This window comes from Erythrolamprus reginae, chromosome 1 (assembly GCF_031021105.1).
Source record: "Erythrolamprus reginae isolate rEryReg1 chromosome 1, rEryReg1.hap1, whole genome shotgun sequence".
NCBI classification, from domain to species: domain Eukaryota; kingdom Metazoa; phylum Chordata; class Lepidosauria; order Squamata; family Dipsadidae; genus Erythrolamprus; species Erythrolamprus reginae.
Genome location: NC_091950.1, coordinates 285,765,966 through 285,838,054, shown reverse-complemented (window position 1 = coordinate 285,838,054; position 72,089 = coordinate 285,765,966). Strand labels below are relative to the sequence as shown.

The following is a 72,089-nucleotide window of genomic DNA, read 5'->3' as shown; positions in this document are numbered from 1 at the left end:
AGCCATTAAGATCATTCTTAGTGTTCCCTGTAGGGCAGCTTATGTATTTAAAGCTAAGCATGTGGTCAATTAACCAATTAAATAAAGTGTTAGTCTGAAACTATTAAACTATAATGAAATCCACACTATGTATGCCTCAAGATGTTAAAACGCAACATATAATTAGGGAGAAACTGACTGGAGTTCAGGACTCTTGTGTATATTGTTAAGGAGAGGGAAGGACAGCTCCATCGATAGAAATATCTTGATTTCTGTACACATATATCTCTAGACTTAAAGCAGTAACTCACACTTTTCCCAATTGCCACTGAAATACAGAGAGCATCCAGGATAGAGAAAAAGAGGGGGAAATGCGATAATTTTAATGTAACAACCCTCACAAATCCTACTCGATAATATTAGAGGGGGATTAAAATCCATTGAGATAAGCACATTAAAGTAAAGGTATGCTTGGGCCATGAGGTTTGAAATTTGCATTGTTTTCTTAGCTTTTCTTGAGTAAAGCAATAAGAGACTGTTTCTTTTAAATTTAATAGGTGTGTGCTGAAATGATAATACAGAATTTGATTCAAAAGCATGGCCTTATTTTCATAAATCTAAGGCAAGGAATGGTGAGAGTGCAAATGTCCAAGGAAAATGGAGAACTGGTCCAAATGAGGAGATCAGACTCATCCAAATTGATGAAAGCCAATACTTAAATGTATGGCCTTCTATTATTTTCCATCGATTATATTGGTATTCTCTATTCCCATGGAAACGTGGATGATGCAGCTGTAATTCAGCCTGGAGCTTTTCAGAAGAAGTGAATACATGTTTGGCAACTCTGTGATTGCAGTGATAAAACTGCATTAGTAATTAATAATCCGACAAAAATAGAGAGCCATCATCGTCTGTCATGAGCCTATTAACAAATAAATCTAGAAGGAAGGAGTTCCCCAGCGGGAATCTCTTGATGAATGATAATAAATTTAATGGTAATATAATGGAATCTTTGGGAGGCAGGAAGAGAAAGAGAAAGTTGACAAGAAAAGAAATTCAAGAGATTATTATAGCAATTATGGAAATTCAACAGCTGAAGATGTTTTAAGTCTTTTCATATTATCACCTAGACACATGCAAAAGATGATTGGCTTTTATTTATTTTTAACTTTCCCCCTTTTCTTCTGCCCATTTTGTCTTCAATCACCTCCTACCCTCTTGCTAAAAATTCTCCATCCAGTTCTTTCAACCTTTCATGGTTCCCTGGATGGTTTGTGGCACTGCTGCAGCCCTCCAGCCTCTGTTCTTCTTTTTACCGATGTTCATTTAGAACCAGATTACTTACGGGACCGTCTCCACCATCACATATCCCAGTGGCTGGTTAGATCCCACATAGTCGGCCTTCTCCAGGCCCTGTCAGCCAAGCAATGTCACCTGGCAGAGCCTAAGGGAAGAGCCTTCTCTGTGGCAGCTCCGGTCCTTTGGAACCAACTGCCTCCGAAGATTCACACTGCCTCCACTCTCCTGGTTTTTCAAAAGGTTTCAATAACACACTTTTGCTGGCAGGCCTGGGGCCATTGAGCTTTGATAGTCTGCTCCAAGTGATGATTGTAAGGCTACAAAACAGATAACTTGATAAGTACAGACAACCTGAAGGGCCTTGAGGTAGGATATTTCCTCAACCCCCGACACAAGTCAACCTGTGTCAAAATAAAAGCCTTGATTGAGAGGAAGCCTGATCCATGGGGCTTTTTGTGCACTGTGTGAGCTGTCAGGAGCGAATGCACCCCACGGATCAATGTCAGCCTGTGAGAACTTTCTCACCCTGTACATCACCAAATCCACAAGAGTGGGGTGGCTGCCAGAGGATGGATTTATTTATTTATTTAGCAAGTTTAGGGTTGTAATTTTTATAAGCATAACATAAGTAGAAAGTAATGATTTAAAAAAAAGAAAATAGGACAGTAGGGCAGGGGTGGTAAGCACTATGGTGCGCTTATGCACGCCCCTGGATGATAGGGTTTCTCTATAAAACGGGACAGGAAACCTCTCTTTGTTGTAAATCTCCTAGCAGCTGATTCACAGGCTTTATGAAGGACAAAGCAGGAATGAAAACCCCCAACTGCTTTTTGGAATAGGTTCTGACAGACAGCAGCCTACTATTCTAACCATCTGTCAAAATTAAGCTCCACCCTAGTCCCATCTTACATTAGGGAGAGTGATTGGCAGCTTTTTCTTCCGCTGACAGGGAAACTATCTAAATATCTGAGTTAACTCTTAGGGGAATTGTTCGTCCTATTTTTATTATGTTTTAGAGACAGCTGTAAGATTTGCTCTATAATATGACATTGAAACACATCAAAAATAAAGAAGTAAGGCATCCCTACGTAATTCCCTTGATCCAGTCAGTGTTTCATCAGATGTTTTGCTTCTTGTGGCAGTTTATTTATTTACTTACTTACTTACTTACTTACTTACTTACTTACTTACTTACTTACTTACTTACTTGTTCGTTCGTTCGTTCGTTCGTTCGTTCATTCATTTATTTATTTATTGGATTTGTATTTTCTGACTGTCCCTTGATCGGCTTGGACACCAGGTCGCTGTGAGAAAAAAGATGTAATATATTCAACACTGGTCCATATTCTACAGTTTAATATCATGTCCAAGTTGCTGAACATCTTTCCTGAAAAGAAATGTTTGTCTGTTTGTTGTTTGTTTGTTTGTTTATTATTTGGGTTTCTATGCTGCCCAGCTCCCATGGGACTCTGAAACAGGGTAAGCTTTGTGGAACAGTTTTCCTGCAGTTGCAGAGAAAGGAGAATCAGTTTGTGGGGTTTCCTGGAAGCAATTTGAACCTTTCTATATGGACATTACTGCTGAAATATCTCTTCTTTTGGGGGGAGGGAGAGGGAGTCAAAATTGCCAAGATCAGGGGCAGATGGAATGACCAGAGAATGTCAAATTCAGATTTGTGTGATTGAACATTCAGTAGTTTACCATGTGAAGAATGTAGACAATGTAGTTATATAAATTGAGCCTTCCCGAGTCTCCGGAGAGGGGCGGCATACAAATCTAATAAATAATAATAATAAATTGAAGTGTAAGAAAAATAGCATCCACCTGAATGGATGATATATGAGTGTCTGTGTCTAATTTTGATGCTCCAAATTTATTTATTTATTTATTTATTGATTGATTGATTGATTGATTGATTCATTCATTCATTCATTCATTTATTGATTCATTCATTGATTCATTCATTTATTGCATTTATATGCCGCTCACTCCGAAATGGACTCTAAGGGTTAACAACGGTTATATATACAATACAAGTAAAAAACAGTAAAAACATCACTAAAATCACATATATAATATTAAAAAAGCCCATACATATTATCAATCTTAATTCCAGGCCGGCCAGAAAAGCCAGGTTTTAACAGCTTTCCAGAAAAACGGTAAGGAGGAGATAATGCAAATCTCTGGGGGCAGTTGATTCCCTAAGGTCAGAGCCACCATAGAGAAGGCTCTTCCCCGAGGTCCCGCCAACCGATATTGTTTGGCCGACAGGACCTAGAGAAGGCCAACGGACCTTTACCAAATACTTACATTCTCTCTCTCTCCGCACCCATATTAAATGGGATCTTACATCTAAAAATGGTCTCAGTTGATGCAATGGTGCTTTTACAGCCAGCAGCTCTCTATTGAATCAATCAATCAATCAATCAATCAGAATAGAACTGGAAGGGACCTTGGAGGTCTTGGAGGTCTTCTAGTCCATCCCCTTGCTCCATTTTGATCCATTTAGCCAAGTCCATTCCACATCTCCACTGAAAGAAGAGTTGAACTGTTGAAAGAGAGTCTCTTCAACTTTTCTGATGAAGGATAGCTCTCCAAAGCGGAGTTAAAGACATTTATTTGTTCAATAAAGAGGTAGCTGGAATTTGAATGCCGGCTGAGTGCCAGCTGGGATAAAAGGCTAGTTGCTCTTGAGTTAAATGTAAGTCTTTAAGAAACTGAACTAGTGGCCTTGTGTGTTCTATAAAACCCAGAGATGAATCTTCTCTCTAGCCACATTCAGAGAATATTTGACAATTTAAAACTTTGGGGCACCTGCCATATACACAAAATTGAAATTGCATGCATGGATACGCTGAGGGCATCTGCCCATCCCATTACATCAGATAGAGTGGTCATGTTCAAAGTGATATCATGTGTTTCATCCTAGGAAACAAGACTTAGAAACTGGATCTTCTCCATGGCAGTGGCTGCCCTTGGAAACAGCCTCCCCTCCTGCCTTTCTGGTTGGCATTGAAGACAAAGACATTAGGCCAGGACAAAAGTGGAGCCCAGCGTATGCCTAGTTGTCATGGGAATGCTAAGGCACCTTAACTGTCTGGTTTCAATTCTGTGGAGTTCTGGTTTTATTTTTCTTATGTTGTTGTTAATCACATAGTGTTATATTATATAAGGTGGGTACTCGTATAAATCTTCTAAACAAATCCAATGCATAATATTTTGCAGAATCCATCTGCACTCCTTCTTGTAGAAATCCAATATCCCAAATGGAGGAAGGACAAATACACATTTTCTAACCCAGCATGAAGCCTTTTGTTGTTGTTGTTATAGTCACTGTAACACATTCCTAACATGAGTGGAATGTAAATAAGGGTATTCTGGGAAAAAAATATCAGAATGACATCTAAATAAACTCCAAAACATTTGTCCCAATGTCTGTCTGAGAATATTTAATTCATTAATCGAGAGAATTTGATACAGCTTATAATTAAAACATAGGGCAATCCTGTTTATTCATATTTGCCATATTAAGTGTCAGAGGCTGACTTGCCACAAGAAGTTGTGGATGCTCCCACATTAAGTTCATCCAAGGAGGAGGAGGAGGAGAGGGGGGAAGGAGGGGGAGGAGGAGGAGGAAGAAGGAGGAGGAAGAGGAGGAGGAGGAGAGGGGGGAAGGAGGGGGAGGAGGAGGGAGAAGGAAGAGGGAGAAGGAGGAGGAAGAAGGAAGAGGAAGAGGAGGAGGAGAAGGAGGAGGAGGAGAGGGAGGAAGGAGGGGGAGGAGGAGGGAGAAGGAGGAGGAAGAAGGAGGAGGAAGAGGAGGAGGAGGAGGAGAGGGGGGGAGGAGGAGAGGGGGGAAGGAGGGGGAGGGGGAGGAGGGAGAGGAAGGAGGAGGAAGAGGAGGAGGAGGAGAGGGGGGAAGGAGGGGGAGGGGGAGGAGGGGGAGGAAGGAGGAGGAAGAGGAGGAGGAGGAGAGGGGGGAAGGAGGGGGAGGAGGAGGAGGGAGGAGGAGGAGGAGACGAAGAAGAAGAGGAGGAAGAAGAAGGAGGAGGAAGAGATGGCGGTGGTGGTTGGGAAGCTGAATTTCTTAACCGGTTGGGTATATCTGTCAACAAAGGTAATAAATAAACTGCAATTGCCTAATATTGGATATTGGAATTCCCGTCAATTCAATTCAATTTATTAGATTTGTATGCCACCCCTCTCCGAAGTCAACTGACTGAAGACTTGACTGTGTGGAGTACTGAACCTATGTGGGAAATTGTGCATAGAAAAGGTTATCACAGAATGGAACCAGTCTGACACAGCAGCCATCCTTGTAGCTCTTTGGGGGAAACACACATAATGACCTCTCTTTTCAGTATAAGAAAGGAAGAATCTTAAGCAGAATAGAATCCGGGTTGGAATTGATTATTGGTATTTTCACAAATCTCATCAAAAATATTTTCTACGTTGATGAAGAAGAATGGATTTGGGCACAAATGCATTTGTGGATCAAGAAAAACGAGCATAATTGCTGTGCTATTAAGTAACGTTTTATGGGAAGCTTGTATGAAGCTGTAGCTTTGATCTCCAGCATCTGAAATAAGACCTGCTCCTGCTTTCATTCTTTTTTTAAAAAAAAATATATCTCTCAGATTTCCAGCTTTTTGTATGACAAATGCTATGTCTGCAGAGCTGTTACGAAACAGGCTTGAAATTGGACAAGGGAAATTCCCTTGTGATAAGTTAATGCCAAAACAGACCTAGATTTTAGAAAGTGGATGCCTAAAATTAGAATCCCGAGTGCCCAAATGCAACCTAAATAAGCAGAAAGCATTTCAAAATGCTGAATCACTGGTATCTTCTTCTGCCTTTGGACCACATTCGTCACATAAGTGTCCCTTATGATCACAATATAGGAACAACATTGTTTTTTTTTTAAAAAAAAAACCCTCTTTGCTTATTGTTAAGCTTTTCTGCTGATATTTCTTGCCAAAAAAAACAATGTTAGCCTTAAATAATTTAAAGAAACTTGCTTTCTTTAAAACAAGTGTATTTATAGAATGCGTACAGTCAGGCAGGGATCCCTACCTTTTGCCACTACCGGAACATTCTTGGAGACCGGCGTGGGCGCATGTGCATTTGACAGGCAGGCACGCGCATTCTTGCATGAGATTTGATTTCTGCACATGCACCGGAAGCCAAATTTTGCATGAGATTTTTGGCAATTTTTGCTGATATTTTTGTTTCCACGCAGGCCGAAAATGCATGAAATCTTGCGCGCAAGAGCATCTTTGTGCGAGATTTAACTTCCAGCGCATGCGTAGAAGCCAAATCTCATGCAGACATGCATGTGTACACATTGGAGCATGGAAATGAATGGGCATCTCCATTTTCGCTAATGGATTGCCCACCCGGAGCCTGGGGGCGGGATGGAAGGGAAGGCATTGCTTCTGCAAACACTGCGTTCAAACTTGATGAGTGGAGGAGAATGCAACTCCATTCAAACTTGATGAGTGGCGGGGAGAAGGAAGGAAAGGCATTGCTTCTGGAAACACTCATAGAGAGAAATTGATGCAACAGGAAGAGAAGGGAAACGGAACTCTGTTCAAACTTGATGAGTGGTGGTGGTGGTGGAGGAAGGAAAGGCATTGTTTCCTCCATTTTTTAAAAAACAATATCATCTTTATTAAAGATAAATAGGAAAGGGGATACATAAAGCAAAAGGACTATGCAAATATTGGTACAAATGGATATGAATTGAGAGTATACAGTTATAAATCAAAATACACACTTACATATATAGGAGAAAATAAGGTTGAAGAGAGAGAAAGAGAAAGAGAGAAAAGGGGAAAGGAAAGAGAAGAGGAAAAATTAAAAATAAAAAAGTAGAAGAAAGAAAAAAGAGATAAATTCATATCTATAAATTTACCACATGTCGCAAATAGTATCAACTTATCTGTTGACCCGATTACTCTACAGCTTTTAAGATGTTTACTATCAGTATAGATGAAAGTTTTAAATTTCTAAACTTGAGTTAGAGTTTAAGTTTTGTCGTTTTGAATTTGTTCATCCTTTTATCAATGATTCTTAATGTTATTTTATAAGTTTGTGGGAGAGTGTTTGGGTGAAGGGTAAAAGAATCATGATGGAGTTGTATGTTGCTTGCTCCTTTGATTGGCTGGTGGTAAAGTGTCTGGGGGTGAATGGGGTTTTGTTCCCATTCGGAGAAAGGCCGGTGACTAAGTAGCTGTGACAGGAGGAGCCGTGACAGAAGGGCTGGGCCGAACAGCTAGGGCCCATTCAGTGAAGGAGAAAAGGCAGGGCCCAATAGTCGGAGATGGAAGGCTGGAAACCAATCAGACACGGCCAACAGGAGGAGATGAAAAGTCTCATTCCGTCCTACCTGTACCAGGTGCAACTTACTACTGTGTACCGTGTACATACAGTATATTTGTACACACACAATTCTATATCATCATGATATTACTTTCATTTTTATTTACAAATGGACCACTTTCATTAAAAAATATACACTGCTCAAAAAAAGAAAGGGAACGCTCAAATAACACTTCATAGATCTGAATGAATGAAATATTCTCATTGAATACTTTGTTCTGTACAAAGTTGAATGTGCTGACCACAAAATGAAATTCATTGTCAATCCATGTTGCTTCCTAAGTGGACAGTTTGATTTCACAGAAGTTTGATTTACTTGGAGTTATATTCTGTTGTTTAGGTGTTCCCTTTATTTTTTTTTTGAGTGGTATTCTTTATCATCATCAATGGCACCCTTCTGTCTTGAAAGACTATGGTATCACGCTCTGGAAAGAGTTCCTAAAAAGCTGTATGCACAGAAAAGAAACAGAAAACATTAAAATAAAAGTTGGACATTTTTTTGACGTGCCTGTAGTACAAATCTAATGGTGCTTATTTACTATTTAATAAATTATATTTACATATATACAACAGTTTTTAGCAAAGATCTTATATCTTTTGGTTTTCTTTTTGTGACCGATTCTCTGACATTTACTTCCCATATTATCCAATATTTATTAATTCTCTGATTTTACTTTTTTCCCCCTTTGCTCCACCCAGTGATAAAACCTACTCCAACAGTTAATGTACATCTATATTTTTTATTTTTTATTAGAGATAGTTAACAGTTTTGAAGGCAGAAAAGGCCTCTATACCCCAAAGGTAGATAAATCAGCAAAACCATCTTCTAGGACAGAGGTCCCCAACCTTTTTTGCACCAGGGACTGGCTTTAAGCTAGACCAGTTTTCCATGGCCCGGTGGGGGGGGGGAGCTAGCTGTCAGCGGCGCCGTAAAAGGGGCGATCAAGAGAGGAATGGGTGAATGAATGGACGGAGGGTGGGAAGGAAGGAAGGAAGGAAAGAGGGAAGGGACATGAACAGAAGAAGGGTGCAAAGAAAGCAAGGAAAGGTGTGAAAGGGGAGAGTAAGAGAGGAAGGAGTGAAAGAAGGGAATGAGGCAGGAAAGAAGGGAGGAAGGAAAAGGAAAGCAAGAAATGGAGGGAGGAAAGGAAGGAAGGAAAGAAAGAAAGAAGGGGGGAAGGGACAGGAACAGAGGAAGGAAGCAAGGAAACTTATGAAAGGGGAGAGTAAGGGAAGAAGGTAGGAAGGAGAAAGAAAAGAAGAAATAGAGAAAGGGAAGGTAAAAGAGAGAAAGAAAAAGAGCAAGAAAGAAAGCAAGAAAGAGAAAGAAAGAAAGGCAACTTCAAAGAAAGGCTCACTGAGCATCTCTCACTCTCTCTCTCTTTCTATCCCTCTTTCTCTTCCTTTCTCTCTCTCCTCTTCCTTTATCTCCTCTCTCTCTCCCTCTCTCTTTCTCTCCCCCCTCTCTCCCCTTTCCCTCTCTCTTTCTCTCTCTCCCTCTCTTGCTATCTCTCCCCCCTTTCCCTCTCTCTTTCTCTCTCTCCCTCTCTTGCTATCTCTCCCCCCTCTCCCTCTCTCTTTCTCCCTCTCCCTCTCTTTCTCTCTCTCTCCCCCTCTTTCTCTCTCTTCTTCTCACTTTCTCTCTCTTGTTTTCTTTCTGTCTCTTTTGCTTTCTCTCTCTCTCACTCTTTCTTGTTTTCTTTCTCACGCTCTTTCTCTCTCTTGTTCTCTCTCTTGCTATCTCTTTCTCCCCCCCTTTCTCTCACTCTCTCTTTCTCACTTTCTCTCTATCTTGCTGTCTGTTGCTATCACTCACTCTCGTTCTCCGTTCTTCTCAGCGGTGACGCGCGCACGCCCTGCCCGCCTCACCTTTGCGAGAGCACTTTCGCCCCGGGCTCTCAGCAAGGGGGTTTGCAGGAGAGGTGGGGCCGGCGAAGGTGATATTCAATGTCGGGGGCGCACAGGCGGTTGCATGCGCTCCCTATCTCCCTGCTAGCCCACTCGGAATATTCAAAATAAGAAAAGCCTTCGCCGGCAAAGGTTTTTCTTATTTTGAATACTCCAAGTGGGCTAGCAGGGAGATAGGGAGCGCGTGCAACCGCCCGTGCGCCCCCGACATTGAAGACCTCCGCTGAGAAAAGCCTTTGCCGGCATTTCCTCTCGGCGTCAAGGAGGCGCAGCGGTGGGCGGAGAGAGGGAAGGGGGGGCAGCGGCGTCCCTCCTGACCTTGGCGGGCCGCCCGACCCTCCCCACCTCCTGCAAATGCGGCGGGCGGCGGGGGGAGAGCGAGGAGCCGGTTCCGGCGGGCGCGGGGCTTGGCTGGCTGGCGGGGGGAGCGCCGCTGGTGGTGCGGAAAGGCCGAGGGGGCCCTGGCGCCGCGGACCGGCTGAAAACCCCCAACGGCCTGGTGCCGGGCCGCGGACCGGCGGTTGGGGACCTCTGTTCTAGGAGAAGGGAAACTCTGATTCCACTGCCTTGTGGCTATATCCATCATTGGAAGAGGCTTCAGGAGTAAACCTTGAGGCAAAATCCAGAGCCGGAGTTTGTGACTGTATACAGCCACGTTCTGATAACTCCTGTGACGTAGCTGGAACCAATCACATTGGCTTTGCCATTCCATTGGATTATTTCAGAGACATTGGGGGGGGGAGATCTGCTGCTTATTAATATACTTTATAGCTACCATAAAATGATATGGGAAATCAATATGTGCTTTCCTTTGCAAAACCAATACTATGTTATTTAATCTTGGCTTTATTAATAGATTTACTTATCTGGATTAATACATTTACTTGTCTGGATTTTATTACTTTTTTTAAAAAAATGCAGTGATTAATGAGAGCAATGGAGAATTCCAAATTTAATAAATTACAGTTGATTAAAGTGCCATCCCGTCATGCTACATTATTTTTACTTTATAAATGAACAAGTATATTATATATGTAAGAATTGTAAATACAAAATCTATCCTTATCAGACCTTCTCTCCTTCCCCCCATCTCACTCTGTCTCCTCCCCCCATGTTGGTCAATCAAGCAGAATAGAGCTGGAAGGGATGTAATAATAATAATAATAATAATAATAATAATAATAATAATAATAATAATAGGCTTACAAGTGGAACACTCAAAAAGGAGACAGAAGTCTGCGGAGAGGAGCGGCATACAAATCTAAATAATAAATAAATAAATAATAAATAAAATAATACTGGCAGCACAAGAACAAGCCATTAGAACAAATGCTGTCAAAGCCAGAATTGAAAAATCAAGAGACGATCCAAAGTGCAGACTCTGTAAAGAAACAGATGAAACAATCGATCAAATACTCAGCTGCTGCAAAAAGATCGCACAGACTGACTACAAGCATAGACATGATGCTGTGGCACAGATGATCCCCTGGAACTTGTGCCTGAACTATCATTTACCAGTGGCAAAGAACTGGTGGGATCATAAGCCTGAAAAAGTGGTCGAAAATGAGCAAGCAAAATTACTGTGGGACTTCCGACTTCAGACTGACCGAATTCTGAAGCATAACACACCAGACATTGTGATCGTGGAGAAAAAGAAAGTATGGATCATCGACATCGCAATCCCAGGAGACAGCAGAATTGAGGAGAAGCAGCTAGAGAAATTAGTGAAATACGAAGATCTAAAAATCGAGCTGCAACGACTCTGGCATAAGCCCGTGAAAGTGGTCCCAGTGGTACTTGGCACACTGGGCACAGTACCAAAGGATCTCAGCTGACATTTGAAAACCATTGGAATTGACAAAATCTCCATCTGTCAATTGCAAAAGGCCGCTTTACTGGAATCGGCAAACATAATTCGCCGCTACATCACACAGTCCTAGGTGCTTGGGAAGCGCCCGACTGGTGATGAAATACGAAATCCAGCATGGTGATCTCGTTTGCTGTGTTGTACTGACATAATAATAATAATAATAATAATAATAATAATAATAATAATAATAATAATAATAACAACAACAACAACAACAACAACAACAACAACAACAGAATTGGAACGGACATTGGAGGTCTTCTAGTCCAACCTCCTGCTTGGTCAGGAGACCCTACACTACTTCAGCCAAATGGTTATCCAACATCTGCTTAAAAACTTCCAGTGTCGGAGCATTCACAACTTCTGATGGCAGTCTGTTCCACGGATTCCTTCATTGTTGTAACCATCAGGAATTTTCTCCCTAGTTCTAAGTTGCTTCTCTCCTTGATCAGTTTTCACCCATTGCTTCTTGTCCTACCCTCATGTGCTTTGGAGAATAGGCTGACTCTTCTTTGTGGACCTTGGAGGTCTTCTAGTCCAAACTAAAGTAGGAGACCCTATAACATTTCAAATAGGTGGCTGTCCAATTTTTTCTTGAAAACCTCCACCAATGAAGCACTCACAACTTCTGAAGGCAATCTGTCCTCACTGTTAGGAAGTTTCCTCTTAGTTCTGGGTTGCTTCTCTCCTTGATTAGTTTTCATTCATTGCTTCTTGTCCTGCCCTTTGGAAAATAAGTTGACCCCCACCCAGCTTTTCTTGGCGTATGGTCTATAGTTGTATAGTCATCACTGCAGTTCAACTGAAGTCATGAACTAGATGATGATAATGATCTACCACAAAAGATCTTCATTTAGGGCAAGTTCCAAATGTCATTGCTGCCCTTGCTGTGTATGTCTCTCACACAACATGCCAAGTTTGGTAAAGTTCTAAGAAGTATATTACACAACATGCTGAGTTAGCTTGAATCTTTGTGGTTTGGGTGGTGTGATATTTTGTGCAAACCTGGCTCAACCTTTGAGGATTTCTATAGTAATAGTACTTAGCGCTTAGATTTATACAGTGCTTTATAGCCCTTTCTCTCTTACAGAGTCAACATATCACCCCCAACAATCTGGGTCCACATTTTACCCACCTCGGAAGGATGGAAGGCTGAGTCAACCTTGAGCCTGGTGAGATTTGAACTGGTGAACTACAACTAGCAGTCAGCAGAAGCAGCTTGCAGTACTGCACTCTAACCACTGCGCCACCAAGGTTCATATGTTTGGGTTTATAGATCTGCTCAAGTTCTAAAAACCCTGTTTAGAAATAGCTCTGATTCACCACAACCTTCTGAAAAAGATATGTTCAAAAACCTAACATGGCCATCTGTAGGATACCAGCCTTTAATCTCTCTGAGCTTCCAAATAAGCAGTGCTATAAACAAAAGAGGAACTGTTAATTTTGTGTTTCCTTTAAATCAGTGGTTCTCGACCTTTTTAATGCCGCGACTCCTTAATACAGTTCCTCATGTTGTGGTGACCCCCAACCATAAGTCTAGCACTAATTCTCCAAATAGAGCTTTAAGCTGTTTGTCTGGAAGGTCTGAGGGACACCCCCACTTTAAACACCTGATTGGTCGGATTGTAAAAATATGTTTCAAGGTGCCAGAATAGAAGCTTTAGTTCCTAAAGCATGGGTAATTTGTCTTTCCCCATGGTCTTAGGCGACCCCTGTGAAACGGTCATTTGACCCCAAAGGGGTCCCGACCCCCAGGTTGAGAACCATTGCTTTAAATGAATATATTTGGGGGCAGCAAAGAATAGGGTTACCTTGCATGTGCTAACCAATCATACTTGCCGTCCCATTTTCATAGAAAACTATTCCATACAAAAGATTTCATTTGGGTATTAACTAGTCTTCGGAATTACATGCACGGAAATAATAAAAATAAATTAGTTCATTGGTACAAAGACATTTTTAATCCTCTTTGCTTTGCTCTTGTTTCAAGTTCAGATAATGAACATGGTTTTCTACATTCAGAAATCACAGGGTATCCCCATTAGCCAAAACTAAAACAAATTCAATTCCTTACAACAACTCAGTAGTAATTGAGAATTACTATTACTGTGATAACTGCTGATTACCATTTATTTAGCACTTATCTATGTGCTACAAATTGTACAAAATAAAGAATTAATCTACGTCAGCTCAGCGGTTGCATAGAAATGGATTTGTAGTTCCACGATGTGATACTTTCAACCCTCTATTCATATTGTTTAACACAGTGTTTCCCAACCGGTGTGCCGCGGCACACTGGTGTGCTGCGAGACATGGTCAGGTGTGCCGCGAAGAAATAAGCTCAGCTTCTGGTCTCGCAACTTTTTGCGAAGAGAAAAAAGTTGTGAGACTGGAAGCTGAGCTTGCTTCTTTGCGCCTTCCAAGTTTTCCAGCAGCTGCGGCGCCCCGCCCGGCTGGAGCTTCCCTGTCAGCAGGTGAGCTTTGGGGCTTGGTGGGAGGGCAGCAGCAGCGGGAGGGCGGCGCGCAGCGGGAAGGTGATGGCGGCGGCAGCGGCAGTGGGCAGGAGCCATGCCGTGGGGCGCTGGCAGGGTGGTGTGTCTCTCTCTCTCCCCCTCTCTTGCTTTCTCTTTCTCTCCCCCCCTCTCCCTCTCTCTTTCTCCCAGTAGCCGTGGGGCGATGTCAGGATGATCAGCTGTGAGGCGGAGCTACGGAACAGAGGAACAGAGGCACCGACGGCGGCGGCTGGAAATGCTGGAATTGCGTGGCTGGCGCTTGCCTGCTGGCTGGACCAGGACGGAGGCTCAAGCCCCACGTCCATGCCCAGCGCAACGGCAGAAATGTACGGCATCTAGCCACCGCCGTCTGTGCCTCCATTCTGGAGCTCCGCCTCACAGCTGATCACCCTGCCGTTGCCCCACGGCTACTGGGAGAAAGAGAGAGGGAGAGAGGGGGGAGAGAAAGAGAGAGAAAGATATAGCAAGAGAGGGAGAGAGAGAAAGAGAGGGCAAGAGGGGGGAGAGAAAGAGATAGCAAGAGAGGTAGAGAGAGGAAGAGAGGGGGGGATAGAAAGAGAGAGAAAGAGATAGCAAGAGAGGGAGAGAGAGAAGGAGAGAGGGGGAGAGGGGGGAGAGAAAGAGATAGCAAGAGAGGGAGAGAGAGAAAGAGAGGGCAAGAGGGGGGAGAGAAAGAGATAGCAAGAGAGGTAGAGAGAGGAAGAGAGGGGGGGATAGAAAAAGAGAGAAAGAGATAGCAAGAGAGGGAGAGAGAGAGAGGGAGAGAGGGGGGAGAGAGAAAGAGATAGCAAGAGAGGGAGAGAGAGAAAGATAGAGGGAGAGAGGGGGAGAGAAAGAAGGAGAGAGAGGGGGTAGAGAAAGAGAGAAAGCAAAAGAGAGAGAGAGAAAGAGAGATAGCAAGAGAGAGGGAGAGAGGGGGGGAGAGAAAGAGAGAAAGCAAAAGAGAGAGAGAGAAAGAGAGAGAGAAAGAGAGAGAAAGAGAGAGGGAGAGAGAGAGGGGGGAGGAAGAGAGAAAGAGAGAAAGACAGCAAGAGAGAGAAAGCAAGAGAGAGAGAGAAAGAGGGGGGAAGGAGGGTGAGGGAAAGACAGAGAGAGGGAAGGAGGGCAAAAAAGAGAGGAAGGAAGGGAGAAACAAAGAGAGATGGAGAGAGAGGGGAAAGAAAGAGGAGGGAAGGGAGAGAGAGAGAGAAAGAGGGAGAGAGAAAAATAGAGCGAAAGGGAGGAAGAGAGATATTTTTTGTCCAAACATTTTTTTACACACACACACCCGCCCCCCCCCGCACCCGCTCAATGTTCCCCAGGATTTTGTAAATGTGAATAATGTGCCGCGGCTCAAAAAAGGTTGGGAAACACTGGTTTAAAATACAGAACAGGAATCTGTATTATGCTGAAATGTCTTGTGCTTTGTTAATGTGTAGTTGGACCAACCCTGCTGTTAGGCAGAGTAGGGCAGCTCCCTCTTTTAGGTTGGTAAATCAGCAAGATATTGGAGGACAAATAATCTATACAAAGCAGTTTGCCTTGACCACATAAATTAACCTGTATCCCAAGTTATGTGCCAACAAATTGTTGTGCTTGACTCTTAGTGAGGTCTATATAGATAGACCTTCCGATGAGCTGTCCCCAACCTGGCCTTTCGCATCACTAGCCACCCCGAGTCTGCGGAGAGGGGCGGCATACAAATCTAAATAATAAATAAATAAATAAATAAAATCATCTAATGATGCCCTCATTAGTTCTGTAATCAAGTCTTATTCACTGGTTATCCTTAGGACTGATTCGTTCTATGACTTATTTTTATGTTCTTGGTTAGCCGTGGTATTCTCTGAACTCTTTCCCAACTTTGGAAATCTTGTTATCCTGGTTCTTCAAAGTCTAATGTTAGCTTTCACAGAGTGTCCTAAGGGAATCATGCATGATGCTGTCCTTTGTAGGAATAGGCATCTCATGGTATCTGAATATCTTTGAACGTATCTTGGATATTGACATTCCTAGAGATGTGTATAGAATTTCAACTAACTCCTTCCATATCAAATGTTCTCTGATCTGCAGGAGAGATAAGAGAAATTGGGGTTTACCAGATGGCATTTCCTATCAGTTGGTAGGAATCATCTCCCTCCTGATGGACACAATAGGTTTTGTAGATGTATTGTGAGAGAGGAAATAATTATTTGGGGGACAGCATCTACACATCTCACTAGATCCATCAAGAGAGAGATGCTCTGGGTCCCAACTGGTAGGGAATGCCAGCTGATAGAACACATAGAGTTTTCGGAGAGGGGCGGCATACAAATATAATAATAAATTTAAAAAATTATGCGTATGTACCAGTGAAGGGCTACCAAATTTTTAACTACCACGCTGTGGGCGTGGCTTATGCAGGACACACTGCATTTTCTTTCAACATCTTTCAATTGAAATTGGGTGCTCTGGGGTGGAGCTCCATTTTTGCTACCCCACTGCGTTTCCCCTGTCCGGGCAGCAGCCCACCCCTGGTGTGTACACAATGCGTGTGAGACCCCCCTCGCTCTCCCTCTTTTGGCACATGAATCAAAAAAGGTTCACCATCACTGACCTATAGAATAAACCTGTCATACCAGTTGCCAGGTAGCTGGGTATTGTAGCCTTTCTAGATGATTTTTCAGTATGTCTCAGGCAAGGGTACCCAAAGGATTATTTTCTCCATATAAAAGCTGTTGGACTATTGGAGTTAGGTGTCTGCCATCCTATTCTAAGCCTCACACTTTTCCGAGATAAAGGTGGAGGCAAGGAACAAGCAGTGTCATCTTCATTTTTCTTTGGTGTTTCCACCCACTGATTTGTTTCTTCAGCCGCTCTTGCTGGAAGACTGAGTAAAGCAGATTGCCTAAAGCCATGTTAGGTGTTCATGGGCTGAAGTGAGTCCTTTTGGCTCTCGTAAACAAAGGTTTACTTTTGAGCCAGGCATCCAAGGATACATAGCGGCAGCTAGCAATGAAAAACTGGGCTGCTTTTTTTCTTCTTCTGAGAAGCAATAATTTTGAGAGAGTACTGTAAAGGATAATGGATTAAAGAATAAAGGAAAGGAAAATCCCTGAGTGCCTTTTGCTCTGGCTTCTCATTTTTTCCCCCTTTAAACTACTGCAAATTGATCATATCTGTGGGAAGTAAAGATTCTCAAATTGAAAGGCAGAAAAATTGATGGTGGGAGGGGGGAGCAGAGTATTGGCCGCAGAAAGATCAGTAATGCGTTGCAGCCAGCACAGCTGGGATCAGGGTTCCAGTAGCGGGAATTGAGATGTGCAACCATGAGATTTGGCTTCTGCGCACACACAGCAAGCAAAATCTCACACAAGGATGCTCTGTGGCGCGGGATTTCCCTGATTTTTGGAATTCTTTTGCTTCCGCGCATACGCGGCTGTAAAGAAGTCGCCGGAAATTGGCAAAATCTCTCACGGGAGAGCATTATCGCGTGAGATTTTGCTTGCTGAGCATGTGCAGAAGCCAAATTTCATGCCGATGGGCATGCGCGCACCCAATGGATGCACACACACCTGTGATGGTTCCAGAGAGCATATCAGTAGGGGCCCGTAAGTGGAACTCCCGCCTGATGGGAGTGCAGGGTGAATTGGAGAGAATGAGAAAGGGAGTGCAGAGAATGTTCCATGTGGTCATGTGGAAATTTAAAAGTAGAAAGCAAAGGGAGGGTAAAAAACCCAACAACAATAATTAGATGGCGGTTTTGTGATATAAAGCAGAGGAAATAAATTACTTAATTAGCAGGTTTCAGATTTCCTGTCTCCATTAAGATTAGAGCTTATAAAGGGATTAAGGAAATACAGTTGAAGTTCACTTTATGCTTCCTTAAGATATTACTGGACGAAGATTCACAGAAACATACTGTAATAACTCTCAATATAAGTTGGATCAAAAGCAAGTTTATTGTTCCGACAGGAACCAGGTAGCTTAACTCAGTCAATTAGCAATTGTGTATTGAGAGCGCAATACAATGACAGTTCTCAGTATTTATACAAACTAGCCCCAGCAACAGGCAGCTTTTACATTGATACAATTTTAGCGCCAAAAAGAGGCTAACCAATCAACATGCAATAAACAAATCTGAACTTTTGACTTTTACCCTGTAACTGGGTAGGTAACTGGGCAGCATATCTAACACATACAATGTGCTTTTCCACACTGTGGCCTCGATTTGCAATGTCTCCTGTACCATAATATGGCTGGAAAAGAAGCCAGTTTTTAAAAAGATGGATTTCTTCCACTTTGGCCTCAGTAATACTCAGATGTTTTTCTCCCGGCCACAGTCAACAAAGTCTCTGATCTGTCCACTTCTTCCTCAGGAAAGATGTTATAAATTGATAGATATTCCCTCTTAACATGATTTGTGGTAAAGCTTTCAGATATAAAGTTTATATTGCATACCGTGTTTCCCACCTAAGCTACTTGTGAGGTCTGTGGTATACACAACACCTGTTGCAAACTACCATGCTAGACCACGTGTCTCAAAATATTTGCTTTTGTCTTGCATAATATTTCTGACAGGTTTGTAATCTACTAACTATTAAAAGGAAAAGGAAACATGTCACGTTCTATATAAATTGGCGGATTCAAATACAGAGACAAATACAGCTACAAATGCCATATTGTTTAGACTTATATTAAGAAAACATATTGGTTTGTATATGTAGCATAATCCTATATCAGTCAGCCAGTGAAGGGCTACCAAAATTTTTACTACCCCACTGTGGGCGTGGCTTATGCAGGGCACCCTGCATTTTCTTTCAATATCTTTCATGCAAATAGGGTGCTCTGGGGTGGAGCTCCATTTTCGCTACTCCACTGCGTTCCCCCCCATCCAGGCAGTAGCCCACTCCTGCAGTCAACCCCGAAACAATACTGTGATCATTTGGGATCTTGTACAGGCACCAGACTGCAAAGTTAAAAACTATCATACATGCATTTATTCTGGAGTCAGACCCACTGAATTTTATAATACTTGCTTCTAAATAAACGTGAAAAACTAGACCAGGGATGGTGAACCTTTTTTGGCTCCGTTACCAAAAGGGTGTACACCTGCACTAGCACGCTAGCAGGTGTGTGCCACATCCATATCTTCCCCCCCCCCATGAGCACAACCCCTGCACTGTCCCCAGTGAAGGGCTACCAAAAGTTTTACTACCACACTGTGGGTGTGGCTTATGCAGGATGCCCTGCATTTTATTTCAGCATCTTTCAGTGCAAATTGGATGCTCTGGGATGGAGCTCCATTTTCGCTACCCTACTGCGGTCCCTCCCATCCGGGCAACAGCCCACCCCTGACTGTCCCCCTGGACATGTGTACAACACCCCTGCACTGCCTCCCTTCGCCTCACTGAAGTCTCTGAACTCCTGAAGTCTGGGGATGGCGAAAAGCAGCCAAATGGGCTAACCAGAATTATATTTCTGAACTTTCGGTTGACCCATTGGCCTATTTCCCCCCCCCTCCTGCTTCCGCAGGCTTCCCTGAAGCCAGGGGAGAGCGAAAATGGCCTAAAGGAAGGCCGAAAATCAGCTGGAGCTGACATAGGGCAACACCTCATGTGCCCTCAGATATGGCTATGTGTGCCACCTGTGGCATGCATGCCATAGGTTTGCCATCACTGTACTGGACTGATGTGTGAGGTAAAGCAATGGAGTTCCACTTTGAATATAGTTTATTCACAACCATAATTACAGGTATATATGTAGTTTCTAGAACTGCTAAGTTTATAGTCAGGGCTGTTCAGATGAGAATATGTTTTATAGAACATATTGTGGTGGCATGCAAAGGAGATGAACTCACTTAAGAATATTTTATATCAGTATCTTAGATTTGTTTAATATAATCCTTTGCACGAGTTATATTCTCTTGTTTTACTACTCAATTTTAGCATATTATACTGCATTTTAACTTATTATTTATTCAAATTCCCTCTATTTTAGCCAATTTTATTGTATTTTAACCAGTCACAGATTTAATGATGACCGATGTGGTCCTTTTCCTCGCTTTGATATGGTCGATTGACTAATTAAATAAAGTTGATATTACAGGTAGGGCTCAGCTTATGGCGGCACTTGAAGTCAAAATTTCCACTGCTAAGTAAGACAATTGAGGTTTGCACCCTTTTATGACCTTTCTTGACACAGTTGTCGAGTGAATCATCATGGGGTTAAACCAGTAACACGAATCTGGCTTCCCCATTGACTTTGTTTCTCAGAAGGTTACAAAAGCGGATCACGTAAGCCCAGGATATTGCAACCTTCATAATTACATGCCAGTTGCCAAGTGTCTGAATTTTGATCATGTGGCGCAATGGTCGCAAGTATGAAAAATGATCAATCACTTTTTTTCAGTGCTCTTGTAACTTCAGTCACTAAACAAATGGTTGTAAGCAGTGAAGGGCTACCAAATTTTTTGCTACCACACTGTGGGCGTGGCTTATGCATTTTCTTTCAATATCTTTCAGTGCAAATTGGGTGCTTTGAGGTGGAGCTCCATTTTTGCTACGCCACTGTGTTTCTCCCCGTCCGGGCAGTAGCCCACCCCTGGTTGCAAGTCAAGATAATTTTAAAAATTTTACTGATCAGCTGAAACTAGTGTGTGATTCACAATTCTAATTATAGTTTCCTGAATCTTAAGCACCCTGGAGAAAATATCTTCACTGATCATACAAATGCTAAATAATTCCATTCCATGGCTATTTTTTATTTGTTCCATGAAGCATGAAAATTTAAAAACATTGGTTAGATATCAATCTTACTAAATACCATGGGAGGGAGAAAAAAATCCTTGTTGCTTTCTTGTTTTTTATTAAATATCTATGACTAAATTATGCCATAAACTATAATGAAAATCCTTTTGATTCATTACCTTCACGTTGAGTTAGGCATTCATAAAACTGTAAAAAAGATAATATCCATTAAACACGATTAGATCCCACATCAAGTGAAACTAGTTCATATATTATGATCTATTAAAAATTAGCATACCTTCAATTTCTTGAGAAACACATAGTAGGTATACACAGATAAGATATTATTTTCTTTCATTTAACTGTGTCCAATTATCTGCCTGGACAGGTTCTTGTAGATTTTTTGGCAAGTTTTTTTTTTTCCAGAAATGATTTGCCACTGCCTCCTTCCTAGGGATGAGAGAGCAGGACTAGTCCAAGGTCAGCCAACTGGATTTGTGTTTAAGGCAGAACTAGAACTCAAAGCCTTCTCTTCTAGTCTGCTGCATTAAGCATTACACCAAACTAGTTCTCCCAAAGGAACCAAAGGTAAAGATTTCCCCGTCCAGTCATGCCCAACTTTATGGCATGGTGCTCATCTCTATTTTTTCATGGCCAGCATTATTTATTTATTTATTCAATTTTTATGCCGCCCTTCTCCTTAGACTCAGGGCGGCTTACAACATGTTAGCAATAGCACTTTTTTAATAGAGCAAGGCTATTGCCCCCACAATCCGGGTCCTCATTTTACCCACCTCGGAAGGATGGAAGGCCGAGTCAACCTTGAGCCGGTGATGAGATTTGAACTGCTGACCTTCAGATCTACAGTCAGCTTCAGTGGCCTGCAGTACAGCACTCTACCTGCTGCACCACCCCGGCTCATATTATCCAAATTTTCTGTGGTCATGTGGCCAGCATGTCAAAGGTGCAGAGACTGCTGCTACTTTCCCACCAAAGTGGTACCTCGTAATGTACTTGCATTTGCATCAATGATGGATGGGATTCAATTTTTTCTGCTACAGGTTCTGTGGGTGTGGCTTAATGGGGCGGCACTTTGCTGTGAGTGATATTGAGTGGGCCATGCCCACTCAGTCACATGACTTTCCCCACCAAGCTGTGCCCACAGAACCGGTAGTTTTAAAAACAATTCAACCTAACCTATTGCAGCCTTTTTCTACCTATTATTTTCTGCCCAGTGCCAAGGTTCCAGGTAACATCCGAAATAAATCAGAGTCCAAGTCAAAGTACTCCTGAATAGAGATGGGCAAACCCAACGGTGTTCGGGTTCGGCAAGTTCGGACAAACTTTATGCAAACTTCAGCTGAACCCAACCCAAACTCGAACCTGAGCGGGGAATCCCTCCCACGAAGAGATTCTGGGAACGGAGCTTTGACGTCACCGGCAGGTTGCTAGGGACGCCAAGGTGATAACCTCCTGGATTCCATGGAATCAAGGAAGTGATCACCTTGGCGTACTTAGCAACCTGCCGGTGACATCAAAGCTCCGAACGCCGAACATGAACCCGAACTTTACCCGAAGTTTGAAAAAAATTCGGGTTCGGGTTCGGCATACTGAACACCGCAAAATTCAATACGGACCTGAATTGTGTGGGTTCAGTTCGCCCATCACTACTCCTAAAAGTTCTAATTTATTGCCAGAGTCATCCTGGCACCCACACTGGGAAACCTGAATCTGAGATTGCCACTCAATTGAAAGTTCACATCCCTTGTCCCCCGCCCACAAACTTGTTCACGTTGCCCACTCAGGTTGTGCCAGCAAGGCAACTCCTTTTTCTGCTTCCGCCCAGGTGGTGGGCATAAGATGGCCTTGAACTTCTCGAAATGCTTTGTGGCTGCATCTTTGTGGCGGCATACAAATCCAATAAATAAATAAATAAATAAACAAACAAACAAACAAACAAATAAATAAATCTGCTCCCTCATGAAATCACCCTTCCCAAGTTCCCATAAACATCAGGCCTTCTACAGATAGTGTGGCAAGCCGTTGATTTATCATCAACCTCTGCACCAGCTTGACACCCAGGGTCTGAGGTGGTTAAACTCAGAATCTGACAGCAGGGTCTCCTCCTGCATGCCGCCCGCTCTCCCTTTGCCATGCGTCACCCCATTTCCCCTCCTTCAGAGGCCATGGCCTTACTCAATCTCCCCACTTCCTCCCCCACGACAGCCTTGCTTGGTCCCACAACCTTACCTTCCTCCTGCGACTGGCTGCCAGGGAAGGCAAGCCAAGGCTGAGCCATCACTCACTGGGCTCCCCATCAGCCTCCTTGTCACAAGCCAAAAAGGAGGCAGTGGCTGCAGGCTTCTTGCATCGAAAACTACTGGCTTCTGCTTCTCAAATGCTCCAAAAAAAGAGTTTCAGTCCCGTGACCGTCACAGCCGTCACTGCTGTTCTTTGCGCCAGTTGTGCATGTGCACCATGGAATAGACCAGTGATGGCGGAGGTGATGAAGGGTGAGCGGGTGGCAAGCTTACTTTTGTTGAGCTGAGCCGAGGTGAGGCATGGAATCAACTGGCAAGGCGATTAGATGGGCCATGTGGCGAAGGCAACATATAGAGGGCAGGGATGGACGGAGCGAGTGTTGAGCAGTGTGGCGAGGCACCAAGTGAGTGGGCAGGGTGAGTGAGCAGCGAGCAGGCAGTCAGGGCGAGCGGTGAGTGGTTGGGTGAGGGTAGGGCTATCCAGAGGTGGTATTTATCAATTCAAACAAGCCAGTCCAAATTGCCGCTACCGGTTCACTGGAACCTGTCCAAACTGGCTGAATTCCACCTCTGATTTGCATGCATTTGAACTTCTAGGCGGGCTGGGGCAGGTATGGGAGCTCATCATATTGCATAACACTTGGGTATCGAACCTGCACTATCAGCTTTCCAGGTGACAAGGTCAGGCATTCACCCCCCTCACCGTCCCAGATAGAGTGCAAGATCTTTACTAAAAGATCTCCCAAGCAAAAGAGCAGAACAGAAAGGAGATACCACTTCATTTGTACTAACCTCTCAGACAAAATGAGAATGGACAAAAAGAAAATCAAGTCTAGGTGAAAACTCCCTTTGGGTAGGGGAATGCATGGAATACGCACACTGCCTGCAAGAGCTTTTTATAACCCACGGAGGACCAGTACTAAGCACCACTTGCCTGCATTGTTACAAGTTTCAATAGGTTCATAACTGAGGACTATTGTCAGTGAAGGCCTGCAAAAATTTTTACTACCACTGTGGGCATGGCTTATTTTGTGAGTGTGGCTTGCTCGCCATGTGACCAAGTGGGAGTGGCTTGATGATCATGTGACTGAGGTGGCTTAAATGTGACTGGCTTAAAGGCGCCCAACTTGACGTCACTCACATCAAGGGTTAGGGTTAGGGTACCTGACCTCTCCTCGCCTCAAAGAGATACAGTTTCCCTATCTATTTACTATTACTGAACATCCAAAATATACTATTTAATTCTATGCATATATACCATATGTGAACATACATATTACACACAGGCACACAAAAATATACATTATCTACTATATAAACTGTATGTGTATGCACGCACAGCTCTTCTAAAATTATACACATTCAACCTCATTTTACTGCAATAGGAAAAACATACCCAGAGCCCAGAAGGGGAAAAAAAATCAATTTTTTTCTATTGGTTCTGCGCACCTGAGCAAAATTTTCTACCGGTTTTGCGTATCTGACCATTGGAGCCCATCACTGACTATTGTATATCTTGTTGCTTTGGAATCAGTCTTCATTCAAGATGAGTCCCTTCAGTTTCCTTAGCAACTTTTAAAATTCGCTATTGCCTTTTCTCGAGAGGAGTGGGACGGAAGTGGGAGGCCCAAGATCATTCAACTTCAAGTCCTGCATTTTTTAACCATTATGCCAAACTGGCTCACAGTCAGATTTTAGGATGCTCTAAATTCATTCACCAAATGACAAAAGAAAACCATGCCCATTTCAGAATACAAATGTCTTTTTATTGGTTTCCAAAGTCTGCTTAGGGAAAACAACATGTCATTTTTAAATCTAGAATTTTATATCCAGTAATGTTAATTTTGTACAGAAACAGTTGATACGTCCTTTAAAGAATTACAGGGGGTGCATTTATAAGACTGCCATCACTTTCTGAATTGAAAAAAAATAAGTATGGGTTACTTCTTTCAGGGAGCTCTCATGTTTTTGTTCAATTTTATTTACTGAATGTTTAAAGACAACCTCTATGTACATCATAGCCAATTCTATATACACGTATAGTATAGTTAGTATAACTACTACCTTTACTATAACTTTAGTAAAAAATCTTTTAGCAGTTATTAATTATTCTATGCCTTTTTAAATTCAGCAATGGCTACTTATTATAGCATATACCTTATTCATAATTAAATTTACAGTTTTAATTTTTTTCTGGGGCCATACTTGTAAAGATCTCAGATTGATCTAAAAAATACTTCTCACCTTCATATTCTAATCCCTTTGTCTGAAATTGGAAATATGAAAAATTAGCTATTATTTAGACCATGGAAAATAAGTTATCTGAATTCTAAAATTTATGCATTTATTTATATTTATATCTACAGAAAATACAGTATTCTTTCTCCTTACAATTCTGAGGGAGGCTGAATGGACAGATGGTAAACAATCCAAAGTCATTCATTAATAACTGACCATGGACTTGAACGCAATTGAATGCTGATCACAATACTCTATTACATTTAATTGTAACATACATTGAGGAAATGTTGCATAATATATGGACCTAGTCATTTTGACTTAGTGTGTTTGATCCATGACACAATGGCTTACTCAACCTATGGTTAAGATCTATGGAGTTTTTCAGTCATCCAGGTCATGGTTGTCCCAAATATACTTTTTCAAGAATCAATTGGACTTTCTGGTTTTTCTTTGAAGACATTTTGCTTCTTATCCAAGAAGCTTCTTCACTTCTGAAGAAACTTCTTGGATGAGAACTGAAGAAGCTACTTGGATGGAAAATGAAATATCTTCAAAGAAAAACAGAAGGTTAACTCTTGAAAAAGCACAACCTATGCTCAATGTTTATTATTGTTTAACAGAGTCTGTGATTCCTGCTTCCATTTTTACTATATGGCCAACACATAAGCTTATCATGAGATTACATCATATCATCTCTCTGAAAATATTAACATATTGCATCGTGGAAAAGTATTTCATAGATTGCTAAATATAACTGCAGAATAGTGCAGTGAATTCAGTTGTAATCAGGAACAAAGGTCTGCCCTGGCATATATACAAATTCACATATCACATATATCAGTAAATCTGCTGTCATAATTTTGTAAAACATGAATACATCATAGAAAGATACAACAAAATAAATATTTAGAATCAGAGTGCCATTTATTTATTGTTAAGTTTGGTAACTCCTTATTAAAATATTTCATTTTTGATTGTCAAGAACCCTGAAAGACAAAAGCCTTCAGCGAATCACATTAATCGTAACAGGAGCAATCCATTTTTAAATCTGGGTCCTACAGTTTCACACCACATTATTTCAACATTTCAAAGCAATGTTCATCCAAGCAGCAAAAGTCACTTTTCAGAAGTGGTACTCTTTAATATTTAGTGCATCTTTTAATATAATCTCTGATATAAAATAGTTTTCCCCCTCTTTCTTTTAATTCTCTCCCCCTTCTCCTTCTGCTTCTCCAGCAGCTGCATTCCATTCCTGATAGGAACCTTGTTCCTGTACAGTGGCTTCTGCTTGTGACATCTGAGATGCTTCGGCTGTGGGTGCCAGCCCCATGGATGATCTCATTGAACCAAATTCATCCTTATTTTTCCAAACTTTTGTCTGCCAGAAACTTTTCACAGCAGCCCTACAATAAAAATCACACCCAAACAATTATAATTGAGCAAATGTCACCAGATGATATTTTAGATAAGCTATTATTAACAGAATTAGCAAAGGGGATCCCTCTCTGTATTGTAGGTACATTTCCCATAATTCGTAGCACCAGCATATTGGGTAGCCAATTTTTGCACTCTTCAGAAATTATCCAGGCATAATTGTTAAAAACGGACAGCAGATGTTCTGCTACTTTGAGATTGAGAAGAACAGAAATGTATGTTCTAAAATTGGGCAGAGGAGTGAGGTGACCCAATCATGAACATGAATATGTTACCTACCGTATTTTTTGGACTATAAGACTCACCCCCCCCTAAAAAAAAAGGGTAGAAATGTTGGTGCACCTTATACACTAACTGCAGACATTTTTGGCCTTCCGAAGCCCCACCCCCACATCCCATTTTTGCAAAAAAAATGGGGTGCACAGAGGTTTTGGGAGGCCTGCAGTGCTTCTAGGGCTAGGGGAAGGCAATAACATCCCCCCATTTCTGTTGAAAAACAGGCCAAAAAATGGGGCATTTTTGCCTTCCCCTGGCCCCCAATCAAAAAAATCCAAAATTTTAAGGCTTAAACAAAAAAAAGAGGGACTCTGAGGCGTCGAGGAACAGCAGGCGCCTCCAATACACCTGGCACGAGGCTGCCTTATATACACTGCCTCCCATACACTGGCTACTGTTGATGCTACCTGCTGCCTCTTCCTTCCCATGCTGAAGGGCTCCCCTCTCCTCTCGCTCACTTGCTTTGTAGCCGGCGCCTTTCCTTCACTGTGGTGACTCCTCGGCTGCCCAGAGCGAAAGGAGCGTTTCTTTTCTCTGGGTGCTGGCAGAGGTTTATTCCCTCTCCAAGCGCCCAGAGAAAAGAAAATGCTTCACTCACTCTAGACTTCCAAAGCCTCCTTAAGAGCCACCAATAGGCTCCTCTGGCAGCCCAACAGGCCGGGATTAAAGGGGGAATGGCAGGAAACTGGCCAGGCCTTCATGCCGCTCTCAAATTTCCTGGGAAATTTTTCTAGGCTCAGGTTCTTAAGTAGAAAATGGTTCTTAAGTAGAGGCAAAAAAATCTTGAACACCCTGTTCTTATCTAGAAAAGTTCTTAAGTAGAGGTACCACTGTATTTGCTTTTACATTGATTCCTATGGGAAAAATTGCTTCTTCTAACAAACTTTTCTACTTAAGAACCTGGTCATGGAACAAATTAAGTTCATAAGTAAAGGTACCACTATATATCATTAAGGAAGAAGCAATTGTGTTTTTGTGCATGTTGATGTGTGTATGCATGACTATGTATATACGTGCGCATGCGCAAGACTTTTCATCTCAATTAAAAGCATCTGGTAGTGTTAGAAATCTTGTTCTCTCTCTTATCTACCAGAGAAGCAAGTCTGTGTGATTGTTTTTGTTTTGTACGTGAACATACTGCAGCTACCTTCTGGAGTTCACACATCATCCTACCTCTCTCCTGAGTACAGCACTGCTTCTGGAGAGAGGAGGGGTAGTGTGAATGTTAACCGTTACTCAAGCGCAAATCCTAATGCAATTAAAATTTAGGTATGCTCTACCTACCAATTAAGAATGATGAAGGCTATTGCGAAGATAACTCCAACACAAACTATAACTCCAGTTATGAGGACAAACACCAATACGATATCTGTACTTGGTTTCTTGAAACGTCTCGTTTCCAGCTCTAAAGAAAAAGAAAATTCCCATTGCTGTGATACCCGTTATGAAAATAAACCGCATGAAAATTAGAAAAGAGGGTCTTAATTTTCCCTGCATTTTAAGGGTGAGATAGCGTTTTTAAAAATACAAAGAAAGGATGCTGTACACCTGCACTATTTTAGATTGCTTTATATTGACTGAACAGTTCCAAACAGCAAATGAACAAAGAAATTCAATTAAATTGTGCAGTTTCTGTGATACAACAAGACATATAAAGAAATATCTTTTAATACTAAGATCAATAACAAGACAGAGCTTTACCATACTCTTAGGCAAAACTGACCTTCGAATAGTTGGAAAAAAGCTGCCTCACTCTGATAAGATTAAGCGTATAGTAGCAGAAATAATTTAAAAGAACGTGTGGGAAACTAGAACAATAAATATATACAATTGCTCACGGTAAGATTTCCATTAAAAACTGACTTAAAGTGCAATAGCCGTTTGAAGTGTTACATAAAACATTTTAACGAGTGTGAGGTTCAGGTGAGCTAAGTAAATAAAATACTGACAGTTCAAAACAACACATAATATTTGAAGTAAAGCTGAAGTTGGAGTCATGACTATTGGAGTTATATAAACAATGATTCTAACAGAGAAAAAGCTAAAGTAAGCAAAGCTGTGGAAAGTGCTGAATACTCCCAAGTTGATGATTAGTACAGAACTAAATAACATAGGAAATTTTAACATGTCATTATCTATTATTTTAAAAGTATACTTTACTATACTGGGTGTCGGTACTTGAACATCTCTATTTATGGCATTCTTGAAATGTTATTTTAAGATAGTGATACACAATGACAGCTTAATAGCACACATTTGTCACAAGACTGAATTACTAGATGACAATCAAAAAATACCAAAAGAAATATTTATCTATCCTCTAACCAGTTTGAACTACATTTTAATGATTATATTGAAATATCTCAAAGATAAAGCCTGAAACTCAAAATAAGAAATGATAGTAGTATACTGTACTGGTACTGGTCGAGCATAATTGTGTCCAGACTGGATATAAAATTTGATTTTTGCTTTCTACTCTTATGTCTGAAGAGAAATAGCTCACATTTAAAATATGAATTTAGTTCAGGTTTATAGTAGTTGTTCCTAATCAAATAAATCTTCTGGGGGCTCAGTAAGTCATTCACTAGATTTAAAACCAGGACATGTCTCTGATAAAATCCTTTTTTTTTTTTTTTGCTAATCAGCAACTGGTTACAGATGACAGCTTCCTCTGCCCTTTGTAATGATTAAGGTTAAAACATTCCACAATGATTCACTTTCAGAAGTCACCATAACCCGTTTTGAACAATTGTCTTCTCCGTCTTTTATACATGTCTATATAAGGTAGTATGTAAATTACACATATGAATATGAATAGAACAAATGTATAAGGGAAAGAATGGTATATCATCAGGTTATATGGATTAAGTGTAGGTTTGCTGGGAAAGCACATGAGAAATAGTTATACATGTCAGTCCTTCCAGGTAAACCAGACAGAAAACACCACTAGATGAGTCAATCCTGCTTCATTGCAAGGTTACATTAAGTGTAATCTTGCAAGTCCAAAGTTACAAACCTCCTACTATTACTTTTAACTTCTTGATAAATTAGAGTTGGTATTCCTTTTTCTGACCATTAAGCCACTGGGCACTCTTGTCTCTCTTGTTGGGCAACATCTTTTCCCCTCATCCCCCAAGGTCATCCACATACTCCATTATATGCCTGTAGCTGATATCCCTGCTTGCTCTAGGCTACAGCTTAACTCTTTAGAACTATAGATTGCCAGTCTTGCCTGAAATATGTTTGGCCTACACTACTAGTTCATGACCCTTCGTTAATTTAATAAAGATAAGCTCACTTGCTGTGTCTTCCTGTTGTTTGTGGGCAATGAGAACTGGAAACTCAAATACTAATCAATCTACACTCTAACCTTTCCTTACTTACACCTTCCAATCTTCCAATAAGGCACACATTAAGTTAATACTCCACATTTCTCAGACTACATCTTCTACTCTCCTTTGACTATTCATCGTGATGCCTAACCCTGCTGAAAAAATAGAGTTCAGCAACACGCAGAGAGCCATAGGCTCCCTACCCTTTCCATGAATTTTTATGTCATACCATTGATCCAGCCAAACATTTGGCTTTATCTCCAAATCTCTCCACTATTGTTGTCTTACTTTTTAGCTTCCTTCTTAGTTCCCCCCTCTCACTTTCTTTCATTGCCTTTTTTTCAATCTCTTTTGTATTTCTTCTTCCTAACACAACATCCAATACCCTCGAGTTTGCACTGCAATGCTCCTGCAGGGTTAACATCTTTTGAATTCACACCCAACCCCCAACTTAGGTGGTTGTTTCTGTCCTAAGGCAAACATATCCTTGTCTCTCACTTATGTTTCTGTCAAGTTTCTCCCTGTTTGTTGCTTGCTCTTGAGTCAGCAGGAATCATATTCTTGAAGACCATTACCAAAGACCAACCAAGGTTTTAGAATCCTGAAGCAAAACTATTGTATTATTTTCTATGTAAGTCTAATATCAAACAAAGAATAAAAGTTGCAGCTGTCAAACTATCTAGATTCTTTATCAGTTAAAATCTAATTTCTTTAATCTTAATTTTGACTGAATATATCTTTGGATAGTCATGGATGATGTAATATCATTATTATAGTGGATATTGCAAATACATGAAATACCACATTATTTTAAATTAAACAGAAACTCTACAAGTCACTATTATCTCATTTGCATATTGAAAATACTTCATGTTTTGGTACATCTATTAAAGATGCCCAAAATAAACTAATAAAAAAAAGTTGGCAACTTAAGATGCAGAAAACTAGCATGTTTATATAATTAGGAGCACTCACATTGAATACATCAAAATGTATTTGAATTACAAAAATCGCCACCTGGTTGGAAATTCTGGCAGTTGCGTTCTAAATTTACATGGAGGACATTAGGTTAGGAGGCTTTTCATATAACATGTGAGAATACAAGCTCAGATTTGATTGGACAAATCATATTTTATTGGCTTTTAAAATGCAAACTATAACTGCAATAGCTTACTTGGATTACAACAATACCAAACAGCTATTTCTTTCCAAACTGGATTCAAAGCCTGTTCCTGAAATATGATGAGGGAAGCTTGCATTGTTTCAAACAACAGGTATAGTCCTTTTCATTCACCAGAAATCAATGAATTCAAACTACATATTACTCCCCTACGAATAATACAACTGGTAATTGCCTAATAGATGTTTTCTCTTTAATCATAACAATTGTATCTATTAGACTATGAACATTCATTCTCTAGACTCATAGCCACAATGATTGTTAAAGCCACACAATTCTCTGATAGCACAGTAGGACAGTGTCATCCTCTGGCTTCAAATAGTCTGGTAGCTATTTAGAAACCAGTAAGGGGCCAGAATTTTTCCCTTGAGATAATCATCGGTGCTGTTGACTTAATAATAAACATTTCTAACAGAAGCAAAATACAACATTTGATTCTTGTTTATTGCTTTAAAAGGTATTCAAGGATTGCAACATACACATAAATAGATATTAACCATCGCAGATTGGATTCTACATTATAGAAAAAGTATTTGTTATAGTCATTGTATGTTTTGTTTTAAATAACACAGTATCTTTCTGATTCAAAGGTTTTCAACAATTTGGCAGGTAGGGTAGAATCAAGAAATCAACTGATTGTTCCTTTCAGTGGCAAACATGTTTGTAGATCTTTAAGCCTTTGGACTTTATTCATAAAACTAATGATACTTCCAATATTATCCAGTATAAATACTGAACAAAATTTAAAATAAATGTAATTATTAGGAGTTATTTCATCATCTACTCAAAAGTTTCATTTACTTCATATAAGGTGGTTACAGAAAGGGTACATTTTAATGAATTTTTGCTATTATGAAGATGTTTCTGAGGCCTTTTCCAAACATCCCTTTATAACAAATGTATCACATATGATAACTGTAATTGATACAACTCTATTCTAATTTTTTACATGTGATACAGAAATCTGTTAGATTGGTGGCTTTTATTTGTAAATGTATTATAATAAACTGGTTTATTATAAAATATTATAATAAAATATTTCTGGACCTAAATACGTAAGTATAGTTTATATAGAAAATGTAATATGCACTCATCAAATATACAACATTCTCCTAAAACATTACACAAGCAAATAAGGAAGTGCAAACAGTATTTGTGTTTATTCCAGCAGTGAGTTGCTACCGGTATAGCCCAATTCTACAAATTAGTAGTGGTGGCGGTGGGAGGCTCCACCCACCTGTCCCAGACACTCCTGTGCATGCGCAAAAGCGTTGCATGCATATGAACCATTAGAGATGGGATTTAGAACCTATCACTGATTTATTTTGATATACTGTATACAGTAGATCAGTGTTTCCCAACCTTGACAAATTGAAGATATTTGGACTTCAACTCCCAGAATTCCCCAGCCAGCATTTGCTGGCTGGGGAATTCTGGGAGTTGAAGTCCAAATATCTTCAATTTGCCAAGGTTGGGAAACACTGCAGTAGATACAGCAGAGCTTGGGAGACCAAGTTTGGGGTTTCATAGTGCAATGAATCAAACCAAGGCTTGAAGGGATGGTGGCAAGATATTAAGGACTAAGGTGATAGGGAGAGACATACTTGTGATTCAAAGATGTGGAAATAGCATCAGTCATATATAAATTGAGAATATACGCTAAAGTTCTAATTAAATTGTGCTCCAGTCATGATTGATTCATGGAGTGTCTATATAGTTTTCTTACAATATGGAGATGCCTTCCTGGATGGTTTTTCTCAGTCTAGCTTATAGCCTAGAAATACTAAACAAATATGATCCTATTGAGATTTCTAAGATCAGTCAATGTTAGTGAAATGCTGCTGGCAAGCCAGGCACATCAGCAGGATTTTGGTTTTTCTGCAAATAAAGAGACGGGTCATTCTTGTTTGATCTTTGTTCTGTCCCAGTAATATAATAGCTTTAAAAGATATCTAGAATATTATTTTCAGAATAAGAAAAGCAGAATGCAACTCTCCTCTGCTACTTGTCAGAAGCTACCACAAGGGCAGAAAGGGTCTGAATATGATTATTCGTTCCCTAAACTTGAAAATAATGCACCAGCAAAACCTATACAGCAGCTAAGAATTTTAGTTAAGAATTGTTAAGATCCAATGTTTACTTGTACAGTATACACACTATAACAAAAAAACCCAACCCCAACACCATCTATATTGAGGATGTTAAGGAAAACATTAATAAGAGTATAAGAACCTTCTCAAATTAGATCTTATCCCAAAACTTAAAGCAGCAACACAGATCTGATAGTTCTTATTTTAAAAAAAGGCTTCAAGCTATGATTAGTTTAGATACTATTAGTGTGTTTTATATGAGGCTTGTATTGGTTTTTGTCCAAATTACTCTACCTGTGCACTAAGTTCTAAAAAAGATTTTAGAAACTGAAAACAGTGATAAAGATAGCAGGAATACTTCAAACTGTTCTCCTTCAGATCTGAAGGATGCATTGTATCCTCTTTCTTGTTCATGGTTCCAAGATTTTTGTTTTTATATTATCTTTTGCTATGGTTCAAACTTTAAACTTTGATTTATTTATTTTGTCCGATACACAATGAGGGTTTTAGTGGGTATATATATAAGGCCGAAATAGATCTATCCTAGTCTCCCTTAATTTTCAAATTCAGCAAAAAAAAAAAAAAACATGTGACACATACAGATAGAATTGTCGGCTATCAATAAAATTAACTGCCTTGGAAATGGCCCTGGGTTGGGCCAAGAGGCAAATAAGGAGCCGTGATGTTCCTTCAATACACCAGGGTGATTCTACACAAAAATATGTAACCCTTCCCTGGTGCACAGCTGAAGGGATTGGATACTGTAGCCTAGAGGATAATTCTCTGCCTTACAAGGCAAAGGTTGCAGGTTCAAGTCCCAGTGGGTATGGCTAGCTGATGAGGCCGAAATAGATCTATCGTAGTCTCCCTTAATTTTCAAATTCAGCAAAAAACAAAATAAAACATGTGACACACACACACACACACACACACATATATATGTATATATATATATATACATACATACATACACACACACACACACACACACACAGTAAAATACATGATGAAGGTTATAGAGGAGATACACATAGTAAAATATATCTAAGAAAGAATAGAAAAGAAGCTATAGGAATAGAACATATCAATGAAAGAATGGAAGAAGAGATATAGAATAGAAGAAAGGTATAGGAGATATAGGAGAGCAATAGGACAGGGGACGGAAGGCACTCTAGTGCACTTGTACTCGCTCTTTACTGACCTCTTAGGAATCTGGATAGGTCAACCGTGGATAATCTAAGGGTAAAGTGTTGGGGGTTTGGGGATGACACTATGGAGTGAGTTCCACCCTTCGACAACTCAGTTACTGAAGTCATTTTTTTTACAGTCAAATTTGGTAATCCAAGTCACATGGGTCTTACATACCCTGTATACAGGGTGATATGGAACAATACTTTTCCTTTTCTGTAGGAGGGGGGGACTTTTTAGGATTATCTCTAGGAAAAGGCATCCTGTGTGGATATTAATCCAAGGGGAGGAGGGAAAAGAATATTTCTTTGAAAATTATGAGCTGGGACAGCTGTCATCTGTGTAAGGCAAAAGGAAATATTTTGTTTCTGGGCAGAGACAGCAAAACGGCTGAATATTGTGTTCTTTAGATGTTATCGCTATTATTGAACCTCTTTAGATCATTCCAGATAATGACAAATCTAGTTAATATGCCACATGTGTTTTACAGGGGCAAAGTGTTTCAAAGCAACAGCCTTTGCCTGCAAAGGAAATGGACTGAATGGATGAAAACTGAGTGCGGAATTGCCTCGATACAGCCAACTGTGCCATGTTCATGTGGGAGATGCTGCCATTTATGAAAACTGGCCAGCTGCCGCCTCCACCTCCTCCCCTGTTGTTGCCAACACACTCACTCACATGGGTGGCAGAACAAGGAGCACACTCTGGCTCGTCTGGCTCTCTGCTCACATGGCAAGATAAGAAGAACCATCCCTTTCACTTACAACACACAGCTTCCCCCGCAGAACTATTATCAGAAAACATGAATAAACTGCCTTATGTCACTGGTTTTGTCAAAAGCAAGTTACAAACCAAAATAGGCTAGTGTATGAAACAGAGCGGCAGTGCGGAAACAAGCCCATATACCAAACTCATTTATTAATGAGATAATGAAAAAACATAAAGGTTTTTACTTTATTTCTACTAGATAAAACCTATTAGAATAGGCCAGTGATGGTGAACCTTTTTTCCCTTGGGTGCTGAAAGAGCTTGCATTGTGTGCTATCGCGCATGCTCGAGTGCCCACACCCACAATTCAATGCTGGGGAGGGCGAAAACAACTTCCCCAACCACCTGGAGGCCCCTTGGAAGCCGGAAATAGCCTGTTTCCCAAATTCTGGTGAGCCCAATAGGCTCGTATTTCACCCTCCCCAGGCTTCAAAGGCTTCCCTGGGGCTGGGGGAGGGTAAAAATGTCCTCCCCCTCCTTCCAGAGGCTCTCTGGAAGCCAAAACGCCCTCTCAGAGTCTCTGTGTTAGCCAAAAATCAGCTGGCCAGCACATACATGTACGTTGGAGCTGAGCTAGGGCAATGGCTCACGTGCCAGCAGATATGGCTGTGTATACCACCTGTGGCACCTGTGCCATAGGTTTGCTATCACTGGTATAGGCAATATGCAGATCAAGAACTAGTGACAGATCTTAAGCAATTTGTAGTGTATCAGCATATGCTTTAAAAAAATATTAGCAAATATAATGTTTTTTCCATCCTAATTTTTTGGAGCAAGGTGGAGTATTTAGGAGTGACTTTTTATAAAGATGGGATATGCCCATAGTTTATTCTGATGTGCAAAGCAATTTCCTGGCTCATAATTAGAAGTATTTGTGTTTTGCAACCGAATCCAGTTGCTGTAGCTCATGTTTAACAAAAGCAAACTCACAAGTTTTAAATCTGAAAGTTTCTGAACCAATACTTGATTAGAAATTGAAGTCACTTTAATTGTAAATACAAACAATCAAAGATTAGTACACAGAAAATGAACTTTGTCCAAAATGTTCCTTTTGGGTAGCTTTTGTCTAATTCTTAAAAATCCACTTCAAAACTGAAAAATTGCTCATAATAGCTGCTGTGCCTTTTATATTTGCCTGCCCTATTGCCTCCAAATCCTTAATGAAAATTTCTGAATTGTACATGATGTACAAGAAAATACATTTGTCTTGGATACATTGTTTATATTATTCTAGCTATTTGAAGAATGACAGTTTGTTTTCTCTGGTTTTTAATGCATGCAAATAAAAGACAATTGCACTGCTACTTTCTTCACACTAAGAGAAGACTGTTTACAAAATAGCAATTGTGTCAAATTGAGTTTCTAGTCAATGGCATTAAATTGGGGCACTAATGGTAGGAAAACTACCACTAACAGCAGCAAAACATAACCTATAGAAGGATGGGAAAGAGCTGTCTGTGTGTGTTTTGTTTAGAATTGTTTGACAATAAGGCTGGCTGGTAAGGAGATGAATCAACTTCAATATCATGAAATACAAGTGCTGTAAAACTATAATAGTCTCAAAATAATACATCAAAAATTGTGAAACTGAATGCATGCAAAATTCATCTCCTCAAATATGCATGAATAGCCATAAGCCCAGGAAAAAATGCCCTTATTTACTGGGAAAAAAGGACCGTTTTGTCTCAAATAATTATTTATGAATGATGGGGGTGGGTGGGGGGGGGGAGACACATAATTTTACATATCTATCACCAAGAATAGAAGATGCAAACATAAGGGTTGGAAGGGTAGAATGATGGAAAGGAAAGTAAGAAATTAAGAAAAGGTCAAACCTTGCTCTTCTCATTGCTGTCTATAAGTACAGGATGAGTGTTTGCAATGGGGGAACCACTATTATTCATGAAAACACTCTCCATAAATTATGAACCTCAACTCATCGTCAGAGAGGCTGATTGTAGAAACTCATATTGTGAGAGAATGATATGAGAATGTGATTATTACACAAACTGAACAGGGCAAGAAGTCCTGATTTCCTGGAAGTAAGGGCCATCTAACTCACTGGAATTTATATAGCTGACCTTGCAGCTAAGCACAAGGCTATTGCTGATTACTAATTAAATTTCTTCTTTCAACCACGAAATAAAATAGAAAACATGTTTTGTACACGAAAATTCACGTCATGGCTCATCAGTTACAATATTTGAAGGTACCATTTTGCACAGGCCACTGTTCAGCCAAATCAAAATCCCAAATCCTGCCAATACTTTCCTTTAATCACTATACTTAAATTCAAACCTATTACACCCAAATGGTCTATCTGTGCCTCTTTTCTGTAATCTTGCAGTGCCTTCCTTTCCCTTACCTTCTATTGGTTTCACTGCTATGATTTTTCCTAACTGCTTTTCACCTCAAAAGGCCTCTGCTGAGACTCATTTTCACAAACCAAACATACACGGTTTAGATTATACCTTGACAACGCATATGTGTTTTGAACCAGCCACTGACAAGTGGAAGTATTGATGTAATGGTGAAAATGCTGGAGACTGTAAATTCTAGTCCTATCTTAACCAATGAAAGCCAGTTGGGTGACGTTGAGCCAATCAATCTTTCTCAGCCCAACAGGGCAGACTAGATGGACCATGGGGTCTTTTTCTGCCATCAATCTTCCATGTTTCTCTGTTTCAACCCACCACTTGGGGCTATTGTGGATAAAATAGAGAAGGGAGGAGAAGGTATATTTCCTGATTTGAGTTACTTGCTGTATAAAGTAATAAAGATGGGAAAGAGAAAAATAGGAGGGAAGGAAAGAAGGAAGGAAGGAAGAAAGGAAGAAAGGAAGAAAGGAAGAAAGAAAGAAAGAAAGAAAGAAAGAAAGAAAGAAAGAAAGAAAGAAGGAGCAAGCTAGCTTATGGTGGCTGGAATCAGATTTCTGCAGGGTTTTTTACTTCATAACTATGTGTTCGTGTGCATGAATACATGTGAGTTGTTTATATACTATAAGAAGGAATAGATGAAGTGTACTGTGTACTGTATAGGCACTGTGTAGGCAGGGATGGGCTACTGCTCGGATGGCGGGGGAACACAGTGGGGTAGCAAAAATGGAGCTCCACCCCACAGCACCCAATTTGCACTGAAAGATGTTGAAAGAAAATGCAGGGCATCCTGCATAAGCCACGCCCACAGTGTGGTAATAAAATTTTTGGTAGCCCTTCACTGTGTATAGGTGAGAATCTTATAAATGAGGTGCTTTAAAATGCACATAAATGTAATCAGTAATCATTAATATTTATTGTTTCCTGCCCCTACAATTTAGAAAGTATTTCTTGTGGATAGTCAATTTATACTATTTTTATTGAGAGTCAGCAATCACCCTTTTATAGATAAGCTCAGCAGTATAAAGATTTTTATTATATTTCTTTTAATCTTTATGTTTTAGAATGTGAATTTAAGGCAGATTTCTAAAAAAAAAGAGAGAGAGAGAAATCAAAGGAAAAAAAGTTTACAAACACATACAAAAATCTATATACTGTTGAGCTTCCTTACCAATAAATGTTTGCCCCTGCCTTAAATTCAATGCCTTCCTTTGGATAGTCTCTACTTTTATTTACAATTCAGGATTTATACAGAAATAGAAATGTAATCCAGAGTTACTGAGTCAGTTTATTAGTGCATGTAGCTATGTAGGGACAGTGGTAAGGGTAAAAGAACAAACGTCCTCTGTCAGAAACCAGTGGCTCTACACATTCACAGTCTGCCTCCTGCTTTAGTTGAACAATTTGGTAATTATTGCTACCATACCTGTCTTCCAAGGACATGCTTTTGCTTGATGTCCTCCCCACAACCCCCATATGTGACATAGGGTGTCCATAGCCCATGTGCCTTACTGGTAAGTAAAAAAAGTTTAAAAAGGGGGGGGGGAGATAATAAAAATTAAATGAATTCTATAATGCTTCTTTCCTGACAAGAGAATGAGTATCCCTACTTTGGGAGACAGATCAATCTCACAAGGAATAAAAAGAAACAAACTATATTATTTTAAAAGAAAAAGGTAAAAAAAAAATCATTTTTAGTAGTTATGGCAGATAAAAAAGGCAGATAAAAATAGAGAAATGTTCCTTTCCCCTACTTTTTATCAACATACACATAAGAATTCACGGCACATTATTAAAATGAATTTTATATTTCTCTAGGATATATAACATCTGGGTTATATGTATGAGGAAAAGCAAAATTGCCATTGGCAGCAGAAGTCAATTCGATATAACATTTGATTTACCCAATGTTAAAAACAATACAGTTTTCATTATCACAGTAAACTCGTGTAGCTTAAAATATATCAAGCAAGCAATAGCACACTAACAGTACATATATTAAATGACTGTCTCAGAAACAGAGTAACAGAATAATAGAGTAGAAACATTTGTTTCAATTCTATTTTCTGTTACCAAGATTGTTTCTTGATTTACAAATTTCAATTATGAGTAAGATGGGTAAATGCAAAGTAAGATGAAAGTCTTAGTCTTTAACAGAGGTATGGAGATTAAATTAATAAAATTTCTACTTCTACACAATAATTTAAGGCATTGTTTTATACTCACTATTCTACATATATTAAAAAGGCAGATAAAAATAGAGTGTTTGTGCAAATCTATTCAATAAATTACTTTTTTAAAAAATTGCATATATATATATACAGTGATACCTCGTCTTACAAACGCCTCGTCATACAAACTTTTCGAGATACAAACCCAGGGTTTAAGATTTTTTTGCCTCTTCTTACAAACTATTTTCAGTTTACAAACCCACCACCGCCGCTGGGATGCCCCACCTCCGGACTTCCGTTGCCAGTGAAGCACCCATTTTTGCGCTGCTGGGATTCCCCTGAGGCTCCCCTCCATGGGAAACCCCACCTCCGGACTTCCATGTTTTTGTGATGCTGCAGGGGAATTCCAGCAGGGGAATCCAGTAGTGCAAAAATGGGCACTTTGCTGGCAACGGAAGTCCGGAGGTGGGGTTTCCCAGCGAGGGGAGCCTCAGCAAAATTGCAGCATCGCAAAAACACACGTCTGGAGGTGGGGTTTTGAGGACTTCGGTGTTTTTGTGATGCTGCGATTTCACTGATGCTCCCTTCGCTGGGAAACCCCACCTTCAGACTTCCGTTGCCAGCGAAGCGCTCTTTTTTGCGATGCTGGGATTTCCCTGCAGCATCGCAAAAACATAGAAGTCCGGAGGTGGGGTTTCCCATGGAGGGGAGCCTCAGGGGTATCCCAGCAGCGCAAAAATGGGCGCTTCGGCTGGCAAAAGGTGTGAATTTTGGGCTTGCACGCATTAATCGCTTTTCCATTGCTTCCTATGGGAACCATTGTTTCGTCTTACAAACTTTTCACCTTAAGAACCTCGTCCCGGAACCAATTAAGTTTGTAAGACAAGGTATCATTGTATATGTTTTCGTAGATTTTCACGGGTACAGGTATGACGGTCTTGGCATATTCGGGTTTCTTCCTGTGTAGGATTTGGAAATTTCTGGCGACGTTTCGACGAGGTCCCACTCGTCATCTTCAGACTGAAATTTCCAAATCCTACACGGGAAGAAACCCGAATATACCAAGACCGTCATATATTTTATATATATATATTCATTGTGTCATTGTGGTCTGCATGTACAGGGTATGTTCCAAAAGTAATGCAATTTTAAAAAAAAGTAATTTATTGAACAGTTTTGCACAAACACTTTAAATTCTTCAAAATACTGTCTGTGGGCCTCTACACATTTTTTCCAGCAACTCTGCCATGACCGGTACACGCCCTGGAAGGCGTCTTCGGGAACTTCTTGCAAGGTCTTTGTCACGGCTGATTGGATCTCTTCTATGGACGAAAAACGTGCCTGGCCACAATGCGCAACAAGTCTGTGAGTTTCTGGCCAAACTTCAGGTGCCAACACTGCCCCACTCCCCTATAGTCCTGACGTTGACCCAGCAGACTTCTTTTTGTTCCCAGCCCTGAAAGGAACTGATTTTTCGTCCATAGAAGAGATTCAATCAGCCTTGATGAAACCCTTGTGAGAGGTCCCCGAAGACGCCCTCCAGGGCGCGTATCGGTCATGGCAGAGTCGCTGAAAAAAATGTGTAGAGGCCCAAGGACAGTACTTTGAAGAATTTTAAGTGTTTGTACTTGTCTTCATTACAAAGAGACAATATAAATTGTTCTCTTGCTGCATTTTTTCCCAGATGACAGCTTATGGAATGGAATGGAATAGAATTCTTTATTGACCCAGAGTGTTTGGAAACACAAAGAATTTGTCTTTGGTGCATAAGCTCACAGTGCTTTTTCAAGAGCTTTCCTTAAAAAAAACTACCTACAATAGATAAGAATAAATTGTAACTACAGTAGAAAAAGAACAGCATTATTTCCAAAGAAGAGCCATTTTTCATGTTGATTGGAAGTTTCATTTGAAGCCTTGGAATAATAATAATAATGATGATGATGATGATGATGATGATGATGATGATGATGATGATGCAACATGACAGCTGCAGGTACTTCCATCACTACAATTTTCCTTCTGTAATAACAGGTAGTCCTCGACTAACAATTGAGCCAAAATTTCTGTGGTTAAGTGAGAATTTGTTAAGTGATTTTTTTTTGCCCCATTTTACATCATTTCTTTCCACAGTTGTTAAATGAATCACTGCAGTTGATAAGTTAGTAACCTGGTTGTTGAGTCAATTTAGCTATCTCATTGACTGAGCTTGCCAGAAGCTTGGAAAAAGTGATCACATGACCCTGTGATGCTGCAATGGTCACAAATATAAGCCAGTTGCCAAGCATCTGAATTTTGATCACATGATTGTGTGGATGCTGCAAAGGATGTAACTGTGAAAAATGGTCATAAGTCGCTTTTTTTCAGTGCCATTGAAACTTTGAACAGTCATTAAGTGGACTGTTTTAAGTCGAGGATTACCTATATTTCAAGCTATTTACAAATGGTTTGGGGAGAACTGAGCAAGGTGACACCAGCTACTTCTGTTATTTTTGTCTTCTGAAATGCTAAAGATAAAATCTAGATTAAGTGTTATACAGTACAAATTTAAAATGGGCATTTCTAAAACTTAACATACATATACTGCAGAACATGCACTGATGCCATACAAATATTGCTTTCAATGAGAATAATGAATCAGGTACTGGTATAAACATTTTTCCATTAAATTATGGTCACTATATCTGGCCTGGCAGAACTGTAGATGAGATTAGATGGCAGCAAAGAAACAGGAAAAAAAAACCTTTGCCTACTCTTTTGTGTCATCCAGTCCAAAAATTCATATTTTAATGGAATTTTAGATATCGGTTCTGTCATATACAAAAATACCTTATGCATTCCAGCAAGTTTAGCAAGTTCCTGGTCCCATCAATTAAGCAATGCCACCTGACAGGAACCAGGAAATGGATGTGTATACAAATCAGTACGGAAATCCACTCTAATCTATTTTTTTAGACAATCCCTTAAAACCTGAATCTTTCCCCCTGGCCTTTGTCTAAAGCAGCGGAGAGCCTTTTGTGGGTCACGTGATCTATTTGATAGTTGCTGTTTTTGCCAAATACTTCTTTTGTATTATTTTATGGTATGAATTGTTATTTTAAATCTTCTATATTTTATGCTGATGGGAGTCATAAAGGATTGGGCATCTTAAACATTTGGTTGAAAATAAATAATTTGTTTTTCCCATAAAGATTCCTTTAAAAGAAGTACTCTCTCACTAAACAGTTACAAATTTCATGAACTTACCAGCTGTGGTGTAAACTGTGTATTTTACAGATGCAATCAATTCATCATTTTCTATTGTATCACACTCAAATGCAACAGGATGAGTATCTCTGTGTACTTCCAAAATAGCTGAATCATTAGGAATAATGAGTGATTGCTATTGATTCAAAGGTGATAAAAAAGACAAAATGAATTTCGTAATTATGAATTTACATCAACATCTTGTAAAAAGTGTGGTGCTTTTCTCCCTGTGGTCTCTTATAATATCCAAACAAGAATATTTGGAAGATTTCAGTCATGTTATCATTTTAGTTCACAAACAAGGATCCCATGTGCCTTTAAAAGTTGCTGAACCACAACACTAAGCAGCCCACAATTTGCCACAGTGACAGAGATTGCTGGGAACTATTTGGCAGCAATTGGAAAGTCAAAAATTGGTTGCCCACGTGTAATTTGTTTATTTATTTTAAATATATAAATACAACTACTAACAACCCATAGAAATCAATATTAAAAATGAAAAGGTAACTACATTGTAATCACATAAAAACAAATGCACATATATATTCTCCTCATATTTGGACCTAACATTTGGAGACAAACCCAGGTTTTAATATCTTCTGGAAGTCAAAGAGACTGTTAATAATGATAAAGTATAGAATGAATTATAATTTTATAAAACTTACTGATTTTCTTTTACACGATATATTCCAGATAAATAGGTTTAAGGAAAATATTAACATCACACTTATTATTTAATTAAATAAGGAAAAGTGGCGATGATGGGCAAATTTCTATAAAAATCTAGCTAACAGTAATGACTACTACAGAGTCCACAATTAAGTTTATTCTCATATTTTTCTTCTGCCTTTTGAATAGCTTGATCCTATATACAATATTTTAAAAGACAGAATTCATCTGGACTTGGCATGGAAGGAGATAATGTAGTTCAACATGGAGACTGATTTAGAGAGATTTATTGCAAATATAAAGAATTCTTACCTCAGGGAAATATAACAAAGGATGGTACAAGGAGTAGAGATAGTGCCTTATTTAGATCAGAAAGCAATAATGAATGAACCATTTTAAAATGACTTTTGAACATATATTTAATATTAACTTTGAATTTTGCCATTCAACGTTGTATCTTTTTCTCTGATATAGAATCGGGTAGACTTAGCAGTAATTTTAGATCTACCAAATAAATGGTTATATTAAGATAATTTAGATACAAAATGTAGGCTATCGGAAATAATTTGCAAAACCACATAATAAATTTACAAGATATAACATACAGCATTACTTACTTGGTCTGGAATCAGCATTTTCCAAACGTATTGAAATCGATCTTCTGGAGGTACAAATATACATGGTATCTTCACACTAAGAAGACTCTCAGAAATAGGTGTGCCCCCTATAAGAAAATTGCTTTAATAATCACTTCATGCCATTATTAAAATATTATTAAAATAATTAATATTACATACTATATTAATGATTTTTGGAAACTAAGTAGGGTTAGACTTGGTTAGGACTTGGATATGAGTCCACCAGAGCAGTGTTTTTCAACCAGTGTGCCATGGCACACTAGTGTGCCGCAGCACATGGTCAGGTGTGCCGCGAGAGGGGAGAGAGAAAGAGAGAGAGAAAGAGAAAGAAAGCAAGAGAGAGAGAAAGCAAGAGAAAGAGTGAGAAAGAAAGCAAGAGAGAGCGAGAAAGAAAGCAAGAGAGAGAGTGTGTGTGAGAGAGAAAGAAAGAGAGAAAGAGAGGGAGAAAGAGAAAGAAAGTGAGAGAGAAAGAAAGCAAGAGAGAGAGAGAAAGAAAGAAAGAAAGAGAAAGAAAGAAAGCAAGAGAGAGAAAGAGAGAGTGTGTGTTAGAGAACGAAAGCAAGAGAGAGAGTGTGTGTGAGAGAGAAAGAAAGTGAGAAAGAGAAAGAAAGCGAGAGAGAAAGAAAGCAAGAGAGAGAGAGAAAGAAAGCAAGAGAAAAAAGAAAGCAAGAGAGAGAAAGAGAGAGAGAGTGTGTGTTAGAGAAAGAAAGCAAGAGAGAGAGTGTGTGTGAGAGAGAAAGAAAGGGAGAAAGAGAAAGAAAGTGAGAAAGAAAGCAAGAGAGAGAGAGAAAGAAAGCAAGAGAAAGAAAGAAAGCAAGAGAGAGAAAGAGAGAGTGTGTGTTAGAGAAAGAAAGCAAGAGAGTGTGTGTGAGAGAGAAAGAAAGGGAGAAAGAGAAAGAAAGCAAGAAAGAAAGCAAGAGAGAGAGAGAGAAAGAAAGCAAGAGAAAGAAAGCAAGAGAAAGAGAGAGTGTGTGTTAGAGAAAGAAAGCAAGAGAGAGAGAGACAGAAAGCAAGAGAGAGAGAGAGAAAGCAATAGAGAAAGAGAGTGAGTGAGAGAAAGAAAGCAAGAAAGAGAGAGAGAAGGAGAGGAAGGGAGAAAGAGAGAGAAATGAGAGAAAAAAGGGGAGAAAAAAGAGAAATGAGAAAATGATTGAGGCAGAGAATGAAAGGGAAGAGAGAGAAACAAAAGAGAGGGAGAAGTGACTCTTGATTTAAAGCATATGATAAAAACCCAAAGAATAAGAGAGGAAAACCCCCAGCCCTCACCTGTTTTTGGAAATGGTTCAAGAGTGTGTATACACAAACACACACACACACACACACACAAGGGGGGATAATATGTATAATATGTACTGTCTTGGAGTGTCATTTTGTGTCATTTTGGTTGGTGGTGTGCCCCAGGATTTTGTAAATGTAAAGAATGTGCCGTGGCTCAAAAAAGGTTGAAAATCACTGCACCAGAGCTATAAACCAACCTGAGGAGCTGAATTGAAAAAAATCATTCTAGAAGATTACAATGGTGAACCACTTCCATGAGGAAATTGCATGGAAATATCCATGTAATCGCCAATTTTAAATTAGCCTCTTCTTTTTCATTCCAACCATCTAAAGCTTGCATGGCCTCCAGACCTTCTGGAAGTCAGAGTGAGGGCTGTGTTCTTGTGCAGTCTCCAAAAAGGTGTGCTTTCAGGTGGTTTGGGGAGGCTGGATGCAGAGGTGCAGAAGAGCATTCTCCAGAGAGGAGAAGGGCGTGGCCAAGCGTCAGAGCATTTCCTGTGCTCCGCAGGGGAATCCTAAATCCCTGTCCCCCAGGGACCTGGTTCAACCGGAACCAAGTCGGAATTGCGCTGGGGGGGCACAGAAGAAGAGAAATGTTGTCGGGGATCTGGTAGGGGTCAGCATACCAGATCCCAAAGAGAACTGACATAGGGCCCGTGATCGGTGGCAATGGAAATCGGCTTGCAAAAGCTGCCTAAACCATGGCAGCTGTGAAGCAAAAAGGTCAACTGTTTTTGAAGTTTGAAGTCACCTGGGAAGAGGAACTAAGGGAAAGTGCAGGAGGGACGAAGAAAGAGATTAAAAGTTGTGCTGGTGAGTTTGCCTTATTGAAGATTAGGACTTTTGTTTTTTGTTTTAATCTTAATGGGAACAAAAGGATAGACAAAAAATAAAGACGAAGCAGCAACCTAATATCAAATGTCACAGTGGAAAAACCTTTTAAGAAGGCTGTAAATTCCCAACCGTTGATAACTTTTGATTTGGATTATTCATTTAACTTTGAAGTGAATATCTGCTTTAATAAAATAAAATTGACTTAAATATAATAAAAAAAATTAAGAGAAAATAGACATGTGGAACAGATGGGAGGTGTCACCTGCTGGTTGGATAAATTATGGCTGTGGAGGATCTTTGTGGAGATTTGAACAGCTGTTGGCCTTGGATTTTGAAAAAAATAAAACAAAATTGTCATCTTATCTGTTGGGAGTTGTGAAGTTGGAATGAACTTCTATTTACTTGAAACTTGGAAGTTGAAAGAAAAAAAGCTGAAAGAAAAGGATTACTTGAGACTATAAACTGGTGAATGGTAGCTTTGGCAATATGACATTAGAAGCTGAAGATCTTACAGCATCTATTAAGGATTACTCTGCAAATTTACAGAGATGCCTTTTGGACTATGATGAAAAAAATGTTGAGAAAGCTCAAGCACAGCAAATATTTTGAAAAGATGATTGTAAGGAACAAAAAACAAGAAAATAAAGAGGACTTGAAACAAGAGAAACAGGTGGAGGAGGAGTTGAAAAATGATAAAGATACAAGGGAAGAAGATTTTGAAGATGGACGCACGATTACTCTGAGCATTATGATTATACTGAATTTTATGATTATTACACTGGGATTTACAGTGGAAAAAAAGAATAAAGCGAGGATACATATATTTGGATAGGCAAATTGGCAGGGGGAAGGGATTAAGAGATTTGAATGTGTATTGAGGCAATTATTATGCATAAAAAAGGGAAAAACAAAGTCTAAAGCCATTTGTTCCAGATACGAGTTGATTGACATACGAGCTCCGTTCTGGAACGAATTAAACTCGTATCTAGAGCTACTACTGTATACAGTTTAATGAATAATGAATGATAGATGATTGATTGCTATTTGATTATTTGATCATTATTTATTTATAATGACTTTTTTCTAAAATATAATGGAATATATCTATGAATATACTGGATGGTTATAATTAATATTTTTGATCTGATGGATTAATCGAAAAACTGTTTAATACATATTGGCATTTTGAGAGGGTAAGAATCACAATTAGTAATGGATGAAATGATTTAATCTTGAGAAATTTTTTATTTTGAATTACTAATAATAATTTATTAGACTTGTATGCCGCCCCTCTCCGAAGACTCAGAGCGGCTCACAACAAAATACAAAGCATAAATCTAACATTAAAAACAATTATTAAAACCCATTATAAAACAGTCATATCATCCAATTAAACCATACATAAAATGAAACAGCTAAGGGTCCGTTATGTCCCCCAAGCCTGGTGGCATAGGTGGGTTTTCAATAATTTGCAAATAGTTGAATATGAAAATTACTATTGACATTGGTATTAATTTTAATTAAGAATTACATTTAACATACATATTTTAAAGCAATTAATCATATAATGAAGTAATAATTTTGGGAAAATATAATTATTGGTATAATAGAATTGGAAAATATAATAGATTGGTACAAATTGGACTTGTAGAAATAAAGTTAAAATGTTATATCTGAAGCATTAGAAGGGAAGACACAGTATAATGAACAATGAATCTGTTTAAGCTTTGAAATTGGAAAAAATATTTGCCTTTTGTATTGTAGTTTTATATATAAGATATAAAATGTTTAATATGAATTGACATTTAATTTCTGAAAATAGGTAATTGTGGAAATTTTAGGGGCATTTAGTTATGAGAATACGAGTTTAGAAAGATGGATGGGTAAGGAATTAAGGAAATGAATGAAGCATAATGCCTTTGATTTATTAAGCAAGCGAGAATAACTAGAAGAGGAAGTAAATAATAGCATTAAAAATTAATTGGAGAATGAAACTATCTGTGCAAACTGGGTGACGAAATTAGACAAAGGAGGCAGCATGACATTAATGAAATATACTGAGAGTAATAGATATGAAACCACGTAGTATTAATGATATTTAGTAGATGATATGTGTTTACTAGGTTGACCTATATGATGTATGTTTTTTGTAGTGGGGGAGTAAAATAATAAGAAAAAAACATTGTAAGTAAAATTATCCACTCAGGGAAGGATTTAGAGGGCGTAAGAAGAAGTAGGAAAAGAGAGAAAGTAGAGAGAGTAGAAGGGGAGGTAGAGAAAGGAAGGAAGAGAGAGTAATAGGAAAGAGGAGAGAAGGGGTAAGAAAGTAGGTACTAGAGGTGGAACAGCTATCTGAGATAGAAAGAGGAGTAGAGAAAGGGAAGATTGAGACGGATTGAATAGTAAAATTAAAATTGAAATGTAACTTTGGTTATTGTACTATTGTTTTTAAGCAACAATATATGTATATTGATTTCTATTGAAGATATATGTGATCTATGTTATCTATGTTTTTGATATGGAGGGGAAAAAATAAAAAACTTTTACTGGAAAAAAGAGCATTCTCCAAAGACACATCAATGATGGAGGGCTTGTAAGATGTGAAGCAACTTTAGGTTGACCTTTAAACAGAAAGAGAACACACCAACTAAGGTAAGTGGCATGTGGCAGATCCTGGGAGAGCTGGGCTGTGGATGCAACCTTACTGTTAAATATGCATTGAAGTATTGTAAATAGTTCAAGTATGAATTGAGCATTCTGATTGGCTAAGAAAATGACAGTTGAGTTTAAGCGGGAAAGTGAAAGTATATAAGGAGCGCTCTGACACTGTTTCAGTCAGTCGCGTTCTGAGCTGAAGTCACTTTCTGAAAAGAGCTTTCTCCTGCTGAATACAATAAAGAACTAAAAAGAACCGACTGCCTCAATCTTCTTCACTTGCTATTCCTTGGGAACGGCCCAAAGCAACTTTTTTGAGGGCAGTGGTGAAGCTGGGGCTGAAATTAATCTCTGGGCCTCTACTTTGGCCCAGCCTAGCACTAAATGCTGAATGCTGCTGATAAGGGTGGCCTACAAAGAGATACATAACTGTTTCTTGTTTGTTTGTTTGTTTGTTTGTTTGTTTGTGTGTGAGAGAGGGAGAGAGGGATAGGTATCAGAAGAGTCAAGATAGGCATTTTCCTAATTTTGGATCTGTAAAGTCCAAAAGATTTGCCATCACTGATTTAGGGCTTCACACTAGTGATTTCTCTCTCTCTAGTCAGATCTGGCAGATTTGACTCAATCCAGATTCTGTCATGTTGTGGCAACTCAGAGAAAGGGCTTTTCTGAACCTCCATACACAACACTTCCCCTGAAATTGATACAAGTTTGATTCTTTTGGAGATGTGGCCCTTTTCAGCAGGTTCTAGAAGAGGATGGCTTGTGATCTGGCTTCCTGTTGTGCATTCTGTATTGTTTTTGCTAACTAGTTGTGTTATTCTTCCCACTGTGGACATTCTATTATGATAATAGAATGTTTTTTTTTTCTTTTTCGGACTGTTGCTTTAGTTTTAACTATTACGCATTGTTGGAGCTGCCTAGTGTTTTGATTTTGATTGATTTGACCTATAAGTTTAAGTAAATAAATAACCAACCTTATAATGAGTGCATCCTATTATGGAAGGGTAAGTAGAATTTATCATTACATCATGACTTACAGCCACAATCTGCTGGTCCTCTGCATTCTTCAACACGAACAATACACTTTGTTTCACCTCCAGGACATCCATTGGTTAATATAACTTCTCGAATACCAATACCTTTGATCAAAATGATTAAAAAGTATATGTTTGTACCTGTGGCGTTTTATTTATATATCTCTATCTATCCCCAGACCAGGAGTAGGCAAAGTTGGCTCTTCTATAACTTGTGGACTTCAACTCCCAGAATTCCTGAGCCAATCATGCTAGCTCAGGAATTCTGGGAGTTGAAGTCCACGTGTCACAGAGAAGAACCAACTTTGCCTACCCCTGCCCCAGACCATATTTTAATTTCCTCTCTTTGGAAATTCCATCTTTTCAAATAAAAGTGCCAAAAATCTAAAGGCCTTCAGGGGAAAAAAAACAACATTGTCTTTTTATAAGTAAAATGCTGCTTAACACCATATCTTAAAATCATCATCTCACAATGAAAAAAAATGTTCCCTTTTTAGTTGAATTTGATATGTACTTTCATTTTGTACACTACTGAAACAAACAAGTTAATTAAAATTTAAATATCAACGTTAGCTTGCAGCCTTCATGAACCTGGCCTTTCAAAGCACCCACCATCTGGTGCCTGAAGCATTTTTGCTCTGATGAGCTCATTCCAATCAGGTACTAAGCATCCTTAATGCTTATTGATATCAATGGAAAAATCAGAATAGTGAACATATTATGGGATCTGGGAGTTCCAGAAATAAGATACAAATTAAGGATGTTTCAGATGTCACATTCATCTCAACCTGTAAGCAACTCTTGTAAGAGAAATGATATTTGTAAATTATTCACCAATAAGCTTTGTGTGTGTATGCGGGTCTGAGTATGGTGTGCTCAGGAATAGCATGAATTTCTATTAGCAGATTCAAAATGTTCCTTTCAATGGATATGTTTTGTACGATTTTTAAAATTAATATCTAAGACAGGAGTTTTCCTGCGGGTGCGAAACAATATTGCAGGGAGTGTGAAAACTTGGGTTTCGAAGTTTCAAAATTATTATTTTACTGAAAGAGTAGTAGATCCTTGGAACAAACTTCCAGCAGACGTGGTAGATAAATCCACAGTAACTAAATTTAAACATGCCTGGGATAAACATATATCCATCCTGAGATAAAATACAGAAAATAGTATAGGGCAGACTAAATGGACAGAGAGGTCTTTTTCTGCCGTCAGACTTCTATGTTTCTATGTTTCTATAGTGCATATGCGTCATTAGATGCTTATATTTATTTTTTAAGGGGCACAAGAATATATTCTAGGGGTGTGGGCAGGGGTGGGCTTCTGCCCGGACGGGGGATGGGGTAGCGAAAATGGAGCTCCCAATTTGCACTGAAAGATGTTGAAACAAAATGCATAAGCCACGCCCACAGTGTGGTAGTAAAACATTTGGTAGCCTATCACTGCTGCCAGGTATCAGAACACTTCAACCATCATAAATATGAGCCAATTGCCAAGCATCTGAATTTTGATCACATGACCATGGGGAGGCTGCAACAGTTTATCCCATGCCTGGGATAAACATATATCCATCCTAAGATAAAATACAGAAAATAGTATAAGGGCAGACTAGATGGATCATGAGGTCTTTTTCTGCCGTCAGTCTTCTATGTTTCTATAAATGTGAAAAATGGTCATAAGTCACATTTTTCAATACCATTGTAACTTCGAATGGTCACTAAAAGAATTGTTTTAAATTGGGGACTACCTATATATCATTCCAGATTATTTATCTTCTTTACTCAGGAATAAGTAAAAAAACAATTAAGAGCATATATTTCCTAGTGAATATGCAGAGGATTCCAGTCAACAGAAGAGAGATACATATATATGCAATTCAAATCAGATAAAGAGACCCAAATTTCTATTGTCAATATTTCACTTAGCAATGCCATGCTATTTTTAAAAAAATGTAAAGATATTAAACACAAATGCTATGTTACTTTGCTTTTTTCTTCCCTCTCTTATGACAGATACTGCATTTCCTGCTTGCTAAAATGATATATAATGCGAGGGAGGAAAGAATATTGTTTAGTCGCAGCAAATTATCGAAGAGATTATCATCCATTATAGAGACATTTGTTTATTGAACGGTACAGAGAGTAAAGAGGATTTTTTTTAAAAATGTTTTGTTGACTCACAGATAAACAGAATAATTATTGGAATAGTGAATTATATTTTAAGCATAGCAAAAATAACTTTGGATATTTTGTACTTTTGAATATATTGAGCACAACTTGATGGATACTATAATATTTCTTTGACTACATGTAAGTCATAAAACATTACTTCAGCTGACAGAGGGAAGGAACAGTATTTACTGGAACTGTCACAAAATAAGCATTCTACAACATGGCAGAATATGGCACAACTTAAAAATACAATAACTAGAAATGTAAATGGCTAGGAATTGACAGTTTTATTGAAAATATTTTTCTTGTTTTGCAAGCCTATGGAATATTTTTCATAGATACAGTGTGTAACAAAAAGTTATGACAAAGATAGTAGGGAGGTAGGGAAAGCAGAAGCCATATCAGAAAGATTAATAAAGAATTCTTCCAGTCCTTGGAAATTATAGATGGGATGGGAGAGATAATGGTCTTCATTCACTTCCTAAGGCCTTTTTAGATAGCGAGCATACTCTGCTATCCCATTCTTGCTCTTATGCTGTTGTCATCCAAGGTCTATAACCTTGGTCTATCAAGGTTATTCTGACATTCATTCTGCTAAATTCAATATATTTAAGAAAATTCTGGCTGTTGGAGTGCTTGTAAACTATACAATCCCAGGTACCCCAATCCACACCTATATTCCCATTCCATGCAACAGATTTATCTATTCCCAATAAATACAAGCCCTGTGGAAACTAGTCAAGCAACTGGGTGATTTCTAAGTGCAATGGAAGCATTCAGAATCCAGCTGAAGAAAATATAGTCAAATGATTACACAGATTTTAAATAGAACCCTTTGGATCATAGGTATGTATTTCACAACTGATTTTTGAAGATGAAGGAGGAGAGAAAATATTAGTTCCTTAAATGGATTAGAATGCAATAGCAACAGCTTTAGAAATAGCAACTTGAAAAGAACAGGAAACCTCCATGGTAAAAAGACCACTTCTAGGCAGGATTACGTAGGTTTTTGCAACATGGGAAAAAACAGAAAAAAAGATAACAGGTTAGCCACTTAGTAATCTTGCCACCAAAGATGATATATATTGATTTGACTGCAGAATCTCAGAGAGCCAAATTAGTATAGTGACTAAAGGCACCAGTGATTAAAGGCACCTAGAAACCAAAAGGTTTAGGCATCTTAGGCACAAGGCTAGCTAGGTCATGCTTAACACTAGGAAGAAGGCAATGTCAAACCACTTCTGAAATACCTTGCCAAGAAAACTGTTTAGGAAGTCACCAGAAGTCACCAGTGATTCAAAAAAAATTCTTAAATGAAATGCAAAAGTCATTAAAATGTTTATAAGCAGCAGTTTATAGCTATATAAAGCTAAGGCGATCAAAATATTTTCCCCCTGAAATAAAATACAACCAGATAAAGATTATTGATTGAGCTGGGGGGAGAGGAAAAACTCTAAATGAGGATGAGTTACAAGTAGGAGTTACTGCTAGTAATCCTATTGTAACAGGATTACTAGCGGTAATCCTATGTCGCCCTGAGGTGGTTGAGAAGGGCAGCATAGGAATCTAATAAATAAATAAATAAATTGCTGAAAACCTAATCATTGTATAATGCAAAGAACTGGATAATAGATGGATCAGAATAAAGAACTGTTGAATGATTTAGATATAGAAAGAATAGAGATCATTTGATTATCAAATGGATAGTGACTGGGTGGCAAAAAAGATTTTAATGTGTATAAATATATATGATTTAAATATAGTGCTCAAAAAGTGAGTGTTCCCTTTATTTTTTTGAGCGGTGTATTAGTTGTTAACCTGATCCTACGTAGCTTCTGCTCTGGCAATCTCTCACTACTGACTAGAGCCTACAAAACCTATGCCAGACCCATTCTCGAATACAGCTCATCTGTCTGGAACCCACACCACATCTCAGACATCAACACTCTTGAAAACGTCCAAAGGTACTTCACCAGAAGAGCCCTTCACTCCTCCACTCGTAACAGAATACCTTACGAAAATAGACTAACTATCCTGGATCTTGAAAGCTTAGAACTGCGACGCCTAAAACACGATTTAAGTATTGCCCACAAGATCATATGCTGCAACGTCCTTCCGGTCAATGACTACTTCAGCTTCAACAGCAACAACACAAGAGCACGCAACAGATTCAAACTTAACATCAATCGCTCCAAACCTGACTGTAAAAAATATGACTTTAACAATCAAGTTGTCGAAGCGTGGAACTCATTGCCAGACTCAGTGGTGTCAGCCCCAAGCCCCAAACATTTCTCCCTAAGACTCTCCACGATTGACCTCTCCAAGTTTCTAAGAGACCAGTAAGGGGCGTACATAAGTGCACTGATGTGCCTATCGTCCCCTGTCCAATCTTCTTTCCTTATCTCATATATCATGCCGCACGAATCCCAGCGACCGATTAGGTCCCACAGAGTGGGCCTTCTCCAGGTCCCGTCAACTAAACAATGTCGGTTGGCGGGCCCCAGGGGAAGAGCCTTCTCTGTGGCGGCACCGGCCCTCTGGAACCAACTCCCCCCGGAGATTAGAACTGCCCCTACTCTTCCTGCCTTCCGTAAACTCCTTAAAACCCACCTTTGCCGTCAGGCATGGGGGAACTGAAACATCTCCCCCTGGGCATGTTTAATTTATATATGGCATGCTTGTGTGTACGTCTGTTAGTATATGGGGTCTTTTTTAAATCTTTAAATATTTTAAATCTGTCAGATTATTTATGATTTGTTTCCACGTGTTGTGAGCCGCCCCGAGTCTTCGGAGAGGGGCGGCATACAAATCTAAGTAATAAATAAATAAAATAAATAAATCATACATTTTCTCTCCTTTCCTCCAACCTCTCTTCTTTCTTACTTTCTATCATTATATATATTACTTAATGTCTATTCTCCTTCATACGTATTGTATATTGGACAAAGAATAAATAAAATAAAATAAAAAATAACAAGAAATGCTGCATTAGATAGAGGGTATTTCCTGTTTTACTGCAGAAATCCAACAACAAACAAGCAAAGTTATTTTCCATCTCAGCTACCTGAGAAATAAACACAATGAGAGAAACACCTATCAGATTTTCTCTTCTCTGCATGAAGCCAGACATCTGTTACTAGACAATGAGTGCTCTACTTCTAAAAACCCTCCACTCCTTCTGGGGCCAGAACTTCCCATAACACAGCTAATAAATTGTGTAAGTGCTGAATAGGCTACAGCGGAGAAGTGATTTGTGTTAATAGAGCTGGCAATATTGTAAGTGGGAAGACATCTGTGAGATGATGCATCAGAAGGTCTTTCAGCTTCTGAACATCTCACAGATGTTCACAAATAGAGGGAAATTGTTACTTTGGTGAAAGCAGCTCATAGCCAATAAAGAAAAGGAACTGGCTTTTTAAAAGGAGCTTACAGGCTGTGAAATTAACAGATCTGACCTGAATTTCTAATGACAATCAACTGGATTGTTTTTGTAATTTATATCTAACAATTATTGAAAATCACCACGAAGTAAATAAGGAAATGCAACTTAAGACACACAAAAAAGCATTATTTATATATACAGTATGTGCTTACCACACGTAACAGTGCATTCTCCAAATTCTACTTCTTTAGGTTCTGTCAAATTTTCACCTGCAAAAGGAGGCACAAGCTGATCAGATGTAATTATCTAATTGGAGTAAAAGGTGTTTCCTAAATTCTTTAGTGGAGTTCACCTGAAATGCTGAATAGTTGGTGCAGATTGCAACCCTCCCCACCCCCTAATAATGTGAAAGACTGCCGGACTCTGCCTCAATAGAACAGAATAGAATTCTTTATTGGCCAAGTGTGATTGGACACACAATAAATTTGTCATTGGTGCCTATCTATCTATCTATCTATCTATCTATCTATCTATCTATCTATCTATCTATCTATCTATCTGACTTCTATGCCGCTCAATCCCAAAGAATTCAGGGCGGCTTACAACAATAATATAAATACAAATACAAATAGATACAGAACAACAGAAAAAGTCAAATATAATATCTAAAACTATAAAACCAGTATTAAAAAAGAACCCATTAATTATAAAACAGTCATAATCACATGCATACATATCATTCATGCAGTTTGGCCTTGTAAGTTTTTAGTTCATTGTGTTTATGCTCTCAGTGTACAGAAAAAAAAGTATACATTTATCAAGAACCATGATGTACAACACTTAATGATTGTCATGGGGTCAAATAAGCAATGAACAATCAATATTAATAAAATCATAAGGATACAAGCAACAGGTTACAGTCATACCTGGGAGGAAATGGGTGATAGGAATGATGAGAAAAAAACTAGTAGTAATAGTAGACTTAGTAAATAGTTTGACAGTGTTGAGAGAATTATTTGTTTAGCAGAGTGATGGCGTTGGGGGTGGCACTGTTCTTGTGTCTTGTTTTTTAGTCACCCAAGGATATATTTCGTGTATATTCTTTAAACTTCAATTACTCGACCTTTTAAAATGTAAAACCTCTTTTAAGAAATAGAATGTACTGTATATCTTTCTGAGGGACTTGTTTTAATGTCAAATTTTCAAAATCGAACGCTGCGCTTATGCCATGCAGCTATGAAGCACACCTTGCGAGAATAGCAACACCAGGAATATATATATTAATATATGCAGGTGTCCCCCCCCCCCAGCTGTTCTGTGTTCCATGGTATCCAGCCGCCCCTCCCACCCAGCCCCCATTTTTTTAAAAAACCAAAGAGGCAAACGTGCTTCTCGGCAGCCCGCCTTTTGCGAGCTCCTCCCTTTCTTTTCGGGAAACCTCAAGAAAGGTTGGGCGTCGGTAAGCCGCTCGCTCGCTCTCTCCCCCTTTTGCGCCGCCCCGAGTCCCTCACCCGAGTCCATCAGCCTCACGACAGGCTCGGCTAAAGCCGCTTCGAGGAACAGCGTGTCGTTAAAGCCCATTTCGTGTTCTTCTTCGGCTAGGAGCAGATTCAACCACAGGTTCAGCAAGAAGGCGAGCGTGCACGCGCCTCCCGTTTTGCGGAACCCCATTTTTTTGTTTGTTTGCGGCGCCTTGACTGCGCCGAGCCCGCGCGGGAGCCGAGCCGAGCGGAGCGGGAGCCGCGCTGGAGGCAACCATTCAGGCGTCATAATGTGGCCCGCTCAGAATTCGAAGGGAGGCTCCCTGCGGGAGGGGGGCAAAAAGAAAATAGCAGGCGCCTTTTTCTTTCTTTCTTTTTAAGGCCCTCTCCCCTTGGTGTAAAGGTGTGACTACCCTTTCTGCCCCAAGTATCTTTCCTCCCTTCTCTGCCAGAGACCTTATAAACCTTGGCAACTTTAACTCTTGTGGACTTCAACTCCCAGAATTCCTCAGCCAGCATTCCTCAGCCAGCAAAGCAAAGCTGACTGGGGAATTCTGGGAGTTGAAGTCCACAAGTCTTAAAGTTGCCAAGTTTGGGGACCTATGAACTAATATCAAAGGTCTGCCTAGAGTCCTTTGGGAATTGGGGCCATATAAATTAAACTAATAAATAAAATACGTTAGGGAACAAATACTGTACTGCTAACTCCTTGACAGTTTGGTTAGTGACAGTTTAAGGTTACTAGGGCATTGAAAAATGTGATTTATGACTTTTTTTTCAGAGTTAAGAACTTTGCTGCCTCCCCATGATCATGTGATAGCTTTGCTGGCTGAGGAATTCTGGGAGTTGAAGTCCACAAGTCTTAAAGTTGCCCAGGTTAGAGACCCCTATTATAAGTACTGCAGTTCCCGTAGTTACCCCTATGTAACTACTGACTGACTCATCATAGGTTTCTTTATGTTTTCCTTGGGTGGAATTTCTTCAAAACGGCAAATTGGGACACCTTTTCTTGTTTTAATATGCAGGTAGTCCTCGAGTTACGACCACAACCAAGCTCAAATTTTCATTTCTTGAGTGAGTTTTGCCCCATTGTGTGACTTGCCAAAGTCATAAAGTGAATTGCTGCAGTTCATAAAGGAGTAGCTTGGCGGCTAAGTGATACAGGTTTCCCTATTGACTTTGGGAACGTTGCAAAAGAGGATGGCAAACATCCTAACTGTGATCCAGTTGCCTGGCGTCTGAATTTTGATAATGTGATTGTGGAGACACTTCAAAGGTCTGAAAAAATAATCATAAATCACATTTTTCAATGTTGTCGTAACTTTGAGCTGTCACTAGCCAAACTGTCAAGGACTTACCTGTATTTGTTCCCTAACATATTAGATCAGAGGTCTTCAAATTTTGCCAACTTTAAGACTTGTGTACTTCAATTCCCAGAGTTCTCTGGCTGGAAAAGTTGCCAAATTTGGGGAGCCCTGTATTAAATGTTTTGATGCCTCAGGCCTCTTAGTCTCTCTTGTATGGATCAGCTTACGTTGGAATGGTTAAGACACCTGTTTCTGAACAATCCCAAAAGGCCTGGTGTGATTTCAAGCGATGGTTTATCACTTTCCAATGACTAGCCACCTCTGCCAAAACGACCTTTGTTTATGACAGATTGGTTGTCCCTGAGCTGCTTTCTGGACAGATGTAAATTCATACTCCATTGGCTCTCTCTTGCCCCAGGCTTTTATTCAAGTATTATTGGCCTCTGCCCTGGGGCATGCATTTGAAGAACAGATGATGGGCTAAAGGGATTTGCAGTAGAGCCATTAGAGGAGAGAGGAATATTTTATTTCTAGTAACTCTTCATGCCCAGTCTCAAGCTAGCCATGATCATTGAGTTTTAAGTGCAATTCAGAGATCCCAAGTGGGACTGTGCAACAAAACCTGAAAAATCTACGAGTTACAGATTGCTTGATTCCTTTTGCTACTGAATACCGAACAGTATTGAAGCTTTAAGCTTTGTTTAATAAATTAGCATGTCACAGAGGTTATATGCCTTGCTACTTCCTGTGCTTTAAATACATAATCAGTCTTTGCGCTGGATCTCTTTAAACTTTTATACGTCAGCCAGATTGGTGCCTGCACCACAGGTATAGGTATTAAGTTTATTCTGTCAGCATATTTGAATGACAAACATAACCCAATGAAATCGAATGTTATCCTTTGACAGCATTATACATTCAGATAACCTTAGGGCAAGATGTAGGCAAAAATAGTTCTGTGCTTAATTAATATAAGTTACTCTGAATCCTTAACTGAAACCATAGCAAGACTATAATAAATTAGCTATCTGGTAAATATTAGGGTGTTCCGTGTATGTGGTGAGATCTTAAATCTTGGTGAGGAAGACTGAGTATGTAGCTAGTCAAGGTGCAAACTGCTGTTTTTACAACCTAAACAACTCGAAAGTATTGAGAAGCTGTGTGATTCAGTGATCTTTGATGTCTTAATGCAGAAAGGCATGCCAGGCAAACCTGTCTACTAAAAGAAATACTGTACAGTGATCCCTCGATTTTCGCGATCTCGATCTTCGCGAAACGCTATATCGCGATTTTTCCCACCCGATGACGTCACTCTCTTCCTTTCTCATCTTTCTTTCTCTCTCTCTTTCTCTATCTTGCTTCTTCCTCTCTCACACTCTCTTCCTCCCTCTCTCATCTCTTTCTTTCCTTCTCTCTCTTTCTCTATCTCTCCCCCTCTTGCTCTCGAGCGGCGGGCGGCGGGCGGGCGAGCGGCGGGCGGCGGGCGGGCGAGCGGCGGGCAGCAGCGAGGAGCCGAAGATCGGGGTTTCCCCTTTGCGTGGGCGGCGGGGAAACCCTGATCTTCGGCTCCTCGCTGCTGCGGCGCTGCCGAGCAGATCAGCTGCTGGGCGGCCGAAGAAACCTTCCCTGGGTCTTCCCCGCCGCCCACGCAAACTCCACCATCTGCGCATGCACGGCCATGGAAAAAGGGCGCGCATGCGCGGATGGTGTTTTTACTTCCGCACCACTATATCGCGAAAAATCGAGTATCGCGAGGGGTCTTGGAACGTAACCCTCGCGATACTCGAGGGATCACTGTATATTGTTTCATTTTTTCCATAGAAAAATATAATGGGGAGAGATGCAAAGTGGCTAATAGATTTATATTTCATTTGAATGTGGCTTCCAAACTTTACTTTGAATGAACCATAAACAGATGGACACTGATTGCTAATTGCTAACTCTGCAGTGTATCGAAAACATCATTTCCAGATTTTAGAAACTACCTCTACCTAAGAACGCCTCTACTTACAAACCTTTCTAGATAATAACTGGGTGTTCAATATTTTTTTGCCTCTTCTCAAGAACCATTTTCCACTTACAAACCCGAGCCTCTGAAACTGTAACCGGAAAAGGCAGGGAGAAGCCTCTGTGGGGCTTCTCTAGGAATCTCCTGGGAGGAAATAGGGCCAGATAAAGCGGGGAAAAGCCTCTGTGGGGCTTCTCTGGTAATCTCCTGGGAGGAAACAGGGCTGGAAAAGGCGGGGAGAAGCCTGCTTCAGAATCTATCTTTTTAGTTATGACATTTAGACACAGATACAGTAAAGTTTCACTGGGTACGTCTCTAAAAAGCTTATTTCATGAAATACTTCAATTCCAATACATCTTACCAGCACAGCAGGTCGAGTGCTGTACTGTAGGCCACTGGAGCTGACTGTAGATCTATAGGTTCAGATCTCATCACCGGCTCAAGGTTGACTCAGCCTTCCATCCTTCTGAGGTGGGTAAAATGAGGACCCGGATTGTGGGGGCAATATGCTGGCTCTGTTAAAAAGTGCTATTGCTAACACGTTGTAAGCTGCCCTGAGTCTAAGGAGAAGGGCGGCATAAAAATATAATGAATGAATGAATGAATGAATGAATAATTGTTTATAAGTCATAGAGTTTTCAATGCAATGACCAGAATTTTTAGCATCATTGGAATAGAATTAAATTTATTTATTCCTTCCATCTAACCCAGAGGTCCCCAACCGCCGGTCCGCGGACCGGGACCGGGCCGTTGGGGTTTTCCAGCCGGTCCGTGGCGCCGCTGCCCTCCCGGCAGAGGACATTATGCAGGATAGGGTGGGGCGTCGGCAGGGTGGGGAGAATCAGGAGGCTCCTTTGGCGGCTGGGGGCTGCCTGGCTTTGTGATTTTGGCTGGGGGGGAGTTAGGAAGATCCTACTTCTCCCCCCCAGCCAAAAACTCAAAGCCTATCTGCTGGATACGGGCGATGAGCGGGACGAGTGGTGCCGAAGCCGGTGGCTGTGGCAGCTGCTGCAAGAGGCTTCCGCGCCGCTCTGTCCCACTCATCGCCCGTATCCAGCAGATAGGCTTTGAGTTTTTGGCTGGGGGGAGGACTTAGGAAGGTCCTACTTCTCCCCCCCCCAGCCAAAAACTCAAAGCCTATCTGCTGGATACGGGCGATGAGCGGGACGAGCGGCGCCGGTGGCTGTGGCAGCTGCTGCAAGAGGCTTCCGCGCCGCTCTGTCTCACTCATCGCCCGTATCCAGCAGATAGGCTTTGAATTTTTGGCTGGGGGGGGAGTAGGACCTTCCTAACTCCCCCCCCCAGCCAAAATCACAAAGCCAGGCAGCCCCCAGCCGCAAGGTGCCCCCTCCCCTTCCCTTTCACACGCAGCTTCGGGCCCCCTGAGCGTGTGCAGAGCGCCCCCAGCGCCGCCCCAGCCGAGAGACCCCTGCCCCCCTTTTTCCCGACCGGACGGAGCCCGCCGGGGGGGTCCCACGCGGGGCACCCCCTCCCCTCCCATGGAGCCCTGCCCTGTTTGGTGCCCGCTGGCCGGGCAACGGCCTCCCTCCCTCCCTCCCTGCCTCGTGTTTGCAGAGCTCCGCCGGGCAAAGTTCGGACGCCTTCTGGGCGCACGCACACATCCACACCTCCACCCCCCCGGGAGGAATTTGCCCCCTGCCCAGAATTGGCCAGCCCAGCAACGCTGCCCTGCTCCCTTCGGAGGTGCGGAGAGGGCGGGGGAGAGGAATTTAAGCCCGAAAGTGGCCGGGGTTGTGCAGAAATTCCCCCAACCTTCGCTGGTTTCGGGCCAGGGAAGAGGGGGCCGTGTTTACCTGGCTGATTTGGGGATGAGAGACCACCAGGAGCTCCGCAAGGCTGCGTGACTTGGATTGGGAAGTCCGAAAAAGACCCCCGGGATGGGTGAGTGGAGGGAGAGGAAGAAAGAGAGAGGGAGAGAGGGGGGAGAAAGAGAGAGAAAGAGATAGCAAGAGAGGGAGAGAGAGAAAGAGAGGGGGGGAGAGAAAGAGATAGCAAGAGAGGGAGAGAGAAAGAGGGAGGGAGAGAGGGGGGAGAGAGAAAGAAAGAGAGGGAGAGGGAGAAAGAGAGAGGGAGAGAGGGGGGAGAAAGAGAGGGAGAGAGAGAAAGAGAGAGGGAGAGAGGGGGGAGAGAGAGAGAAAGAGAGGGAGAGGGAGAAAGAGAGATGGAGAGAGGGGGGAGAGAGAGAAAGAGAGGGAGAGGGAGAAAGAGAGAGGGAGAGAGGGGGGAGAAAGAGAGAGAGGGAGAGAGGGAGAGGGGGGAGAGATAGCAAGAGAGGGAGAGAGGGAAAGAGGGGGAGAGAGGGGAGAGAAAGAGAGAGGGAGAGAGGAGATAAAGGAAGAGGAGAGATAGAAAGGAAGAGAGAGAAAGAAAGAGGGATAGAAAGAGAGTGAGAGATGCTCAGTGAGCCTTTCTTTCTTTCTTTCTCTCTTTCTTTTGCTCTCTTGCTCTCTTGCTCTTTCATTCTTTTTTCTCTCTCTTGCTTTCTTTCTTTCTCTTTCTTTCTCTCCTTCCTTCCCTCCTTCCATTTCTTTCATTCCCCCTCTCTATTTTTATTTCTCTTTCATTCTCTTGCTTTCTTTCTTGCTCTTTTTCTTTCTCTCTTTTACCTTCCCTTCTTCTATTTCTTCTTTTCTTTCTCCTTCCTACCTTCTTCCCTCCCTCCCTTCTTTCAGTCTTTCCTCTCTTACTCTCCCCTTTCATAAGTTTCCTTGCTTCCTTCCTCTGTTCCTGTCCCTTCCCCCTTTCTTTCTTTCATTCTTTCTTTCCTTCCTTTCCTCCCTCCATTTCTTGCTTTCCTTTTCCTTCCTCCCTTCTTTCCTCCCTCATTCCCTTCTTTCAATCCTTCCTCTCTTACTCTCCCCTTTCACCCCTCCCCAAAGAAGGTAAATTTCATACATAATTGGTATGTCGCAAAATAAAGTAGTTTTAAAATGGCGGGGAGGGGGCCCCCAGACACTTAGGCTGTATGGGGCCCCAAAATTCCTGATGGCGGCCCTGGCTCCACCCCTCCATAACCCCATCCCCATATGACCAAAGCCCCCCCCCTCACCGGGCCATGGAAAACTGCTCTAGCTTAAAGCCGGTCCCTGGTGCAAAAAAGGTTGGGGACCTCTGATCTAACCTATTAGAAAAGCTTTTTAAATGTTCCTTGGTTTTAAAAAAAACCCCACAAGTAATTTATCTGAAACTTGGATTTATTTCCATTGTGCTTGTAAACGTAATCTAAATTTTGTCCAAAGACAAGGACGTTGTAGTCAGTTCCTTTTTAATGTCAACTTTAAAGAGCCTTTGAAACATAGAAACATGAGAATTCTACAGCACCTGAAAGGGTGATCTTTATTCCCTGGAATATTCTCTTCTGGAAATTTTGTCCTATTGAAAAGGATCACTTATAGTTAACACTGTGTCTTGTTGGATCAAACTTGATCTGATCAGCTTTCATTCCATTTCAACTGAAACAGGTTTATATAGGTACCTACTAGGGAAGATATGCAGAGGAAACTATGGTGGCTAGTGTCCCTAGCAGAGTTTCTTGCCAAAACAATTTAGGCTAGTTATGCAACATGAAGCATCCAGCAGTGCAGTTGATGTCATGGTAAATAATAAAATTTAATTTGTCTTTCTGGTATAATTTTAATTCTAAATCTTATCTGCAGGTAACACTTCACTAGTAACAAGAATTAATGCTCCTAGATCTTCCATCTCTTTACATAATGTTCTGTCAGCTTGTTTCAACCGCCCGTAATTACAGGATAATTAGTCCAGGAAGACACACACCACACGATAAAAGGGAAAACCCAAAAGTTTTTATAAACAGAAAAAAGAAACAGATCCCTTTTTAAATGTCAAAGGGATTTTCTGGTACACACAAGGCACAGGTTAAATGCAATCCAATTGCTCACCCAATAACTGGGAAATTGAGTCCAATTCTAAAGTCAAGAGAGTCCACACACAATCTTGAACAGCACAAAAACCATGATCTTGACAAAACAATGAATCAGATAAACTGCCATGTGGCTAAAACACCAGGTTGCACTTTTATCTGTAGCACTAATTACAGCAGCCCCACCCAACCACAGGTGGCCTCATTTTCTCTTGTAATAATCCTTCAGTTGTTGTCTCCTATGCATCACTTTACACATGCATGGATGTGTCATTAATTCTTGTTCAGAATCCAGGGATGATACAGATGATTGATCTCGTCCTGGGCTGTCTGCCAAACTCCCCTCTTCCCTGTCACTCACGCTTTGTTGGCAGATTCCATCGGGAGCAAAACAGACCTGCGGCATGTGGATGTTTCCCCCACATCCACCTGCACATTCCTTGGGGCAGGAGCTGGGCCAGAGCTAACCACAACACATTACAACCAAAATAAAACTCCTTTGGAATTGTTAAATGTCAATCAGTGTTATAGAGGTTTTTGTAAGAATATAGTCCTCAGCACCCAAAGAAAGCTATATTCAAAATTAGAGAATTTTCTCTAGTGGGAAATGGGAAACATTGCAGACCTCTCTGTAGAAAACAAAACTAATTTGACTTAATTTCCTACCAGTAATGTCTCCCACAGAAAGGAAAGCAAAACTCACTGTACTGATGATAACATATAGTAATTAAGAGCTCTGCTAATCTGAAATGTTTACATTGAGATCTCATGTTGGATTATGTGTTATTTGGATTGCTCTGTTTCAATAAAACTGCAATACTTCAAGTCTAGTGTAGGCCTATAGATTTAGAAACAATTGCCAGCAGATGTTCAATTTTTCTATGTCCCAACTGGCCCAAAATACTGTAGCAACAATTAAAACATATAAGTTAGACTGCTGAAAAAGTACTGTGGGGAAAAAACCTTTTTTTTTTTAAATGAAAGAACTTGGGCTCTTGGTTTGACTCCAGTCATAGTGGAATATATGCTCCAAAGTTTCCCTTTAATTCTTACCATAAGTCTGCCCACTTGAGTCACTATTTTCATTTAGCCTGGTTAATTAACTTTGGTGTCCTAATAAAAATTAAAATAGATCCTATAAAGCTAAGTATAAATTCAGATTTTCAAAGCATTGAATTGGATGGTGTTTTTTTTTAATCTTCAGTACTTTCTCTTCAATAAACCTCAATATTTCCCTAGGCACTAACTTTCACAGTTCTTTTAATTCCCTTCACCAGGTAAGGGAAATGAGGAAACAGATTATCATCCAGAAAAAAAAATTGGAGGAAGAGATCTGTCAGTGCTTGATCAATAGTTTGCCTAAATGTGTATGTAGGAAGGCAGCTGTTTCCTAAGTGAAAAATTATCAGGATGAAAACTGATAAATATCAGGATGTCTGTTACTATTCTTGTTGAAAAATCAAGTCCTGTCTGAGCTATCCTTTTACCATATAATCTAAATACTATGTTAAAGGTTCCAGTTTTTTCCTGGTGTAACTAATCTAACCAAGTACTGTAGATAGTTTCTGGTTGCTAGAAAGTATATCTTTACTCACACTTTCATAGTACTTAGACAAAATAAAAGTTGTGTTCTGCTACTATAAAATATGTGCAATTAGCTGGTTCAAGATCATGAGATGGAACTGAGAACTTAAAATGTTTATTTAAAAATCTTGATTGGCACTTCAAAAAAGAATTAAATATGTACATAGAATGTAAATTATATTCCTCTGTTTGTTAAAAATCAAGCTGAACTGAAATATCTGGTGCAAAACTTTCTATGAGCTAGTAGAAATGACAATCAGCTTCCAGTATGCTGGTTGCCCATAATTGTTTATTCCATAATAGTTCAAATCAGATATTGTTAGGTTATGCGTTGTTGAATGAAGCTTGTTTAAATAGCATCATGGGAAGGAAAAAAAAGAGACAATGACACAGCCAATTTACAAATTTCTATTGTAGTTAGTATATCTAGGCTCCCGAGGAGGCCGGCAGTGATCCTCGGACTCAACGCAGGGAGGGACTCAACAGGCAAGGCCTAGAGCCCTCCGCAGAATCGCAGATGAGTCGACCTCCTCCCTCTTGGACTTTCAAGACTTAACTGAAGTGCGCAGGTCAGAGAGAGAAGGAAACCCAGCCGATTGGAGGATTTTGTCACATGCCTCTCTGAGTGACCTGCATCTGAACCAAGAGGGGAGGGGTGTTAAGTATGCTAAGCATGAGTTACTGGGGAGAATTCAAAAGTTCATGGTTTTGCATATTCTGTTCTGATTGGTTGATTGCTTTGGCCTTGTCTAAGGTGGGGTGAATCCCCTCACCATGTATCCTGAACCCCAAAAAATCAACACTAGCAGTGTCCCAAACACACATCTGCTCTTAGCTTAAGGCCCTTCTCTTGTAACCTAGATAGCACTTCCCTGATTCTAAGGTGCAATTGGTCATAATTTTCCCCGGATATTAAGATATTGTCAAAGTATGGCACCACGCCTTTTATTCCAAATAATAAGCGTTCCATAAGACGCTGGAAAATTCCTGGAGCCACACTGACTCCAAACTGAAGCCTGGTGCACTTAAAGGCACCCCTATGCGTGACTATAGTTTGTGCCAGTGCAGTGGGCTCATCAACTGGCAGCTGTTGATAAACCTGGGCTAAATCTAGCTTAGCAAAAATGTCACCTTTGCCTAGAGAGTGCAGCAGCTGTTGTACCACGGGTATTGGATATGAATTGTGTTGCAGGGCCTTATTGATCCCAACCCCTCCAGCTGGTGCAGAAGGCTACCATGGACGATGGTATCGAAAGCCGCTGAGAGGTCGAGAAGACCAGGACAGAGGATAAACCCCTGTCCCGGGCCCTCCAGAGATCATCCATCAATATGACCAAAGCAGTTTCCATGCTGTAGCCAGGCCTGAATCCTGACTGCTGAGAGCCTAGATAATCGGCTTCTTCCAAGGACCGTTGGAGCTGGAATGCCACCACCTTCTCAACAACCTTCCCCATAAAGGGAAGGTTAGAGACTGGACGATAGTTGTTGAGAATGGCCGGGTCCAGGGAAGACTTCTTGAGGAGGGGGCACACAAGTGCCTCCTTGTAGGGTTCGGGAAAGGACCCCCTCCCCAAAGAAGCGTTGACAATCTCCTGGACCCAGCTCTGTGTCACCTCTCTGCTGGCCGAGACCAGCCAGGAGGGACATGGATCCAGTAAACAGGTGGCGCAACTCACAACTCCAATGGCCTTGTCCACTTCATCAGATGTCACCAGATCAAACTCTTCCCAGACAGATGGACAATTACATGCCCCAGTCACCTCGACTGACTCATTGTTATCCAATTGGAGTTGAGGTCCGCTCATATCAGCGATTTTATCAGCAAAAAACGTGTTAAAGTCCTCGGCACTACCCTGCAAGGGCTCCCCAACTCCCCCCTGGTTAAGAAGGGAGCGGGTCACCCTAAACAGAGCGACTAGGTGGGATACCGCTGATGCAATCAAGGCTGCATGATACTCGCATCTTGCCACCTTGAGCACCACTTTGTAAGTCTTAATATGAGCTCTTACAAGTGTTCGATCGGATTTGGATTTACTCTTCCTCCATCGCTTCTCTAGACGTCTCTTCTGGCGTTTCAACTCCCAGAGCTCCTCGTTGAACCATGGAACTCTACGGGGTCTAGTGCCACAGAGAGGTCACAGCCATAGTTCCCTCTAAGCTGAGCAGTGAGCAATCGCTCACTTAAAAATCATCATCAACTCAGAGTTTTCCAAACCTGCCCAGAAGCCGAGAGGGAAAGAGTGAGAGGGAAGGAGAGAGAGAGGAAGAGAGGAAGAGAGAGAAACAGATAGAAAAAAGAGAGGAAGGAAAAGAGAAAGAAAAAGGATGGGAGTAAGGAAGAGAGAAAGAAAATCAAAATCTAGTTTGAAACTAGCTCAACTATTTAAGTGGCATTTTGATATTGATAGAGTTGCCCTATTATGAGCTCACTGTTATAGACACACGGTACAGTATTTTATTTTGAAATTCTCTGAGGCAAAACAGGGTGGGGTTTATTTATTTATTTGTTTGTTTGTTTGTTTGTTCGTTCATTCATTCATTCATTCATTCATTCATTCATTCATTCATTCATTCATTTATTTATTTATTTATTTATTATTTCTGTGCCGCCCAGTCCCGAAGGGACTGCCGCTCAGACACTATACTTTTCCGCCCACCCCCCCAAAAAATTAGAGGGAACACTGGTCACAGCGGCACAATTTTTCTTATGAATTTGTTAAATAAAGACATTTGATAACATTGGAATGTTTTTGTAAGCGCTTTCCTTGTGGAAAACCTGATGCAGCCCAGCCTCACCCAGCGGCCCCTGGGTAAATTGAGTTTGAGACACCTGTGCTATAGAGTGCATACAGTTGCTAACAATAATACATACACATGCTCTTTTGCCTGGGTTCCCTTTAACTTACATTGGTATTTAATTATATTATATCTTTGTGGGGGGTTTTAAATACTCAAAGTGATGTACATATCCAACACACCTCCCACTTCCTATTTTGCCTACAAACAACTATCTTGTGAGATGAGTTGGGGTGATTTTCATGGCTAAAGAATGACATGAACTCATCTACTTTCTAGCTTGGTGCTTTAACCCCTAGTCCTTGGGTGTCAAAACTTGCTGTGTCATGTTGCCGTCACGTGACATATGTTTTCCCCCCTTCGTGGAGCTGGGATGGGCATGGCCTGCTTATGACACATCCGTCCCACAGGCCGCCAGTTTGACACCCCTACCAAACTAGCTTTTTATTGCAAAATAATTGTTCATTGTAAAATAATGATTTTGTTAAAGTATCAGCAGTTAAAGTTGTTTTTTAAAAAAAATCATATTCTGGCAATTTGCTGTATATTCTGTACTCATGTATGTATATTGTATGTGAATTTACAAAAATTGTTCTGAAAGGTGAACTTACAACCTAGTGGTCAAATAGTTCCTGCTATAGCACAAAATTAAATGCATATGAGAACATTGTTAAGGTACTTTGCAGCAAAGTGAATAGTTAAACTACTCAATATGTAGATGCACAGCATTGCACTTGAATAGGTATGCAAATGTAATATAAGCTATGTGGGAATTTTTTTTGTAAAATTTTAAATATACTCCAGATACTTTATTATGAAAGGTCACGATTTACATTTCAATAAAATGTTTTCCTGTAATAAAATATAATCACCAATTTATGTAGCAAAACTACTGGTAGTAGATATGCAGAAAAAAAATAGTCTACCTGGCGATTAAGAAAAATAATTTATGTAGGCAAAGATGCCTGTGTTTAGAAAATGATAAGAGCAATTAATGTTTAAGAATTTTCTGAACTCTGTAAAATCTCTATTCAACCCACATATCTAATAAATAATGGTTTATGTTATGTAATTGTTAGCATGATGAGATGGAGAAAGAGCAAACTAAATTTTAAAAAATGAAATAAGGCCTCCAAATGTACTATTAATGCTTGTTTTTAATTGAATCTCTTGTTTTTCTAGCAAATTAGTTTGATAGTTTAAATTATAAGTGCTTCCTAAAATTAATTAGATCTTAGAATACCTTTTTAGATGTATCAAAAGAAATACTGCCCTTATTATTTTATGCAATTATCAGAGTAGTGCTTTATATCAAATTAAAAGAGTAGAGAAAATTAAAATGTTCATTTGCACTGGCTATCTCCACTGTTTTTAATTTATTTGCTCTCTATAATTCTTGAATAGAAAGGACAGAGGAAGTAAAGGAGAAGGGGAAGGAATTTTCAGCCTGTTCCTATTCTGTGCAGCCTCATATTCATTTATCTGATAGGACATTCTATGTAATTCTGTTAATCCTGATCAAACATGGTGGTTTTACTTCTGCATACAGGTAATCCTTGGTTTACAACTGCAATTAAGACTAGAATTTTGGTTGTAATTTTGGTCATAGGACGAGGAACTCAATTTTGAGACAATTTTATGGTTGGTTATTAAACAAATTACATGATTGTAAATCTGAATCCATATTTCTGAATAATTTGGGGGGGGGGAGATTTGCCAGAAGCTAGCAAAAAAATGCTGGAAACTGGACAAAAAAACCCCCCATAGCAAATCATAGTCAAATATTTGTGGGACAGTCATAAATATCAGCTGGTTGTCAAACATCCAAAATTCATTCATACAGAAGGGACAGGACATTTTATTATGCTGCCTTCTGAGGCTGTTATAACTAGTTATTAAATAACTGGACAAAAGTCAAGTATTACTTATAAAAAAGCATAAGTATGTGCTGTAAGAGTTTGACCTGGGTGCAGCTTTGGTTAACAATGACACTTTTCTTAAATTATGTCAATGAGTTGTACAGATACCGTCGAACAGCTTCTCGTCGTCAGTTGATTATTTCTACTATATTACACAGATTTTTTTTCAATCAATATTTTCAGATAAGAATGGCTCTGTTCTGAAACCATGATGATCAAACCTGACAGAAGTTGAAAAATTCCAATGTTTAGAGAGCTTTTTAAAAGGATGAAACAATGGTGAAAAGTTGGAAAATCAAACCTTTGAAAATTGGTGATTAGGGGAAAAACTGTATACATTTTTCCCCTGGTGAAAAGATTTGTATGTGTGTGTGTGTCTGTGTATCTTTGTGTTTGCATTCTGTTGCTCTTAAACCTATTGTGCATAAGCTTTTGAAAATCACAATTATGTTTTCCCATTTGCCAGACCAAGGTTTTTTCATTTCAGGATTTCTCATTTATGTAAGTTTGAAATAATAATAATTATTATTAATTAATTAATTAATTAAATTTGTATGCTGTCCCTCTCCGTAGACTCGGGGTGGCTCACAGCAGTAATAAATGTACAGTACAATACAAATCTAATATTAAAAAATTAAAAACCCATAATTTAAAAAACATGCACACAGCATACTATACATAAACTATATAGGCCTGGGGAGGATGTCTCAGTTCCCCCATGCCTGATGGCAGAGGTGGGAAATTGCACCTCTCACTGCTTATGTCCCATCCCGACAGGAGATAGTACACAGACACCATGATTTTGAGTTCATCTTCATATTTTTAAAAAATGCCTTTGGTGTTGTATTTGGCTTCTGAATCTTGCAGAGGGCATTTTCAGCCAGTCGCTGGTTAATTTAAACCCATCAGTGGCTGATGGATGCTCATCAATTAATGTTCATGTTCTTATTTCAGACTTAACAGTCGCTGAGTTTATTGCCTATTCTTCGAGGATTTTCATGAACAAATTGCCTCCCTTTCTTTCACAGAGAAGCTGCAAAAATTCCTAGCTCCTGATCCATCCGCCCATGTATTTGTAAGTATATATTCATTTACAAAAGAACCTTTCAGAGTGATGATTTGCAAGTAAAGACTAATTTTTGAACTATTAGCACATGGATTGGCACATAGATTGAGAAGCCTGAAATGCCTTCTTTTCTCCTTGGTGCTAGAT

General features: G+C 40.1%; 1 protein-coding gene across 1 annotated transcript; it reads right to left on the bottom strand.

Moving 5' to 3' along the window:
• Nucleotides 1-24,659: 24,659 nt before the first annotated feature.
• Nucleotides 24,660-57,858, bottom strand: SPACA1 (sperm acrosome associated 1). The gene is made up of 7 exons (XM_070739199.1): nt 57,389-57,858; nt 56,090-56,146; nt 50,328-50,429; nt 44,500-44,606; nt 43,214-43,349; nt 28,151-28,271; nt 24,660-26,559 (listed from the first exon to the last, which is right to left on the bottom strand). The coding sequence occupies exons 1-7, from the start codon at nt 57,645-57,647 to the stop codon at nt 26,358-26,360; spliced, it is 984 nt and encodes a 327-aa protein (XP_070595300.1). The 5' UTR covers nt 57,648-57,858; the 3' UTR covers nt 24,660-26,357.
• Between the last annotated feature and the right edge of the window lie 14,231 nt (nt 57,859-72,089).

Excerpts from the sequence above, each read along its gene's own strand:
- SPACA1 (XM_070739199.1), bottom strand. The coding sequence starts at position 57,647 with ATGACGCCTGAATGGTTGCCTCCAGCGCGGCTCCCGCTCCGCTCGGCT. Across the intron at positions 28,272-43,213 it reads CACAGTTTACACCACAGCTG|AGCTGGAAACGAGACGTTTC; the intron begins GTAAGTTCATGA and ends CTTTTTCTTTAG. Across the intron at positions 26,560-28,150 it reads GCCTTCATCATTCTTAATTG|GGCTGCTGTGAAAAGTTTCT; the intron begins GTAGGTAGAGCA and ends TTTTTATTGTAG.